The sequence below is a fragment of the Salvia splendens genome, chromosome 11, assembly GCF_004379255.2.
Source record: "Salvia splendens isolate huo1 chromosome 11, SspV2, whole genome shotgun sequence".
In the NCBI taxonomy this organism is placed as follows: Eukaryota; Viridiplantae; Streptophyta; class Magnoliopsida; order Lamiales; family Lamiaceae; genus Salvia; species Salvia splendens.
Genome location: NC_056042.1, coordinates 9,224,443 through 9,296,531, shown reverse-complemented (window position 1 = coordinate 9,296,531; position 72,089 = coordinate 9,224,443). Strand labels below are relative to the sequence as shown.

At 40.2% G+C, this 72,089-nt stretch overlaps 6 protein-coding genes across 7 annotated transcripts; 2 read left to right on the top strand and 4 right to left on the bottom strand.

Moving 5' to 3' along the window:
* Window positions 1–14,344: 14,344 nt before the first annotated feature.
* Window positions 14,345–15,295, bottom strand: LOC121754401 (protein FAR1-RELATED SEQUENCE 5-like). The gene has a single exon (XM_042149764.1). It carries the CDS (start codon window positions 15,293–15,295, stop codon window positions 14,345–14,347), a length of 951 nt encoding a protein of 316 aa, XP_042005698.1.
* Window positions 15,296–18,807: 3,512 nt separating this feature from the next.
* LOC121754400 (F-box only protein 6-like) lies at window positions 18,808–19,950 on the top strand. Its single transcript, XM_042149763.1, has one exon. The coding sequence runs from the start codon at window positions 18,808–18,810 to the stop codon at window positions 19,948–19,950; it is 1,143 nt and encodes a 380-aa protein (XP_042005697.1).
* Window positions 19,951–40,473: 20,523 nt separating this feature from the next.
* On the bottom strand, window positions 40,474–40,956 carry LOC121754399. The gene has a single exon (XM_042149762.1). The coding sequence runs from the start codon at window positions 40,954–40,956 to the stop codon at window positions 40,474–40,476; it is 483 nt and encodes a 160-aa protein (XP_042005696.1).
* Window positions 40,957–45,302: 4,346 nt separating this feature from the next.
* Window positions 45,303–47,460, top strand: LOC121753750 (uncharacterized protein At1g26090, chloroplastic-like). The gene is made up of 7 exons (XM_042149000.1): window positions 45,303–45,648; window positions 45,791–45,937; window positions 46,018–46,092; window positions 46,208–46,395; window positions 46,474–46,636; window positions 46,721–47,131; window positions 47,223–47,460. The coding sequence occupies exons 1-7, from the start codon at window positions 45,412–45,414 to the stop codon at window positions 47,352–47,354; spliced, it is 1,353 nt and encodes a 450-aa protein (XP_042004934.1). The 5' UTR covers window positions 45,303–45,411; the 3' UTR covers window positions 47,355–47,460.
* Window positions 47,461–47,516: 56 nt separating this feature from the next.
* On the bottom strand, window positions 47,517–48,140 carry LOC121754398 (F-box only protein 6-like). The gene has a single exon (XM_042149761.1). The coding sequence runs from the start codon at window positions 48,138–48,140 to the stop codon at window positions 47,517–47,519; it is 624 nt and encodes a 207-aa protein (XP_042005695.1).
* A 9,764-nt stretch (window positions 48,141–57,904) lies between these two features.
* On the bottom strand, window positions 57,905–61,217 carry LOC121755944 (probable isoprenylcysteine alpha-carbonyl methylesterase ICMEL1). 2 transcript variants are annotated; one of them, XM_042151392.1, is made up of 11 exons: window positions 60,650–61,217; window positions 60,309–60,385; window positions 60,108–60,177; window positions 59,933–60,013; window positions 59,587–59,661; window positions 59,266–59,367; window positions 59,034–59,171; window positions 58,823–58,888; window positions 58,588–58,731; window positions 58,366–58,456; window positions 57,905–58,239 (listed from the first exon to the last, which is right to left on the bottom strand). In XM_042151392.1, exons 1-11 carry the CDS (start codon window positions 61,060–61,062, stop codon window positions 58,078–58,080), a joined length of 1,419 nt encoding a protein of 472 aa, XP_042007326.1. In that variant the 5' UTR covers window positions 61,063–61,217; the 3' UTR covers window positions 57,905–58,077. The 2 variants fall into 2 exon arrangements, with proteins under 2 accessions (XP_042007326.1, XP_042007327.1); XM_042151393.1 differs by having other exon boundaries at window positions 60,309–60,380; window positions 60,650–60,840.
* Window positions 61,218–72,089: the final 10,872 nt, after the last annotated feature.

Genomic DNA, 72,089 nt, shown 5'->3' with positions numbered 1-72,089 from the left:
TATTATAAATAGGAGCCTTTGTTATCTTTTGAATCATTCATTGAAGAAATACAATTTATCTTTTTTATTCGTCTTTTACTTTTAGTTATTTACTTTCACTGCAAATTCATCTCGCCAAACCCTAATTGGCCGAGAAATCTAGGCTGCTCGACGGGGAGACCCCGCGAACGAACCTAACCCTTCTCCGGCGACTTCGTGCTGCCGGAACCGATACGAGTATCATCGTATCATCTGGTGCTTTCATTGTGATCTCATCCTCCGTATTTCCGCCATGATATCATACACCTACACTGACTACGTCCATCACTAGTTCGACAGACAGTTCTCCTTGCCACTGCCACGCCTCTATCCGTCAACATGTACCAGCAACGACAATTTTGGGAGTTGCAATCGCTCGACCAAGGATTGCAATATGATGTGCCGTCGTTTAGCGCGGCGGATCAATTACAACCCGATCCCTACCACCACGGCCATCAATTCGACCACCACACACAACCGCCGCAGCCACGACCCTCTTCCTGTTGGGACCCGCCTTGGTATCACTTGAAGCAAGAGTACAAATCATGTGTTCAAGAATCCCCAACCGGCTGGCCATCTACCTGCTGGGACTTGTCGACGCCCTATCAAACATCAGAGTATCATAGCCGCCAATTTGAGTACCAACCCCCACTAGTCCAGAATCAGTTTGCTCACGACGCCCACTACCAACTAGAAGCGTACCAACAACGGGCTGTTGACCAGCTGCCTGCGCAGCCGCCCTATACAACCAGTCATGCATGATGCATGGTTAGAACATGTATTAATTGCACAATTGGAGATAAATGAGCGTTTAGCTACCATGGCATTCAAGAACTCCCTCGTCTCAGCAAAATTACTCATTTTTTTTTATTTGTCTCAACCAAGATGACTCATTACTAAAAATAAAAACACATTTATCTCTACTTTATTCATTTTCTCTTACTTTATTCTCTCCAATTAACACACAAAATAAAGTTGCATAAAATCTCGTGCCACCTATGGAATGAGTCATCTTCCTTGAGCCGGAGAGAGTATTATAAAGAATCCTGATTAATGTAATACTCCATATAAAACGTATTAACATGGAAGAAGCATATTGTATGTATAAAGATTGCATTACCATAAAAGAAACATTGACCTCCATGTTACCAAAAAAATGACATAAACAAACTAAAAATGATCTTTACCTAAAAATGACAATTCTGCGATTAAGAACTATATCAATTTGCAAATATATTAGTATTAGTTGACATCACAAAACATATCACAAAACATCTCTGTTCATTGATTATATTAGTATGATTATATTAGTATAAGTTATGTTATTGAGTCAATATCACTTACTAATTGATATTAACGTATTAGTGAACTGATATGATTTTCAGTTGAAAAAAAATTCTCATTTTAAAAATGTTCTCTCTTTATATATATAAAGAAATAAATTTCAAAATTAAGGGACCCGGGTTTATAATTTATAATCATCTTAAATCTGAATATCATGGTGGATAATCTAGTGGAGTATAAATCAAAGTCATATCGACCTCTTGCATAAATCCTTACTCAATAATTGCTTTCCTCAAAATAAATACGTAGTCAACAAAACTAGAATTATACTTCGGAAACAGAATTAATTGAAGACGACACATAATTTAATAGCTTAAAAAGAGCGAATTTATCGGCTCGAAAACGTCTAGTTAATGCGAAGGCGGCAATTTCAAATCATGCTAATTTTGTTTTCCTAATAATGCAATAGTGAAGAAGCCTTTGGCTACTCAATAAATTCTGTTATCCACTTAAAGAATCAAATTAACTTACATACTCTAATTAAATTTGTATATTTATGATTTTCTAATGATAAAAGAATTTATTAGGAAAATGAGCAGCTTTAAATCCTTGAGTCAGCTGTCCCACTATTTGAGGTGCCTATAAATTAGCGCGGGGAATAGTCACTGGGCCCGCCGATGGATATCCTTAGTAATTACCAAAAAAATAAATTCTTTTATCATTAGAAAATCATAATAATATAGTACAAATTTAATTAGAGCAAATAAAGTTAATTTGATTCTTTAAGTGGTTAAAATAATTTTTATTTGTATCAAACCCTACATATGTATAGACAGAGAAACAACAATAGATATTTGGTATATTAAAAATCTCTGTACTGGTCAATATAAACATTTCAGTCATAACCTCATCAAGATCCAAATTGAAATTAGACCCCTTTGTCTTATGTGGCACCAAAAACTTGTCATAATAAATACCATTAATTTCATGCATTTATTAGGAAATTAAATAACTAGCGTGGACCAGCCGAAGCTTATTACAAATCTCAGACAATCTTTGAATACATATGTATGCATAAGATCGACTACAAATCATTGAATTAAAATATGGATGAGAGTTCTTTAATTACTGCATAAAAGTTTACACGTATATGATCTTTATGTTTTGGAATTGAAGATCAACTAGTTTGTCTCTTCTAAAATTTCTTAAAACATTAAATTTCATATAATTCCCCCGATTAAATTATTTTTTCATAAAATTATATGTAATTAATAAAACTTTTATGAGAATTCTAATAAAATCGAAAACTGCATGTGTTTGCATGAAAAATTTTTTTGGTAGTCATTATAACAGTGAGCGTATCATTAAATTTGAGAAATAAGGTAATATACATATAAGCAGCTCGAAGCATGCTTCTAGTATTAACCCCGACAATCATACCTTGCAAAAAGATTAATGATGCCAAACACATAGCCGACCAATTGTTTAGGGAGTTTGTCCAGTTGTATATGGTACCATGATTGTAGCGAATGGTAAGGATGTCAAGTTTCTAAGATAGTTTTGGAAATCCGCAAATTGTTATGGATCTTTCCACATCTGAATTGGCTACGTACTTCCCTTTATGTCAAGTTGCAAGAAAATATCTGATAGAAGATTGAGCACTATGCTCGAATAACGAACAAGACAATGAAGGAGGTGATCTTTCACCAGAAGATTTGGTTGAGTGAACTTTAGAAAAATACTAGTATTTCGTAACAAAACCAAGTCCATGCTTGAACCTATAAGATCAAGATGGTCATTTCTAAGTGCTCGATAGAGTGAACATCAATGTCTTTGTTATCGACCTGACTGTGTAGTAGCTAGTTCAATGTTTCTGATGTGAGAGCCCCTTTAACTTTTCAGGTGATATTTGACGACAAATCCTTCCCAAGAAGAGGGGAATGATGTGATCACATGTAACTCTATCATAGAATGGATCTATTTAAGGGCCTAGGTGGACCTTGAACTCTGCCCCTGGCTTGGAAATGTTAGAATCGTGCTTGGTCAAATATTTTTTTTACTAATAATAAATGTCATAAGACATTTAATTTTATGAAATTAAATGCAATAACGTCGATCTACGTTCCGAGTAGATGACCGTAGTATATTCATTTTCTCAAATCCGATTCCCGGTGAGTGAGAAATAATATATTAAAGTTGGTCACAATAAAGCTAGAAATGAGCTATGCGAAAAGACTAAGGGATTAATTAACTAAGTGTTAATTATCCCACATCGGGGATGATAAACTTCTCTGATGAAGTATTTAATCAGATGAATTATCATGTGTAATAATTATCGTGGAATAAGACAGGTGACAAAGCCCACACGCACGCACACGCGCGCCGCCGCCGCCTGCCCGCGAGCCGTGCCCCGTGCACCTAGTGCCTTGGACCTTGGTTCTTGGTTCTTGGCAATTGGGTGGTCTTTGGGCTATTTTTAGACCAACCCAAACTCCACGCTATCCCTGACGGGTCCTGGTCCACGTCATGGACCCCGACGCATAACGGGAGTCAAAAGGTCCCCGCTGGAACCCGACTCACAACGGGAGTCAAAAGGTCCCCGCTGGACCCCGACGAATAACGGGAGACAAAAGGTCCCTGATGGACCCGTCGGTCCATGCTGTATCCCGTCGTGTAGCACGTCCAGGTGCGTCATGTCTCTTCAGCTCCCACTGGCTAGTGCACCAGTCAATAACCCCCAGCGGTTACAGTCAAGCCATCATGGCACACATAATGGCTGTTGACTCCATCAATGCCCTGCAGGTGGACTTGGCCTATAAATAGGCATGCATCCATTGCATTATACTCAAGCATTTTGCATACACGCTCTCTCCCTCTCTGCATAAACTTCCCGTCGAAGCTCTGCCCCGGCCTCACTCCCGTTCGCCGGAGCTCTGCTGCTAGCATGTGCTGCTACTTCAGAGACGAAGCCGTTTTATCTTTGGGGACGACACGCCAAATCGTGAGCACTACCGGGGCGTATCTCGTCTTGCAGAAAGAGGACTCCTCGACTCGGCTTACCACTTTCCACAGATATTTTCCCGTGTAATTTTTCCAGTTGTAACGTGTAATTTTCATTATTTTATTTTCCATTGTAATTTCGCCCGGCAAGACTTGTATCTCATTCCACAACAGGAAAGTCCAATAAGCCTTGGGCTTCAACCATTTTTTCTCTTTTACATATCATTTTTATATTTTACTAATTTTATAGTATTAAAATTTGTGTTATTCAGCCAATATCAAGATTATTTTTCCTGAACCCAAGGAGTAATTATTATTCTACTCGAATCAACAATACTTAACTTAGTTAAGCCAAACATTATATAATTTATGATTTGACAATCCATATAATGGCCCCTGTTTGTTACTTGGATTTTAAGGAACATTTATTGGAAATTGACATCATCTCATTCTCCTTTTCTTCTGCTCCTCTCAACCTTAAATTAGATCTTATACCATAGCTCACAATCCCTCACATGGCCGCAAACATGTACCGTCTAATTCAACCCTCCTCATTTTTCACACACACAAATGTAGATATACTTTAAGTCTATATATTATAGTTAGGCTCAACCCTATTTTCTCATTTTACTAAACAAATTATATCTTTCCCAAATTTCTCCTGATTCCATTGCTCCATGGTTCCCCTTAAAACCCTTCTCCATCCCACTTTTCTTCATTTCATGATCATGAAAATTCCTCTTTTATTCTATTCATTGCTTTCGCTTGGCCTCCTCTTACTACTGTTTCATGAATTCTACAACTTCAAACTCCTCCCAAAAAGTCCAAACAATAGTATATTAAGTCATCAATCATTCATCACTCACAGAAAAGCATTGGCCAGCAACTTCGACTTCACGCCATTCGTCCACCACCACCACCACCGGAAACTTCCACCGGACCACCACACGCTGCAGCCTGGGGGTAGCGAGATCGATCCACGTTATGGCGTGGAGAAGCGCCTTGTACCTACCGGCCCAAACCCTTTGCACCATTAATTAGTATTTTTACACATGACCAAGTTTTATTGATCATGCAACAAAAATGGTTAGTCACATGTGATTTCATTGTTTTCTTTTACTTCTCATATTAATTTGTAATTTTTTTCTGGTTGTGATTAATGAAAAGGCGTGTAAATTATTACGATGAGAATATTAGAACTTGTAACAGATATGAAACGATGATATATTATTTCTATTTTTTTTTTCCAAAAAATGTTATTGAGCTCCATATATCTATTACTCCTACTTTGCAATATTTACTGAAAATTGAAGAAACATATGAGTAGCTGTGACGGCACGGCAGGAATGGTAAATTGGACACTCAGCTAACAACTTGTTAATGATATTAATAAAGTGGTTGGTCAAAATTAGGAGCATTTGATTACTTAGAAAAGAAATTACAAAGAGAGTGTAATGCACTCGATGACCTGTGCTCAATCCGTGTTTCCTGCAATCCCCTTAATTGTTGCTACAATCTAATTATCCTAATTTTCTATATTTAATAGGAGTATAGTTTTCTTGATTAATTGGTGGGATTTTTTTATGTGTGTGGCCAAGAAGACACATATTGTATCCATTTGATGGCTGTTTCCAGTTTTGGATGACAATACCTCTATGTTTTACTCCCTCCGTCCCCCAAATTTTATCAGTTTGACCGGCTCAAGTTTTAAGAAATGTAATGAAAATAGGTTGAAAAAATTGGTAGGATGTGGGTCCTACTTTTAAAGTCTTAGTTTTATAATAAAATGTGAGTAAGAATAAGTTAGTGGAATGTAGGGTCCACTGCCAAAAATAGTAAAAAGTGAAATGTGACAAATTTTGTGGGACGGACAGAAATGGAAAAATGTGACAAAATTTCAGGGATAGAGGGAGTATTTCTTTATTCTTTATGGAAACATTAAGAAATTTATAAGTTCATGATTCCATAGCTTATGACGTAGGGAATGGTGAAGTAAAGAAATTTGTTTGGTATTCAGGATCTAGTTTCTGTTTGAAAGCTTGTCTCATAAAGCATATTAAACATCTTTATTGCATTAAAAGCCAATATATCTGTACATAATTTAAATTGACTACCTTTTTTAAGAGACCACATAAGCAATCTGAAATTCGCCAGAGGGTGGAGGCAGCGAATGGTGGGAGGAGGAGGGTGTAGGTTGGAGGTGGCGGTGATTTGCAGAATTGGGGGAAGATATTGGAGTAAAAGAGTTTCATAATTCCATAAAAAAATTGGGGATAATTTGGCCAAAATATTGTGAAAATTATAATAAGAAAAAAGAAGAGAAAATAGATAAAAATTTAAAAATTCATTATTTTGAAAAATTCGCATGCCACGATTCCATATTTCAAAAGGTAAACGAATTTACTCTCAAATTTTGAAAGACCTACGAATTTAGTCCTTTTTTCCGAAATCACTCTTATGTAAATTGTTTGATGTGATTTATATACAATATGTTATGGTTAAATGTTATACTTAGTTCATTTTAGTTGTGGGGCAAGATAATAATTACTACTATGTGGCTAGGCAAGCACAACGGTTCCGAACCGCCGATTCCGGTTCATGAACCTGCGGTTCACGGTTCATCATATGCATGAACCGGAACCGGCCTTCCAAGGGTCCCGGCGGTTCCGGTTTCGGTTCAAAAAACCGCCGGTCCACCAGGCGGTTCAAAACCGCCGGTTTTTTGCCTGAACCGCCAGTTCCGAGCCGGTTCGGCGATACAACCGAATTTTTAAAAAAATATTTTTATTTATAAAAACTGATTTTTATATTTTAATTCAATGAACTTGTATTCATTTATTTGTAAAAATTGTTTTTAAATATAAAAATCAATTTTTATTAATATTTTTTTTAAAAAAATTCGGTTGAACTGCCGGTTCACGGTTCAAGAAATCCCCGACCCTGAACCGGCCCGCCTGAACCGCGAAACTGCCTGCCGGTTCAAACCGCAGTTCCGGTTCATGAACCGGCGGGCCCGAATTGGCGGTTAACCGTCGGGCCGGTTCGGTTTGTGCATGTCTATATGTGGCGGTTATGTTGGAGATAGAATTGATCAGCTTAGGGCATCCACAGTGGAGCGCCCTAAAGGGCGCCCTATGCATCGCCACATCATCATTTTATCCTCCTACCCTTCCACATGTAGTAGGGCGCCCTATAGGCCGCCCTATAAGTTTCACTACTGTTTTGTTAATTAATTTATATTTTCAAATATGTTAATGGAAAATAATTAAAAAAGCACCACGATTAATTAAAAAATGGCAAATACTACATTAATTAAAAATTAACAAAGAGTTAGAAATGAAAAAAAGTTCACTACTCTACAAAAGTCTCAACTTGCGGCGCAGCTCATCGATCATCCCCTGGAGGTATTCGGCTTTGGCCGGGTCCTGGCACTGCATGAGGGCGTTGTGTGTGTCCAACAACGTCCTCCGGTTGGCGGCCGCTGCCAACTCCGCGTAGGCAAGTCCCGCACCCGAAATCGGGGCCGGGGCCTCGGCCGCGGCTTGTGAGGAGGATGTCGCCTTCGCTTTGCCCTTGTTCTTGGCAGTCTTGATGCCAACGGGACGCCGAGAGGACACCGGTGTGTCGGAACTCTCATCCTCCTCGCACATCGTCCGGTTGAGGTCCACCGGATATGCGCCGCTTTCGCTGCTCGTGTAACCACCGACTTCTGTGGTCTTCGTCCTCTTTGCCTCAGCCGAGGGCAGAATCCCACCTTGGAACTTCTGCTTGTCCTTCAAGAGTAGCCAGGTGTTGAAATGCTTGAATTCGACGTACAATGAATTGTACGACAAAATCGCACTATCGCGCACATCGCTCAAACTCCCACCGCTGCCCTGCTCCCTCAAGCACTTCTCGTACTCCGCCGAGAACAAGTTGAATTGCTTCTTCACCTGATCCCAGTGCTTGCGGAGCTACTCCCTATGGCGCTTGTACGCGCTCGGCGGCTTCGCCTCATTATAGCGATCGGCAATGCGCTCTTAGTACACAATTTGCTTTTGGTTGTTGGCAAATACCGGGTCCTCTGAAATATCCACCCAACTTCTCGCCAAGATGAGGGTTTCATCTGGGTGGTAGTTCGTCCTCCCTGGGGCGAACTCTTCATTCTTTTCCGGAGGTGGCAACTTGTAGGCCCGTTGCCGGTTCTGCTTCTTTCTGGCGGGGGCTGCGGCGGAGGGGGCGGCGCGGCGGGTTGGAGACGGCTCCATGTCGGACAACCCATACGAATCCGTATTGAATTCAGGATCGTACTGGGTGTTGGAGTCGAAGGGCCGATATTCATCAGGGCATGTACCCGGCCAATGGCGGATCCAGGAATTTATAACTGTGGAGTCGAACTAAAAACAATATAATATTTAAATAATTATTTCTAATAAAATATTAAAATATAAATAATCGGGCTTGAAAAAAAATACCGAAAGCAATATCCAACATCTTTTTTCATACTATATTCAAGTCAAACATAGTCTTTATACAAACATCCTAAAACTTCTCATATCTTTTGAGTTTCTAGTTAGTTATTTTGGAAATCATGGTCTTTTGATTGACAAAGACCTTTGACTAAATATTCTCTACGAATATGATCTCGAATGTTCACATAAAAACTATCAATAGAATCATGTAATCTTAGATTAACCTTAATTTTTCTTTTATCAATTTTAATCTCGTCAAGATTTATCAACTACTCCATGATTTTTCAATTGTTGTGGTTTTTGTTCAACATTAGAAGAATAGATAAAAACATGAGGTTTTTTTTCCATTAACCTAGAAGTAAAGTAACGAAAATCAATACTTTAATAGATTTAAAACAAATAATTTAAGTCTGTAGTAAAATACAAGGATAATTATGATATCTATTATTTAAGTTAGGGTAAATAGAATCAGCTAATAAAAGAAATTTTAAAAAAAATAAAAAATGATTATTACTATAAAATCAGAAAAAATAATTCTTTCTGCAAATGCTCAGCAAGAATTGGTTACTTCAAAATTACTGACATCGCCTATCAGAAGTCAAATTTTTAATTCTACTTGAATTTGTTAGGAATTGGAATAATATTAAAAAAAAGTATATTGGGCTGTAAAAACACAAGTTTTATAAACCTAATAAAAGGACCACTTGTAAGACAACCTACTTTTAATTAAAAATAGAGAATAAGCGGGCGGTGAGAGTTTTGTTTTGCAAAGAATGGGCGGTGGGAGTTTTTGTTAGATAATAAGCGCCACTGCTTCAGAGATCAGAAGTGAAGAATGACGACGAAGAGTAGGCGACGGGGCAGGGGTTTGAACGCCGTGGGGTCGGAGGTTGATGAAGGGTAATTTTATCCCAATGTCGACGGAGTCGGCGGTGGGGTCGGCCGACCCCACGCGACCCCACCTCCATCCGCTGCTATACCCGGCCACCCTGCACCACCCCCAAACATCGGACTATTCGGACTTGGGTATTCACCGGAATCTATTTTATAGTGTAATTTGAGAGTGGAAATGTGAGAATGCAAGTGTGAAAATCAAAGGAGGGTGTGAGGTGTATGTATAAAAAAAATTAGAATTAAAAAAAACGTAAACGTGTCGCATCGTCCTCGCTATCGTCCGCCTCGCCCGCAGTGGGGCAGGATGATAGCGCGGTCGATGCGATGTCGAACGCGTATCGTCCGCGGACGATCTATAGGGCGCGGATGATGGATGTGCCATTGTCCGCATACCCACAGTGTCGGACGATGGCGCGCCCGATGCATCGGGCGGCCTATCGTCCGCCCCACTGTTGATGCCGTTAACGACATAGTTTGAGCGATATGTGAGCGCCTTGTTGTGTCCTCTTTCTAGGATGAGATCCCCTTCTGTGTAGCAAAACGCAGCACCAAGTGCTGTGGCCTAAATGCACAAATTTATTAATGAAACGCACCTGCTAATTTAGTTATCAAGCATGACTTTTTATATTAATATGTTTAGTTATCAAGCATTTAATCAATCCTATTTTTTATTCTATTTATATAAGTATAGTTTTGTATCTGACGTAATTATAATATGTTCGTTTTTATTTATATGTATGTCATAATTAAACTTAATATTTTATCACATAAGATATTTATGTAAAAATTAAAAATATTAAACAAAAATATAATATATATACTCCCTTTGTCTCCTAAAAGTAGAAATTCTTTTATTTTTTGTTTGTCCCCTTAAAATAGAGACTTTCATTTTTAAGAAATTTATTTCTTTCTAATAAGGTGAGACTTATTTTCCACTAACACAATTTTGTTTCTATGTCTCTCTTAATTTAATTTTGCATTAAAACTCCTGTTGTTTCAAATGTTTCTATTTTGGGGGGACGGAGGGAGTATATATGGAGATTATCACAATATAACTGATTTTAAATGCATAATTAGAGAACAGAAATTTAATTTACCATAAGAATGATTTTAGTTCACTATAAAAGAGATTTAAAACACTATAATTTATAGTGAAGTATTTACTATGTGTAAAAATAAACAATAGAATAATAATAAACTTATTAAACAAAAAAGGAAGAAAAATAAATATTTACTCAATAATATTTAGTTCATTATAATGACATTTTGATTTATTCTGTTTTGAACTTCTAAATAAAAAATAGATTAAAAATAAACTTATTAAACAAAAAAAGAAGAAAAATAGGGTTGATTAAATGCTTGATAACTAAACAGATTAATATTACGTCAGATGCAAAACTATGCTTATATAAAAAGAAACAAAAAAATAGGATTGATTAAATTCTTGATAACAAAACATATTAACATAAAAAAATCATGACTGATACCTAAATTGGCAGGTGCGTTTCATTAATAAATTTGTGCATTTACAGTGTTCATAGTGGTGGCGCGCAGCGCACCACTGCTGGACACGGGTTGCCCCGGGAGGAAGGGAGGGCAAATGAGGGCGGAGCCGCAAACGCGGCGTGGAAGGGGCGGTGGAGCGAACCACTGCAGACCGCCGACTGCCGCGGCGGTGGCGGCAGAATTTTTAAAATTTTTTTTTTGAATTTTTATATATATACACCTGATTCTATCATTTTTTCATTCACACCTCCACATCTACACTACAATTCCACATCCATATTTTCATCTCTCTAGATTTTATTTATAGGCAATATGCTTGGTGGAGAGAGTGATTCTCCCGACACTGGAGAATCCGAATACCCGAGAAGCGGGAACTACAGTGGCGGTTTTGCAGGAGTGAGTACCGGCACTAGCACACCCGCCGTCAACGTCAGGTTTGACAACTACGGTCATCAGCCTCCACCCCAGACGCGGAGATCCAGTCCTTCTCCCCCTCCATCTCAGGGGTAAGGTGGCCATACACAGCCACCATACCAGCCATGGGGCCAGCCGCCTACCCAGACATGGTAGCAGACACCCCATTTTCGGGGTCAGTCCTCGTATAAGAGGCTTAAGAGAAGTCTGGGCTTGCCGTTTAGGGATTACCGGCCCAACATGGACGCGGTTCAACAATTTGCGACCGGATTCCACTCCTTTGTACATCCAACCCACCCAATCTCTGGGGGAGTTTGATACTTTCACATTCAAGCGGATGGGCTTGAGTCCTGCGCGGTAGGAGCCTACTCTACCGCCACCGTCATCAGCGTCGATTCAAGAACGTGTCGAGCCACAAGCTAGGGGCCGGAGGGGTCAAGGCCGCGGTCGCGGCAGCGGAAGTTCCAGTGGAGGCAGGGGGTGTCTGGGAGTGGTGCGGCATCGTGCTACATGCGAGAGGATTCCATTGTTGTGGCTAAGGCTTAGGAGGCCATCACGTCGGATGTGCAAGTTGGGACTGATCAGACAAAAGCAGGATTTTGGACCCGCGTCCTGGAGGCCTACAGTGAGTTCAAGCCGGAAGACACCCCGGATCGGAACCAGGACCCGATCCTCAAAAAAAGGGGGAGGATTGCTTGCGATGTCAAGAAGTTCTCGGGCGTCCACGAGAACAACATCCGCAATGCTGAGAGCGGCCGCAGCGAAACCGACATAAAAGCTTTGTCTCTAGAGATGCATCGAGTCGGTGGGCACCCCAGATTCAACTACTGGGATGAATATATCATTCTCTAGGATTCTCCCAACTTCAAGGCCCTCTGCGAGGAGGGGTGTTAGAGTTTGTATACTAGAAATCACCTTTCGAGTGATTGAATACTGTAAAAACTCTTATTTTATTTTACATTTAATGGATGTTTATTGAATGTTTAAATATATAAGTAAATTAACAAAGTCTAAGTCTTTGTTTTAGTATACCAGTTGTGGGCGTCGTCCACTTTAAGGTAACACGGTCAGTTCTGAACAAATAAAATTAAGAATTTCACAACCCAGATATGCTTAGACTACCTATCGTGAAAGGTTTCAATGTCAGTCCGCATATTTCTAAGTCTTACTGAAATAAGATGATATTGGTGTAATAGAGCACTAAATTAGATCTAACAGAGAGACAAGTCTTTATGCTATCTACTGAAAGACGAGGTCTTGATAAATTATTTATCTCTTAATCAATGTACGTTAGCATTGAGCATACGGTATTGATTATGCACTACTTTAACTTACCAAATGGTCGCAACCCAATAATCCTGGTATATTGAGTAGTGGTGATTAATATCTGGCGGTGCTAGGATTGCTATTACATTGAATCGTGCGTGAGGTGAGTCCCGTTTGATAACGTCCTTAAGAGGAGCTCGAAACATGGCTTTATTATTCGGAACCTAGCTAGTTGGAGTTTGATTATTCTATGAATTAATAAATAAGCATTTCTTGTTAAGTCCACTCTTGGAATTAATAAGATGTTAATTAATTAAGTTCATAGCAGACACTAATTAATTAATGGACGTTTCTATCTTAAGCACGGAAAATGAATGACAAACAATGGAAACCCGAATTACTTATAATTTTTTATTTGGATGGGCAGTGCAATATTACTTCTGAAGTGGCTGCTCGTAATATTCGAATATAAGCATGTATTAAGTTTTTGATATAGTGTTGTGTTTTATTAACACCAGTGAAGTGAAAGCATGGCTATAGTGATGTAGTTCCAGGGTTAGACTGATTTTCTGTGATTTTTTGATATAGTGATGTGTTTTGTTAACACCAGTGAAGTGAATGCATGGGTATAGTGATGTGGTTCCAGGGTTAGAGTGATTTTCTGTGATTTATTGCTATAGTGATGTGTTTTCTTAACACCGGTGAAGTGAATGCATGGGTATAGTGATGTGGTTCCAGGGTCAGAGTGATGTTTATTTCTTTGAGTTTTTGATATAGTGATGTGTTTTCTTAACACCAGTGAAGTGAATGCATGGGTATAGTGATGTGGTTCCAGGGTCAGAGTGGTTCTCTGTGATTTATTGCTATAGTGATGTGTTTTCTTAACACAAGTGAAGTGAATGCATGGGTATAGTGATGTGGTTCCAGGGTCAGAGTGATGTTTATTTCTTTGAGTTTTTGCTATAGTGATGTATTTTGTTAACATCAGTGAAGTAAAAAACATGGCTATAGTGATGTATTTTATGCACAATCTACGTCACTGTACTCTCAATATACATCAGTGATATGGAAAAACCGTACACTATAATCAAAATTTACATCACTATAGAGCATATCACTTATAATATTGGACTTGTAAGTAGTAAAACGAATACATATAAAAGGGAACTTATTGGCACTTGAGCTTAACACAAAAACCAAGTTTTCATTGAGATAAAATTCACTAAAAAGTGTAATAAAATGAATCATTAATGCTCTAAAAAGGCTACAAAGTGAACTATTTATGTCCAAATCCTCACCGCCTCTGATTTACCTTCTCATTAACCTTTTTGCAGTTCCTAGAATCATGGTGTCCAATCTCATGACAGTTTCCACACTTTCGACCTGGTTTCATTGCTAACTTCATTGCCGACTCATTCTTTGATTTCTTCCTACTTCCACTTCCCTTTGTACTAACAACATCAGGAGGATGAACTTCAATAAAGTTCGGAACTTGTGAGCCATAGAAGTTCTCAATCAGACAGAATAACACCTTCTCCGAGAAGCTGCTTCTTACCTTCTTCCATAATTGCAGCAAATGCATTGATTTGATCAATGTTCCCTTCAATACTTTGTGTTGTTTCAATGAATAATGCATACAAGTTTTTAAATGCAATCTTCTTCTTGTCCACAACAAGGTGTATTTCTTGATCATCACAAAAACCTCCATGTATTAGCTTTACAAACTGTGACTTCAACCATCTCCCTCCACGCAACTTCTCGGGTATCAACTTAACGAACTTATATTTCAACACACAAAATATATGACTGCACAATAGATCAAGTCTCTCAAACTTTTTGCATCCACAAAAATAGGTATCATCACCAATGGAGTAAGTCACTGTCCATGAGTTTGAATCCTTGTCCTTTACGTTATATACTTCAATCTCTCTATTGGTAGACACTCCTAGGGTTGCACAAGACAAAGAGAAACATGCATAAACTATCACTTCTTGAATTGCATTATAATCACTACCACTATATATTGTTGATGCATGTTTCTCGATTTCCAATTCTGTTCGCAAAATAGGCACTTTTGTTGAATCATAGTATTCAAGCTTTGCGCTATTACTTCTTTGAGTCTCCAGAGCATGGTTATAGTTCATATAAAATTTCATAAGGTTAGCCCGAGACTTTGAGTACCTTTTAAAAAAGTTATTCTGTGATTCAGACAAAGAGGTTGTCTTTATCAACGAACTCATTGGAAAATCACGGAAAAAGGCTGGAACCCAAAACCTTCTGGATGCAAACATTGATGAAAACCAGTCATTATTGGCCAGCCCATATCTTTTCATTATAGCATGCCAAGTTTCCTCAAATGCATCAGGTTCTATCAACTCCGACCATACACATGCATTCAGTTCCTTCTTTAGTTGTTCACTACCAAGCATGTTCTTTGGCAATTTGTCAACAACTTTATTCATAACGTGCCACATACACCACCGGTGTCTTGTATTGACAAGGACCTCCTCAACAACAACTTTCATTCCTAAGTCTTGGTCGGTTACAATGAGTTTGTGAGTCACACCCATACACTTTACAAATTGGTTAAATAACCATGAAAAGGAGTTGGCATTTTCCTTGGACAAAAGGCCAGCAGCAAATGTCATAGGGCGACCATGATTATCCTCAGTGGCGGATCCAGGACCTGAAAATGGCGGGGGCGGAACTTATATTTAAATATTAAATATTTAATTTAATATTATTTTTAATAATAAAATAAATAAATATTATATTAATATTTAAGTAGCACTAGCTTCATTAATAAAATATAAACATGCTTCAGCTTGCAAATATGTATTATTCATTTTAAAATAAAAAATATATAAATATAAACATGCTTTAGCTTGCAAATATGTATTATTCATTTTAAAATATAAAATTATTGTAAATATATGTACATTTTAAATCACTGTAAATATTATATACAAAAGTGGTATAAGTAGAGCACTAAATATTTATATTTCAAAAATATTTAAAATGTTTATTTTGTTACATAGAGAATAATTAAGATGCATGGATCAAATTATAAGTACTATAGGATAATAAAGACTTTAACACAAGATTAAAAATGATTTTAACTAAAGAATAAATATAACACCATAATATATGCAACTTAGTAAAAGTTTAGATTACATAAAGTATTTAAAGGTATTATTTTGATAATAAGAAGAAATATGAATGGATAAAATAAAAAATGAAAAAAAATATGTTTTTGTTGAGGATTGAACCCTAGACATCTTAGTTAAAAATCCAACAACCAAACCATTGAACTACTACATTTTATATGACATTTATTGGAAACAAAAATAGTTCTACACTCTACGGAGGGGGCGGATATGCTATTTTCGGCTTGATTCAATGAAAAATTTAGGCTCTCCGGACGGTCGGGTAGGGGCGACCGCCCCCACCTGCCCCCTGGATCCGCCACTGATTATCCTTGCCCGTAAAAGGAGCAAATATCATACAATACCTACATATTAAAATCACTATAAGGCATGTAGAATATACTTCACTATATGAACAATATACTTCAATAAAACGAAAAATAATTCACTATAAGCATGCAGAAATATACATCACTATAATGCACAATTTACATCACTGTAATGCACAATATACTTCACTGAAGTGAGAAATAGTAATTAGTGTGCGCATACCTATTTGTTGAGTATGTCGTATCAAACGAAACAATATCACCATACAAATGATAGTTTCTCTTGGCAGTAGGATCACACCAAAACAATCGTGTCATCCTATCCTTTAAGTTGACCTCGTACTCATATGTAAATGCACTACAAAGCTCATTCTTCCTTCGCATCTCGTTTAATAACATTTGTGCATCAGCTCCTTCCACGTATGCTCTAAGGTCACGTCTATAGTTGCACACTTCTAAAACAGTACACCCTACATAATCTAATCCACCAAGCACTTCTTTAAGTAAGCTAAAACTTAAAGTTGGACCAATGTTTGCATTAGCACAATCGAGGATGAATTTCTGATGGACTAAATCCAAATTGCGGTTACTTCATAAAACGCTTAGGCGTTCCTCAACCATCTCGTGATTATGTTCTTCAACGAAACTTTGTATAACATAACCAACACCCATAAAATACTTCCAAGACACTTTAGCATTACAATAACACTTAACAGAAGAACGCTTGCGTTTCACCTCAGATTGTTCACTCTTTTTTTGCTTTGTACCTTCTCGGCTACACACCACGTAAATCCAGGTAATGACATATTTTTCCTTTTTCGATCCCTTTTTACGGGTGTCAAACCCAACATATCGAGCATAATTGTTATAGAAGTCCAATGCACGATCAATGGTAATGAAACTTTGTCCAATTTTTGGTTTCAATTCATCGGGGCATTTTGGTACGTAAACCACTATAAGAAAAACACATCACTCTTAGCATGATTTTACTTCATTGTTGTTTACAAACCACATCACTATTAGTATGATCTTACATCACTGTTGTTAACAAAACACATTACTATTAGCATGATTTTACTTCATTGTTGTTAACAAAATACTTCACTCTAACCATGCATTTACTTCACTGTTATTAACAACATACATCACTATAGCAAAAAATCAAAGAAACATCACTTAAACGTGGGAAACATCACTCCCTAAACCCTAAACCCTAAACCTTACAAAACACATTACTCTTAACATGATTTTACTTCACTGTTGTTTACAAAACGCATCACTCTTAGCATGATCTTACTTCATTGTTTCTAACCATGCATTTACTTCACTGTTGTTAACAACATACATCACTATAGAAAAAAATCAAAGAAACATCACTTAACCGTGGAGAACATCACTCTAAGCATTATTTTACTTCACTGTTGTTAACAAAACACTTCACTCTAACCATGCATTTACTTCACTGTTATTAACAACATACATCACTATAGCAAAAAATCAAAGAAACATCACTTAACCATGGAAAACATCACTCTAAGCATGATTTTACTTTACTGTTGTTAATAAAATACATCACTATAGCAAAAAATTAAAGACACATCACTTAAACCTTGGAACACAGTGCACTCTTCAATTCACAAAACACACATGCTTCAATTAAAGCCTATATACATCACTTTAACATATAAATACATCACTCTAACGTATTTGAACATCAACTTCGTCACTCTAATCATGATGAGAACAAACACGAACTTTAACTTCGTCACTCTAATCATGATCGACCGTAATTGTTATAGAAGTGAACGAATAATGATTACCTTTAGAAGTCTCAGCTTCCTCTCCTGAAGATGATGAATCGGAATCGAAATAATCTTCGTCCGACCTCATAATTGAATCCATTGATTTGAATCACGATGAACGGATTGAATAACGATGAACGAATTGAATCGCGTCGAATTGAATTCAATCGCGATTTGAATGAAGTGATCAGATTTGGAAGGAAATTTGGAAGGAAATCGAAGGAGATTTGATCGCAGATTTGGAAGGAGAAAGAAAGGATTACAGATTTGGAAGGAGAGAATGAAAACCGCGTAATTTGATCGCATATTTAAATTTCATAATGTAATTTCCAAAAATACCCTTGGCCTATTTTATATTATTAAAATAAATAATATTTGTTCCATTAAGATGTGTGGCTGAGATTTGATCTATAGTTATACACTTAAAATTAGTTATATCTTGATCACTAATTTATATATATATACATATTAAATTGCATAAATTGTTTTGATATTTATTTGATTTCCTAGTTAATTAGAATAAATATATGGAAAGTTGTTCTTTGATTTTCTTTCCATTCCAGATTAGGGTTAAAGTTTTACAGTATCTACTCACGTCTTAGATTTAGGGCCTATATAAATAAAGACTTTATGATCAATACAAATATTTTTGTGAATTGTCTATGAATCCACTGAGAGTCTGAGAAATAGTACAAAAATGGTTGAATCTAGAGCCTCAAAGAAAGGTAGAAAGGGGCGAGTTAGTGAAATTGGAAAAGCAGATGAAATCATGGAAAATGAGATCTGGAAAGATTTTCCTGAGGATCTGTTTGAAGGTGTACTAGCAAGGTTTTTCCGGTTCCGTTCAGTTTGTAGGGAGTGGAATTCATTGCTTACTTCTGAAAGCTTCTCCCAGCAATGTGGCCAAGTAAAGCATGCTAAGCCTTGGTTCTATGCCATCACCTTCGATAACACATATACGGGAACGGGAGCAATGTACGATCCTTCATCGAACAAGTGGCACCATCCAACTGTCCCTGCTTTGCCAACCAAAGCAGCCCTATTTCCAATGGCATCAGCTGGAGGTCTCATCTGCTTAGTTGACTTCAGCCACAGAAGCTTCTACGTGTGTAACCCTCTGACAAGGTCATTCAAGGAGTTGCCAGAGAGGTCTGTGAAGCTGTTGTGGGATGATGCAGCTATAGGGATGACGCAGACGCCGAATGGTGGGTATAAGATCCTTTGTGTTGGTAGTGAAGGGGGCTACCAAGTGTACGACTCTGCAAATAACTTTTGGATTAGTCCAGGAAGCATGCCCCCGAGTATCAAGCTTCCACTAGGGATCACGTTGTTCACGTGTGGGGTGGTTGCAATTGAGGGGAGGCTGTATTTCATGCGGTCAAAGCCGGACGGGCTCCTGTCGTATGAGGTGGACACCGGGATGTGGAGGCAGTACGTAGTACCCATTCCTCCTCACCAGACTCTGTATGATTGTGCATTGGTGGAGAGCGGGGGCAGGATCATGCTGGTGGGGCTGCTGAAGGAGGATGCAGCGTCATGCGAATGTGTATGCGTATGGGAGTTGGGGATGACGACTCTGCAGTGGAAGGAAGTCGACAGAATGCCAAACATGTGGTGCTTGGAGTTTTATGGAAAGAAGAATGTTAGTATGAGCTGTCTGGGTAACAAAGACTTGCTTATGCTATCTCTTGATACAACTTGCCACATGGATCAACTTTTTATGTACGATCTATCCACCCAGGAATGGCTCAAGCGCCCTGGCTGTGTGCTGCCGACCATCTGCACCCGGAAGACCCGATGGATTGCCTATGGCACTGCTTGTTTGACTGCAATCCCTTAGTTTAGATTTTTAACTCTGTATTTTTATTTTATTGTTGGATTCTGATCCTCTACAAACCATCAATTGTTTGTTTCTTGGTTAGAAAGTGATGATGATTGAATGAATCAATTTGTGATGCCTCAAACAACCATGTATAGAAGAATCATATATTGCTTCAGTTTTGAGTTTTTAAACGATGAGTTGTACAATTCATGAGTCGTACTCAGCTCTGTTACAGTTTTTTCATATCCGCCTAGGCAGTTTCGATAGGAGGGGGAATTGATAGGGGCTCGGACCCGATCATGAGCTGCCTCTCTGTTAGGCCTACCATCACAGAACCATCAGACCTGGGCAAACCACCTAAAGAGACTCGCCAAGCCCGCCCACATGGTCGAACATCTTGACTATTTCTGCTTGGCGTTGTTTTGTTGTGGTTGATGGAAGATATATCTAATTGATGTTGTATCTAGATTAATGTTAATGAAACACATAGTGAATGTTTTATGCTTCCGAGTGTTATCTTCATGAACTTGAGAAGTCCATAGTTATTAATTATCCTGATCTGTCAAGCTGTGTTTTTCTTATAATACTATTTTATTGGTATTTGGTAGTAATAAAATATGTAATGAAACAGCCAAGTAGTATTTTTTTAGTTTCCATTAAGTATATCTTTGTATAACGTATATGAGTGATGGGGTACGTACTAAACAAGCCCAATAGCAGTGACGGCCCATCAGCCCAAAGCCCAAGGAAGAGTATCAGTTCGGCATTACCAAAGAGTTCGGCCCCAGCCTACAGCTCGGTAAAAGCCGACCAATCAGTTCGGCATTACCAAAGAGTTCGGCCCCAGCCTACAGCTCGGTAAAAGCCGACCAATCAAGCTCTACTCTCAGATCGGCAAAAGCTGCTCGGTCATAGTTCAGAAGTTCGGTCTCAGTATTCGACCGAACTGGGAGATAGTGGACTCATGCAGAACCTCCACGACCTCCACTACACGATCTATTTAGTGGTGTCAACTCATGCAGGATCTCATGCAGGATAGCGGACCAAACAAAGAGATAGTGGACCCATGCAGGATCTCATGACCTCCACGACATCCACTACCTAGTTAGTGGTGATGCAAGCCACGACCTAGTTAGTGGTGATGCAAGCCACGATCTTAGTTCAATGTATAAATAGAACTTAGATCAGATAGAAAAGGGGCTCTAGACATCAAATATCATATAGCAAGTCTGTATTTGTAAGCTGTAAACCAGATCAAGCAATACAATCTTGCCCTCCTTTCTTCCCGTGGACGTAGATTTACCTCAGTAAATCGAACCACGTAATTCCTTGTGTCGTGATCTATATTTTTCACCCGCATTTGTTACCATCAAAAATTCGCCAAACCATCACTGGCGCCGTCTGTGGGAAACAGAGAACCAAATTTGTGATAAAGCGAATTTTTGACCCCTTTTTCCACCCAAAAAAAAAAAAAAAAAAAATGCATACCAGATCACATAACACCCATAATACCGTTCGTGATAACCCTGAGGAAGCTAGTCCAGCCCGCAGGTCTGGAAAACAGCCTCGGGAGAAATCTACTTCCAGTTCTCACGGAGAAGGAACAAGCCGCTCAAAGACTCATCGCACCGAGTCTTCCCAGCAGCCCGATTTGAACGAAGCTGTCAAATTGTTTTTGGCCGAGAAGCAGGAAGAGTTCTTAATTTTCCTGCAAAAGAGCCAAAAGCCGGAGACGAAAACGGTGGATTCTCCCTCCTCATCCAGACATGAAAGTCACTACCGCAGTAGTGCTGTGTCTTCCAGGAAGAAGAATCCTCAACCCCGACATGTTCCTGTTCCTCCTCGGTACCGGAATCACAGGAGAACTCCATCTCCTCCATACCGAAGAGATGTCGGGTTCGCCATGTACGGAGCATTGAAGACTCCGTTCTCGGATGATATCACCCGAACTCCCTTGCCACAGAACTACCGAACTCCGTCGATGACTTATGACGGGTTAGAGAATCCTCATGACTTCCTGGGACGCTATCAGTATAACATGGCGAACCAGGGTCTCAATGAGGTCCATATGTGCAAGCTGTTTCCCGAGCTGCTTATCGGGAACGCAAGAAGGTGGTTCGATAGCCTCCCCCAAGGCAGCATTAGATCTTACCGAGATCTAATGGATGCTTTCCACAGGAGGTTCTTTCAGAAAGCGGAAGCCCGAATCACTTCGGCTCAGCTGCTTTCTATACGTCAAAGTCGCGACGAAAAGATCAGCGACTTTATGACGAGATTCCACAAGGAATGCCTACAAGTAGATGATCTCAATGATCTACTTGTCATTTCGGCATTCCAAAATGGAATCCTGCCCGGAGCTCTCTACAGAAAGCTCGTGGAATGCAGTCCGCAAACAGCTCAAGAGATGTGGGACATTGCGGACCAGTTCTCTCGTGCCGATGAGGCAGACCGTCGCAAACGGTCTCTAGACAGCTCATCCCGAGGAGACAGGAGGAAGCCCGATCATAGCGATCAGGGACATCCTCGCCGAACTCCTTTTGGCGATCAGGGACATCCTCGCCGAACTCCTTTTGAAAGGATTCAAAGGGCTCCGGTGCAAGACTGATTGGGGCCACGTCTCAATCCTGAGAAGCCGCCCGCTCAGTTCGTACCATTGAACAAGTCGAGAGCGGAAATTTTCGAACTGCATTCCGATATGTTCGAAAAACCAAAGCGGATGACGAAATCGGCCGCGCGTCGACCTCAGGATCAATATTGCTCCTTCCATCAAGACCACGGTCACGATACCGAGGAGTGCCGACATTTGGCTGCAGGTATTGATGCTCTTGTGAAAGCAGGGACGTTAAAAAAATACCAAAGCAAGCAGCCGAAAAAGAACAAAAAGCAGAGAGGTGCAAACTGCGCTCCTCAGGATCTGAAAAAGCAACAGGACCCCGAAGACGATGACGAGCTGCAATATGATGGAGTAATCCTGACTATTGATGCTCTCCCTGCCGGGAAGACTAAATCGTCCCTGAAGTCAGAGCGCAGAGGCTTCAATCGAGAGGAGCCAACGCATAAAAGGCTGAAGCAGGACGAAGTGATTACATTTTCAGATGCAGATCCCGTCCCGGCCATCTCTCCTCATCAAGACGCTATTGTCATCCAAGCCGGAGTGGCAAACAAACTGATCCACAGAGTGTTTGTGGATACCGGAGCGTCAGTCAGCATTCTTTTTAAAGAATGTTTCGATAAACTAGAAGTGGATCCAGCTCGGCTCAGTCCGGCTCCACTTCCTCTGAAAAGTTTCGCCCAGGAGGACACCCGCCCTGAAGGTATTATCAGCCTTCCGATCACGGTGGGAAAAGCGCCTACAAGCTCCAGTACGATGATCGAGTTCTTTGTGGTAAAAGCTCGGTCCCCGTACAACATCATCTTGGGAAGAGACTGGCTCAACGCAGTTCGGGCCGTTTGCTCTACTTATCACCTCACCATCAAGATTCCCACTAAAGGTGGGATAGCGGTCATCCGAGGTGATCAAAAGAGAGCAAAAGAGTGTCTGCAGATTGCGCTTAAAAGTGCCGAGCAATCAGATCGGCATCATCAAGCATAGCAATCACAGCAGCCGGAGTCTGAGGCAAGCGAAATGACCGAAGTCACACCAGAGTCGAACTCAATGACCGTTCAGTTATACGAAGATGATCCATCCAGAACGGTCAAGATCGGTTTCGCGGGAACGCCTCTACTCCGGGAAAAGACCATCCAGCTCCTCAAGGAGTACAAAGATGTCTTTGCATGGTCTCCGTTGGACATGACCGGAGTGCCCCCTGAGGTAATCACTCATCGGTTAAATATTGATCCTTCAGTCCGGCCTATAAAACAGAAGCAAAGACTCTTTGCGGCAGAAAGAAATCAAGTCATCCATGACGAAGTCCGCCAATTACTGAAAGCGGATGTATTATTCGAGGTGAAATATCCTTCTTGGGTGGCCAATCCTGTGATGATCAAGAAAAAAGAAGGAGGATGGCGGATGTGCATAGATTTTACCGATCTAAACAAGCACTGTCCTAAAGATTGCTATCCCCTTCCGAACATAGATAAAAAAGTAGAAGCTTTGATCGGCTTCGAAATTTTCTGTTTTCTTGATTTATACAAAGGCTACCACCAAGTTTTAATGGATGAGAATGATGCTTCAAAAACGGCTTTCATTACTGACTTCGGCATCTTTGCTTATAAAAAGATGCCATTCGGTTTAAAGAATGCCGGAGCCACATATCAAAGGATGGTAGATAAGCTCTTTCGGCATTTGATCGGAAAAGAGGTTGAAGTGTATGTTGACGACATAGTCGTCAAAAGCAGAAGCACTTCGGAGTACGAAGACAACCTCAAATCCACCCTCGACGTGCTCAAAAAAGCCAACCTCAAACTCAATCCCCAAAAATGTACCTTTTTGGTAGATTCGGGAAAGTTTCTGGGTTGTTGGGTTTCAAGGGACGGACTCAAGGCAAATCCCTCAAAAGTTCAAGTTGTTCAGAACATGGCGATGCCGAAGTCCATACATGATGTGCAAAGACTAACTGGATGTCTAGCCGCACTGAATAGATTCCTTTCCCAAGCAGCCGAAAAGCAACTACCGTTCTTCAAAGTGCTGAAACAGGCACCAAAGTTTGAGTGGGGAGCCGAGCAGAAAAAGGCTTTTGACGAGCTCAAAAGTTATTTAGCCAAGCTTCCAATTCTCTCTGCTCCAACAGATGCCGAAGTGATATTCTTATACTTAGCGGCATCAGATCAAACCATTAGCGCGGTGCTTGTACGAGAAGAAGGCCTAAAGCAGCTTCCCATCTACTTTACAAGCCGAGCATTAAGAGGTCCAGAAACAAGGTATCAACCTCTGGAAAAAATTGCTCTGGCGTTAGTAAATGCAGCAAGGAGACTGCGGCCATACTTCTATGCTCACAAGATATGCGTCTTAACCGATCTGCCACTTCGGCAAGTTTTGACCAAGCCAGAAGCATCAGGCAGAATCGCCAAATGGGCCATAGAGTTGGGAGAACACTCAATAGAATATCTACCTCGGAAAGCCATCAAGGGACAAGCCTTGGCAGATTTTCTTGCAGAAGCAAAGTTCGATCAAGCAATCCCTGTTATTGCCGAACAGAAAAATCCTGCCAATGACGAACTAACACAGCCCCAAGAATCCGAAGTAGAACCGCCGGACTGCTGGAGTGGATTCGTAGATGGAGCTTCGAATAAGACGGGAAGTGGAGCTGGTATTCTACTTATCGCTCCCGACGGACACGAGGTAACTTATTCACTTCGGTTCTTATTCCCAACTACTAATAACGAAGCCGAATACGAAGCCCTCCTTGCCGGACTTCAATTAGCGCAAAGTCTATTTGTCAAATCTCTCAAAATTCATTGTGATTCACAAGTCATAGTGAATCACATGCTGGGTACAAGTGAAGCCCGAGATGAGAGGATGAAAAAATACTTGGACAAAGCGCAAAGCATTAGCCGAAGTTTCTCTTATTTTCGGATAATCCGCATTCCCAGAGCGGAAAACAGCCGAGCAGATACTTTAAGTAAGTTGGCCTCATATCCGAGCTCAAAGGTGGAGGAATTACTACACCGAAGCATTGATGAAGCTGAGGTACATTCAGTAACCAGCTCGCCGAACTGGATGACGCCGATCTTACAGTATCTAGATCAAGGACAACTGCCCGAGGATAAGAGAGAAGCTCGGAAAATCACATGCCGAGCACTTCGGTATGAACTTCATAAAGGAGTCCTATACAGAAAGTCCTACCTTCAACCGTTATTGCGATGTGTAGGACCAGAAGAGACGGACTACATCCTTAGAGAAGTTCATGAAGGATCTTGCGGTAGCCACATCGGAGCTAGAGCTTTAGCTAAAAAAGTTCTGAGATGGGGATATTATTGGCCAACTTTGGTACAAGAAGCAGTGCAGCTCGTCAAGACATGTACGAAGTGCCAAATTCATGCAAATATCCCAAGGATGCCGCAGACCGATCTATGTGCTATGCAAAGCCCTTGGCCTTTTATGCAATGGGGCATAGACATAGTAGGACCACTACCACAAGCTCCTCGGCAAATGAAATTCCTTATCGTTGCCGTGGATTACTTCACGAAGTGGGTGGAGGCTGAACCATTAGCTACGATAACGAGCTCGAAGGCATTGGATTTCGTCTGGAAGAACATAGTGTGCCGATTTGGCATACCCCACATCCTCATTTCGGATAATGGGACTCAGTTCACCGACAAGACATTCAAGAATTGGTGCCAAGAGCTGAATATTCAACAGCGGTTCACTTCGGTCTCCCACCCACTAGCAAACGGACAAACGGAGGTAACAAACCGTATCTTGGTGAAAGGGTTAAAAGCTCGGTTAGAACAAGCCAAAGGACAATGGGTAGAAAATCTCCCTCAAGTCCTATGGTCCTACCGAACTACACCCAAAACCTCCAACGGTGAAACTCCGTACAGTCTGGTGTACGGCACTGAAGCCGTGATTCCGGTTGAGATCGGCGTACCCAGTCCCCGAACTCTAAATTTCTCCTCAGAAATGAATGATGACGGACTAAGAGCCGAACTAGATCTGGCCGAAGAAAGAAGAGAATTGGCCTGCATAAAAGCAGCCAAGTACAAGGAGCAAGTAGCCCGGTATTATAACCAAAGGGTGAAAAAGCTGCAATTTCAAGTGGGAGATCTCGTCTTGAGAAACAATGAAGTAAGCCGAGCAGAAAAGCTGGGCAAACTCGAACCCACATGGGAAGGTCCATATCGGGTATCAGAAGTCCTCGGCAAAGGGTCTTACAAATTGACTCACATGTCAGGAGAACAAGTACCCCGAACATGGTACATTTCCAACCTCAAGAAGTTCCATTTGTAAGAGACAGTCCGGTCAGTCAGTCTTGTGTCTAGTTCGGTCCTAGGGGTATGTGCTTTCCTTGTTTTTTACTTGTTTTTCATGTTTGTCTATGTGCGTTTTGTTCGTCTATGTGCGTTTTGTTTGTCTATATGCGTTTTGTCTGTCTGTGTGTGTGTCGTCTCTTACAAATGTTACTGAGGTATCTTGTTCTTCGAAGGCTGATCCCCTTTTTAGAACATATATAAGCCAACGATTGTGAGTCCAAGCTTCTAAGGAGGATACAAGACCACAATTCAGCTTAAGAAACAAGCAGTTCGTCTGAAACGAACTGCAACAAAGGGAAAGTCCGATCCACGCGATAAAACTCGCCGAACTAGGACAAGGAAAAGTCCGATCCACGCGATAAAACTCGCCGAATTAGGACAAGGGAAAGTCCGATCCCCAAATTAGGACAAGGGAAAGTCCGATCCGAGCGATAAAACTCGCCAAATTAGGACACAAGCTTAGTCCGGTCAAAGAAATTTACTTCATAAGACCAAAGACGAGTCCGGTCAAAGAAGTTTACTTCATAAGACCAAAGACGAGTCCGGTCAAAGAAGTTTATTTCATAAGACCGAGGACCAAGTCCGGTCAAAGAAGTTTACTTCATAAGACCAAAGACGAGTCCGGTCAAAGGAGCTTACTTCATAAGACCGAGGACGAGTCCGGTCAAAGAAGTTTACTTCATAAGACCGAGGACGAGCACGATGAAATTTTTTCGCTGAGCTGTAAATACGCAGTGATAGAAGCGAAATGAAGATTTCATTTATTAAAACTTGTTCGGCATACAACTCCGCTGCCCTACGAGAAGGCGTTACGCTATTACAAAGGACTATTCTACTGTCCCTGGTTGCTAAAGTTGAGCCATCTTGATAAGTCGCATTCTAGGCCTTGGTTACTGGTCAGTATAAGGTGCTTTATTGGATAATATCTGCAAAATAGTTGTTAAAGTGTGCAGGTTGAAGTACTAAATCAGGAGGGAAGGTTCAGAAGGAATTCGAGTGAAAAAGCTGCGAAGAGTGTGCAAACTGGTCAGTATGAGCAGAAAATACGCAAACTGGTCAGGATGGATGCTACAGAACTGGACACGAGAAGGAAGGACTTGCTTGGAATAATCACCTATCTAAAGAAGGGCAAAATTGTCATTCCACATGAAGAGAAAGCACTAGAAATTAGGGCAAGCCACCCTATAAATAGGAGCTGAACATAAAGAAAAGGGGAATCGACACACCACTTTACTTAGGACTTATCATCACTTTTGAGGAGAATAGCTCCACTAGCTCTTAGTTCCATCTAAATCCAGCATCCTGACTTGAAGATTCCGGCCACCTGCCGGCGAGGAGCATCATGCCTGATTCATTCCAGCCGCCGTAGTTCCAGAAATTCCTCCAGTTTCAGTTTCCGATGAGCCAAACAATCTTTTACTTGCTTTGTTTTTAAGATTTCTTAGTTTAAGAACTTGTTTTTGCCTGCCTTTGACTTGGATTCCAGTAGCTACTTAGTTGAAACATCTTTTGGGTGATAATCTTGAATGCAATGAAGTTTATTGTGGTTTTATTTTATGTTTCAGCTTGCTTATTATTTCTTTCTGCCTAGTAACTAGATCTGGTAGTTTTACGTTGATTTTTGTTGTTTAAGTGCTTGAATCTGCTTTGCTTAGTTAGATCAAGGTTTTCTTAGAGTGTTTACAGGTTTTAATCGGGTTAAGGTCCTCAAAAATGCATGAGAATCGTTTCTGCTTGCTTCTGTCACCTTGTCCCGCTGACCAGTTTGCGTAGATCTCAGTTTTCTTAGCTTTCGTTCTCGATTTCAGGTTAAATATTGCATTTTCGAATTTTCAAGCTTGATCATTCATCAATGGAGTTTTTTAGATCTTGTTGTTTAGCTTGGTGAAGAAGATAATGTCACAATCAAAGAGTGGGACCACTTGTGTTGCTTTTGTTGCTTTTTGCTTTTGTACTTGCACTTTTTCAGCTTTTCTGCACACCCAGGAGACAGTCTGCCAGCATGTCCTTTGATTCTGTTTACCTTTTGTCTAGTCATTTTTAGTAAGTTTTGTCTAGTAGCTTCTCACATACACACTCGTACACGCACTTTAATTTCTCTTAGCACGCAGCATTTAGAGCCCACCCTGACCTACTGGTCAGGAGGGGTATAGGTTCCATTTCATTTTCCGACTAGGTAAAACTCAACCCCAAAAAGCGTGGTAGCTAACCAACCGCTCCCAGAATGTCATCGCAAGTGTATCTCGCCTACATCCATCTCTGTGGGATTCGACCCTTACTCCACTATACTAGCCAGTAGAAGTGGGTTGAGGTATTTTTTTGTTGATAGGGAAGATAGACACAGACCCAACGACACAGCTAGATCTAGGTACCCTCCTGGCCAGCTGACACACACACACAGAGTCATAGTCTCATCTTTTCACTCCTATCAAATGGCGCCGTTGCCGGGGATGGATGGCGTTTTTGCATACATTTGTTGCATGACATTTTGGTGTACATATAGTTAATTATTTTTCTTTTCTTTTGTTTATTAGTTTATGAGGAGTTTTGTTAAGAATTTTGGTGTAAATATTGTAGATAAACTTTTCTTTATTTTTTGTGTTCCGCAGTTAAATGAAACTGAGTCCAACTGGCCAAAGGAAGAAGGGGTGAATCCAGTCACCACTCATTCAGAATTAACCACTGCCTTGCCTGTTGACTTGGATGCGAGCGATGAGGAGGATCGCGGCACAGCCATCAAGAGTGAACCGGAATCAATATCCGCAGCTGAAGATGAGAAAGCCAACAAGGCTGACGACCAGGAAGATGATCCCGAGATAAGCTCATTGTACGCCCACTTGGATGGTGAACCACCGCAAGCAATCGTCATGACCCTAGGTCAAGAAGCAGTCTACGTGAAGCCTCGTATTATGGCCGTCCTGCCTGTGTTCTTGGGGAGGAGTTGTGACAACCCATACGAGTTCTTGCATGAATTTTGCAAAATCTGCAAGGCTCAAAAGCGGCCAGCGGGGTCGAGCGAAAATGATTACAGACTGAAGGCCCTTCCCCTTGCCCTAAAAGGGGAGGCGAATACTTGGTTCAAGAGGCTGCCACCAAATTGTATCAGAACCTGGTCTGACTTCAAGATGATGTTCTTGGATCAGTTCTTCCCAGCGGCCAGGACAAGCGCACTAAGAGAAAAAATTCGAAGAGTTACACAAAGTTATGATGAGACCCTTACTCAGTACTGGTCAAGATACATGGGTCTGTTGGATGCATGTCCGAACCATCGCATGACGGATATTGAGATACACCATACCTTCTATGAGGGGATGAACAAGGCAACCAAGGATCTTGTAAACTCATCGTCCGGAGGAAGCTTCACGCAACTACGGGTCAGCGAAGCGAAGAGGGTCCTAGGGAAGCTACTGAGTGCAAAGAAGGAGTACGACAATTCAAGGGATGGATACAGCCGAGAAAGGGTTGCAAGTGCCTCGTTTACTGATCAGGAGCAGAAGCTTGAACAGAAGATGGATTTGAAGATGGAGGAGTTGAAGAAGACACTTCTGAGTGCAATTGAGAAAAACACTCCACCACCTTCCTCAACTGGGAGCTACAAGGGTGCAAAGCAAGGGAATCAAGGGTTGACCTATGATCAGCCAAACGACTTGGCCAGTATGGAGCAGGTCAATGCTGCCGGCTACTTTAATTCAAGTGGGAATTGGATCCAGGGTAGGCAACGGGATGCACCATGGAGGGATCACCCGAACTTTCGTTGGGGAGATGGGAACCAGAATCAAAACCAAGGTCAAGGTCAGAACCAATATAACTCCCATCCGAACCAAAACCCAAACTGTGGCCTAGCAAACCCTGACCACCAGTTTAACTGGTCAGGAAGGAACCAACAACCCCAAAACCAAAACCCACAAAACCAAAACTCTAACCCTAACCAGCATCACTACCCCAACCAGTTCAGTCAGTACCCTTCATACCGAAATCAGCCAAACTACCCCTACAACCAAAACCATCCATACTACCAGTCGTATCCCAACGGCCAGTATAACTCCCATCACCAGCAATATCCCTACCAACACCACCTGAATCCCAATCACAGTCAATCCCACAACTCTAACCAATTCGGCCAGTACCCCTCTCATCAAAATCAGCCAAACTATTCCTACCACCCATACCCTAACACCCAGTATAATCCCCACCATCAGCAAAACCCTAACCATTTCCCACACCAAAACAAGTCAGAAAGATCTATGGAAGAGATGATGGGAGAGATGCTTGCTTACCAACAAACCATGAGGAGTGAATTTCAGTCAAATAATGAAGTGGTGCAAGGCATGCAAAACGCCCAGAAAGAGCATAAAGAAAATATGGACATGTTGAATAAGCAACTGTCTTACCTGGCCAGTTCGATGAACGAGATTTGTGGGAATGCGGAAAGGCTCCCAGTTATGGTGCACATACATGACAAGCCTAATGTTAGCAAGGTGACATTGTGGTCAAGAACATCATACAAGGAGCTTGAAGGGAATGAGTCATTTGGGGAATCAAGCAAGACGAAGGATATGGAGGACATACTGATCAAGAGGAGTGGTCCTGATAAAACTGAACCAGTTGCTGAACCTCAAATCAACCAGGGTCTGGAAGAGAGTTCAAGGGAAGCCACCAAAGAACCTGATGAAGAGGATATTGAAGAGACTATTTGTCGGAAGTCAAGATTCGCTAGAGCCACTTGGGCTCACCTACTGGCCGAGAAGAATGCAGAGAGAAAACAAGGGATGAAGCGCGCATCGAGGCGAATCATCGGGCGTAGGATTGGGAAAAAGAAGGGGCCCAGCAAGGTTCATGATCTTGTAGAGATCTCAAGTGAGGAGGACAAGACTCCTTGCAACAAAAAGAAGAGAAAGGACACTGATACTGACCAGGAAGATAGTGGACCTCCTACAAAACCTGGGGAGGATCCAAAACATAATACAACCAAGTCAGAGACCCCTGCTGTTGCTGGACATCCGTCATCGACCCTTACTATCCAGGAAGGGGGTTCTCCTACAAAACCTGGGGAGAACCCGACTGCTACTTTCGCCCAGCCAGTACAGGAGGCCAACATCGACAATCCACTTGCCATCCCTGCTACCCAGAAAGAGACACCAGTACCAGAAACTGACTTACAGGAAAATCAAGATAAAGAAGGAAAATGCAACCAAGAAAGAAAGAGGAAAGACAATGGGGCAGCAAAGCAAAAGAAGGAGACCAAGAAGCCCAGGGTGGTCCTATCGGCCATTATGATCAAGAAGCTGGGACAAGTGCCCAAACTGATCGGGAGCAAGGTCCCCAGCAACCATCATCTGCGGCCCATGGAAAAGAGGAAAATCAAGGGGACTTTCAAGAATCATAAGAAAAAGAGTGACACCCTGATGTGTACCAACAAAGGAACCCGAGAAGGAAACTGCACAAGGCTCCTAACCAGAGAGGATCCAAAGGAGAAGATGACCGACCCTACCAACTGACCAGTTAGCTTTCTTTTTATTTTCAGTAAACTTGAGTTTTTTTTCTAGTTGTGTTAATTTTTTTGGTACATGTTTTAGCATGCGTATACCCTCATTCATAACACTTAGTCTATTCCATAGTCTAAGTGTGAGAAGAAGAGGGTTTACAACTTTATATGTGTTTAGGATGTTTAGAAGTTGTCTTTGTTTTGTGTTTTTTTTATGTGAGTCCTATACCTTCTCCCACTTAGCCTATTGCATAGTCTAAGTGTGAGAAGTTTTTGTTGACATAGTATGTTTTGCATATTAGTTCTTGTTCCACATTGTCTATGTGTTCTCTATGTTCGTTATTCTTCTCCCACTTAGCCTATTACATAGTCTAAGTGTGAGAAGTTTCATATATAATATGTTTTCCATGTATTATGTGCTTTCTGGTCTTTTGTGTTTCTATGTGTTGGATACTGGTCATCCTGTTTTCCACTTCACTAAACTTGCGTGAAGGCAAGCAAGGATGAAGTGGGAGGAGGAGATAATGGCCAGTATAATTGTATATATGTGTTGTCATGTGTTGTGTCAGTCCCTAGTAAGTCAGTTTAGGTTAAGTTTTGTTTTTTAGGACATGTGTTAAAACACGGGCTTAAAACTCAACTGCCTCAAACTGACGGTGAGGGGAATTGAGGGAGATAAGGCATGCTGGACAATGGAAACCACCCCCCTTAGTATCTCCTAGTCAGTATAGATGACGCAAGTATGAGAGAAAAACTCATCCTTAGAGCCAGATACAAAAGCCCTCTTAAATTGTGAGTTATAAGCCTAAGTGGAACCACTTTCCACCAATTTAGAAAAGAAAAGAGTGCCTGCCACATGATGCCTAGGGTAAGGTGACTGCGTGTAGCAAGTCCTGAAGGCAGTAGGAAACCCCCCATCTTAAAAAAAAAAAAAACCATCCTTTAGAACCCCTCTTTCTAGCCAAATCTATACCCAAATATATAACCCACAAGCCACTGGGACTGTGTGTGCGAGGCATAAGGCAAGAAGGCGACTGGCCAGGAGGACATACAAGAAAAAAACAACTAGAAAAAGAAATCGAGAAGGAAGGAGAAAATCGATCAGGAGAAATTCCAGGTCCAAAAAAATATAAGAAGGAATAAGGGTGGCGAAGCCACATAAAGAAATGTTGAAGAAAATGGTCAAAAACACTTGACCACAAAAAGAAAGAAGAAGGAATAAGGGTGGCGAAGCCACAAAGAAGCTACTGACCAGTTGGAGTCCAATATCAGAAAACGTCCAGCCAAAGAGAAGCAACAGCCAAGAGCTCAAATGCACACAGTTCCCCCACATCGAAATAAAGTAGTAGTTTTTGAACCTTAGAGCCTTAGGAACATCTACCCCATACACTACAAACCAATAGCCCCGTTACAAACCTTAAAGCCCTTCAGGAGCCGCACGTGAGATCTGAGTCCGAAGCTTCTGTGGTTCAGCATTTTGAGAGAAAACAGTCCTAATATCCCTAGTGAGGAATGAGCGACTGAGCGAATCTGGTGTTTGGCCGAGAGTTTGGGTGATCTTGACGAGCAGATATACTGACTGGGAAGGAAAAGGGGGGCGGCAGAAGTTCAAGGCTGTCTAAGGCCGGATTGCACCTAATCCCAAGGGGAGGGATGGTTGAAAATATAGCCCGTTCAATGTGTTTAAGTGCTTGTGAGTCTGTTTATGTGTGTTGTCCGTCGTTTATGTGTTTTTCTTTGCGTCCAAGTTTTAGAGTCTTAGGTCGGTCAGGGGTGTAACCAGGCTAGAATTCGACTTATTTCTTTATGTTTGTTCTTCACGCTTGAGGACAAGCATGTGGTAAGTGTGAGCAGTTTGATAAGTCGCATTCTAGGCCTTGGTTACTGGTCAGTATAAGGTGCTTTATTGGATAATATCTGCAAAATAGTTGTTAAAGTGTGCAGGTTGAAGTACTAAATCAGGAGGGAAGGTTCAGAAGGAATTCGAGTGAAAAAGCTGCGAAGAGTGTGCAAACTGGTCAGTATGAGCAGAAAATACGCAAACTGGTCAGGATGGATGCTACAGAACTGGACACGAGAAGGAAGGACTTGCTTGGAATAATCACCTATCTAAAGAAGGGCAAAATTGTCATTCCACATGAAGAGAAAGCCCTAGAAATTAGGGCAAGCCACCCTATAAATAGGAGCTGAACATAAAGAAAAGGGGAATCGACACACCACTTTACTTAGGACTTATCATCACTTTTGAGGAGAATAGCTCCACTAGCTCTTAGTTCCATCTAAATCCAGCATCCTGACTTGAAGATTCCGGCCACCTGCCGGCGAGGAGCATCATGCCTGATTCATTCCAGCCGCCGTAGTTCCAGAAATTCCTCCAGTTTCAGTTTCCGATGAGCCAAACAATCTTTTACTTGCTTTGTTTTTAAGATTTCTTAGTTTAAGAACTTGTTTTTGCCTGCCTTTGACTTGGATTCCAGTAGCTACTTAGTTGAAACATCTTTTGGGTGATAATCTTGAATGCAATGAAGTTTATTGTGGTTTTATTTTATGTTTCAGCTTGCTTATTATTTCTTTCTGCCTAGTAACTAGATCTGGTAGTTTTACGTTGATTTTTGTTGTTTAAGTGCTTGAATCTGCTTTGCTTAGTTAGATCAAGGTTTTCTTAGAGTGTTTACAGGTTTTAATCGGGTTAAGGTCCTCAAAAATGCATGAGAATCGTTTCTGCTTGCTTCTGTCACCTTGTCCCGCTGACCAGTTTGCGTAGATCTCAGTTTTCTTAGCTTTCGTTCTCGATTTCAGGTTAAATATTGCATTTTCGAATTTTCAAGCTTGATCATTCATCAATGGAGTTTTTTAGATCTTGTTGTTTAGCTTGGTGAAGAAGATAATGTCACAATCAAAGAGTGGGACCACTTGTGTTGCTTTTGTTGCTTTTTGCTTTTGTACTTGCACTTTTTCAGCTTTTCTGCACACCCAGGAGACAGTCTGCCAGCATGTCCTTTGATTCTGTTTACCTTTTGTCTAGTCATTTTTAGTAAGTTTTGTCTAGTAGCTTCTCACATACACACTCGTACACGCACTTTAATTTCTCTTAGCACGCAGCATTTAGAGCCCACCCTGACCTACTGGTCAGGAGGGGTATAGGTTCCATTTCATTTTCCGACTAGGTAAAACTCAACCCCAAAAATCGTGGTAGCTAACCAACCGCTCCCAGAATGTCATCGCAAGTGTATCTCGCCTACATCCATCTCTGTGGGATTCGACCCTTACTCCACTATACTAGCCAGTAGAAGTGGGTTGAGGTATTTTTTTGTTGATAGGGAAGATAGACACAGACCCAACGACACAGCTAGATCTAGGTACCCTCCTGGCCAGCTGACACACACACACAGAGTCATAGTCTCATCTTTTCACTCCTATCACATCTATTCACAAAATCCTCGTGAAGCCGAGTTCGGGCGTTCTCGGCAGCTGAAGAATAAGCAGGTCGACGAGATGCTCTAATCGACCTACCGCCTCTTCCCTGAGCCCGGGAAGCTCTAGCACCTCGGCGGCGAAGAGTCTCTTCACGAAGCATTTGTTGATCTTGCTCACTCATAATCACAGCTCCTCTACGAACTTCAGTCCGTCCTTGTCTTGACGTTTCCGGTTCCTCCTGAGTCCGTTCTCGTCTTGACGTTTCCGGCTGTTCCTGAGTTCGTTGCTGACTTGGAGTAGGGTTTTGAGCAAGTGAATCAGGGGTTTGAGCTGGAGTGCGACCATCTGTTGGCGGGAAATGCCTAAGGAATCTCTCGATTGAGGGACGCCGGGAAAGAATGATGTCGTACCGAGAAGCCCAGCGCCGCAATGATTTCACGACTTGTTGGCAAGCCGAGCTCTCCAGCGCATTGTTCCTCCGGAGTACGTGATATTCCTCCCACAGTTCGTCAACTCGTTCCTGAACTTCAGAGATGGTCATTCCCCCGCGCCTGCAGATGAAATCCTCATACGCAGTCCTCTCAGCGACGGCAGTGTTCAGCTCGGCCTCCAGATCTTTCTTTTCGGACTCTAAGTCCTTATTGTCGGCCTCCAGCTTCACTAAACAAGCCAAGAGTTCGTCATTCTTCATCTGGTCAGCTATGGCTTTTTTCTCAGCTTCGTCTAAAGCGGAAGAGTACAGCCGCTTCCAGTGAAGTACCTCCAGCTCCTTAAGAGTTAAGAATACAAAGCAGCCTATGTCAGTTCGGCATTTCAGTTTACTGAGCAGGTAGTAAACCACAACAGGAGTAAAAGAGAGTACGAAAAGCTATACGAAGACACAAGTGCAGAAAGAAGAATTTTTTCATTCATAAGAAAAAATTTTTACACGAGGGCTTCAAGGCCATTTTACAACAAGGAAGAAACTAAACTAAGAGAAGGGAGACGAAATCATACTCCGCCAGCTTCGTCTCCGGCTCCTCGGTGAGGTTCAGCTTCCTTCTCCTTGTCTGCCTCAGCTTCAGCCTCGGCCTCCTTGCTCCCCCCAGCCTGCTCGGTGCCCCCATCACCGATCAGCAGCACCTCTTGCTCGGCCTGCCTGTCTCCGGTCTGCTGATCAAGCTGCTCGGTTTCACCCTCTCCGTGGAAAATTGGAACGGGTGAAACTGGCCCTAAGGAGGCAAAGATAGCCTCCATATTCTCATCCCGGTCAGCTCGGCAACTACGAACTCGGTCAGCAGAAAGCAGGACCGAGGACGAAGCAAGCTCCTCAAGGAGCGGCAGACTCTGGAGACGAGCTGCTATCTCTCGGCCGTACAGCGGCAGGACGACTTCGGGCCCCTGCTCGGCATTATCGGTCATCAGTTTCAGCAGATCACCGACAAAGGCCGAAAATTGATTGCTCAGAAAGAGTTTCTCCGCGAAAGCACGGAGAACCTCCCCTTGGGCAACCACGGCGGCAGCATCCCTCCGTTTCGTCTGCTCTCGCTGGATGACGAGCTGGTTTTTGGCAAACTGGGCTTCATCCTGGGCCGAGATCCTAGCAGCTCTGGCCTTCTCAAAGTCTGCCTTAGCCTGTTCGGCCTGGTGACGAGCAGCCGCCAACTTCCTCTGCATCTCAGCATAATCGTTGGACGCTTTGGAGAGTTCAACGGCGACGAGCTTGGAGAGCATATCGTTCCTCTGAAAATGGAAAAAGGAAAAAGTCAACCAAGGGGCCACAAAAAATACAGGAAAAAAGCAAGGCCAGAAAATCAAGAAGAGAATTCACCTCGGCGAAGTCCGTGGGCCATAAAAATGGCTCACAGATATGTTCCGAAGGAGGCGCCAAGACCACGTCTTTCTCTGGCGCTCTTGGGGGCTTCTGGGTCTTCCCCTTCCCCTTTGCCGAAGTGGACTCCGGCTTTTTTGGATCCGAAGAAGAGGTCTTTAGCCTCTTCGGATTCTTCTCGGCATCAGGCGCCGAGCTGGTAGCCTTCTGTTTCTCCGGCTCCTTAAGCTCGGAGGATTTGCGGCTAATCTTATTTAGCATGTTCACTGCCAAAAAGCAAGAAAGCAAAGTTAGTTTTCGCCACAAAAGCAGTAAGGCACAAAAAAGAATTCCTCACCCTCGGTCTCTTCATCCGAAGACGAGGAGTAGAACACGAAGTCGCCCTTGACGAGCTCAGACTCCAGGTACTGCTTCCTAATCATAGGAATCTTATTGAGCTCGCCCTCGAGCTCGTCCAACGGTTCTAACCGAGGATGAGGAATCACGGACTTCGGCCCTCTCCAGGGAAAGCCCGGAGCCGCTGTCCTATTATAAAAAAAGAAGCGATGTTGCCACTTTGGCCACTTGGTTTTGCAGAAGGCCCTAAAAGGCTGTAAAGGGATCAAGTAAAACCAAGATCCTTTTCTCTTAAACTGGAAAAAATTAAGGATTGCCCTCAGAGACAGATCCTTATCTAGCCTACGCAGTTCGGCAGCAAAGGCCGATAAGTGCCTCCAAGAATTCGGAGTCACCTGACCTAAAGGGAGTTGAAAAAAATCTAGCAGCTCTACAAAGGCAGGGGGAAGAGGGAAACGAAGCCCGCATTCCAAGCCGGCTTCATAAACGGTGGCGTAACCCTCCGGCGGCGAGTCAGCCCTATGAAGGTCGTCGGGAATCGCAACCTTCCCCCCAGGAAAAAAATATTTTTCGTGTAAGGATATCACAGTATCCTTACTCAAGATGCTGTGAAAATACTCTACGGTCTTCTCCCCGGATTCTTTCCGGCTAGAAGACCCCTTACCCCCTTTCCTACCGCTACCTGACTCAGAAGAAGAAGAAGAAGACATGGTTCTTACTCTTTGAAAGTCTGAAGAAATTCTGAAGAAATTCTTGAAAGTGGAAGGAAATTTTTGCGCAAAAGAGAGAGAAGGCAGAAGAAGCAATAGCAAAAGTGTTCAAATGATGAAGAAAGGACGTATTTATCAGATTCGGAGAAGATTTCAAAATCATCGCACCGTTTCGAATCCCACCTTTTCAGGATTCAACGGCCGGATTTTACTGTCGCATTTAATGCAGTCACGCGCAAGGCACGTCCCCTGACGTCAGCCTCCCCCGTACCTTTATCCAGAATGCCGAAGTGACTCGCTTCGCCGAAGTGATTCACTTCGCTTTTCGGGGGGGGTAGTGATGGGGTACGTACTAAACAAGCCCAATAGCAGTGACGGCCCATCAGCCCAAAGCCCAAGGAAGAGTATCAGTTCGGCATTACCAAAGAGTTCGGCCCCAGCCTACAGCTCGGTAAAAGCCGACCAATCAGTTCGGCATTACCAAAGAGTTCGGCCCCAGCCTACAGCTCGGTAAAAGCCGACCAATCAAGCTCTACTCTCAGATCGGCAAAAGCTGCTCGGTCATAGTTCAGAAGTTCGGTCTCAGTATTCGACCGAACTGGGAGATAGTGGACTCATGCAGAACCTCCACGACCTCCACTACACGATCTATTTAGTGGTGTCAACTCATGCAGGATCTCATGCAGGATAGCGGACCAAACAAAGAGATAGTGGACCCATGCAGGATCTCATGACCTCCACGACATCCACTACCTAGTTAGTGGTGATGCAAGCCACGACCTAGTTAGTGGTGATGCAAGCCACGATCTTAGTTCAATGTATAAATAGAACTTAGATCAGATAGAAAAGGGGCTCTAGACATCAAATATCATATAGCAAGTCTGTATTTGTAAGCTGTAAACCAGATCAAGCAATACAATCTTGCCCTCCTTTCTTCCCGTGGACGTAGATTTACCTCAGTAAATCGAACCACGTAATTCCTTGTGTCGTGATCTATATTTTTCACCCGCATTTGTTACCATCAAAAATTCGCCAAACCATCAATGAGTATACCTTATATTTAGAGGTTGATTCCAGTTCTCCAGCTCTATGACCTTGACAGTACAAATGGGACATTTATAAACAAGAAAGCAGGTCAAATTTTAAATATTCTACCAGGTGGTTGGTGGTTTTTATCTGGCGAAAGCATGTGATACAATTCTCTCTTGAGAGACAATTGGAATCTCAGAAAACATATGATAACATTAAACAATGCAAGTCACTCGTGTTCATGAATCTCATCATATTTGTTGTGAGTTATTATATTCTTGAAAATTTTCTTCCTTTTAACTACATTAATCTTTTCTAGACAGCAAGTTAAAAAGCATGCACATATTTTTTACCATTTTTTTTCTAGATATTTAGAAATTCTTTATCTTGGTTTAATGAGAAAATAGAAATAAGAGAAAGCAAGAAAATAAAAAGACAAGCGATGTCGTACAAATCTTTGAGAATTTTGTTAGGTTGATGATCAAGGAAAAATATACAACTATACATCATTCTGTTTCTTTTTTTTTTCTTTTTCTCTTTTTTTTTTAATCTACAAAATTGTTGATCTCATAATGAGTCTAATTGTGGAGAATGTTGAGAAGAGACACTCTGGTTTTGATCAACTGCCTGAAGATTGATTCGAGATCTTCTTCAACAACTTGAATGTCTGAATCCATCTCTTTTATGTGATTCACGAGCTCGTTTTCTTGGTTCAGTTGCAAGAATGATTCCACCTTTTTGAACTCATTTTCGTCAGCGGATACTTTCTTGGAGTGCATCAGCTTTGGCAGCAAGGATCTCATGCTTTCGTGCACCTTTGTTCCCAACACGTAGGACAACAGTCACTCGAGCATTGAAATGGCAATATACTCTGCATCCTTCAATATGGAACCATTATCACAAGTGGCCGAGGTGCTACACCTCATGTCCTTCAAACACTTTTGCATCATTTTCTTCAACTTCTTTCTGGAAGAAAGGTAGGCGTTGATGCCTTGAACATCCTTTCTCCTTACAGCAGACAGAAGATCTCTTAAATCTTTCTTTGCAAGAGAGATGAGATCTTTAACTGAACTGCAAGCATCCAATAGCTTAATGTAATCATCCACACCTTCCTCAGAAACAATCTGATGAATGTGAGACAAAAGAAGCAAATCGTCAATGCTCTCATACAAGTTTCTCAGGCCATTTATTTTTCCATTTAATGATGAGAGCGATGAACAAGTAGCTTCTGATGACCTTAATCTGGATAAGTTGTCATCGACCTGTGAAACAGCAGGATGGGATGAAGAAGGGAAACTAAGAGAGCGGCCGTGATGAAGAGCCATTGTTTTCTTTTAGTTGTTTGTTATTGGTGAAAATAAGGGATAGAATTGAGTTGAATTGATGATTGAATGAAGAAAATTGTGATGTATCTTCTTAATATAGAGTAGTAGGGAAGAGGACATGAAGAATCACACGTGCATATCGTTCATTCATCGTTTGGTGTACATATTATATAGCTCTGTGCCCTCCAACAGATGCACAGAACTGCCAAATAATATTTTGTTTCTTCATTTTGTCTGAGATGCATACAAACTTTTACTATTTTGTAGCCAACCTGTAATATACTTCACTTTGGATCTGCATTCATGCATGAAAATGTGACAGCTCTTCTAATAAAAGTCGTATGTGTAGTGTATATATATTATATAGCTTTGTGCCCTCTGACATAAGCATTGATTTACAAATGATACTCCATATTTTATACTACATTTTTTCTGAGATCATGAAGATATGGGTTGAATTGTAGTTTGTTTGAGAAAATGTAGACATAGCCGGAACAATAATGAATCTCCTTTAATACCTATTTTTCTTGTTCTGAAAAAATATACTATTGTCCATCCATCTGTATATATACAACCATTTCTAGGCAGATATTTATTGCTTCAGTTTATTGGCCTGTTTTGTACTCCATATTGATAACAAGTGGAGAAACTGGCAGTTTTTTGCTTTTTGGAGTTGAAAACATCTTGGTACTTCAATTCTCTTAGAAAGTGCAAATATTGGAGTTTTTTGAGGCCACAAATGAGCTGATTTAAGGTCTGAGGAGAAAAGTGAGTAAGTTGAGTTGAAGAGGAGAGTGTATCAAGGCAAGGAAATAAGTTCAACATATGAATAACTTGATGGCTGCCTCGACAGATGAATACAGAAGTTGATGTCTTGATTTTTTGTTATATTGTGGATATCAAAGAGGCATGGAAATTGTCGAACGAAGGAAAGATTGTAAAATTGATGGATTCGGCCAAATGTGATAGTGGAATGGAGGATGACATAATGCACAGCAGACACATACAGCTCTCTGTCCTCTACCAAGAGTTCAAGTAAATATGTTCAGTTAATGATCTCACTTCTTCGAGAGTTGATTACCTTCTTTAACTATGCTTATGGAAACTGAATACATGATTATGTTGTTGGGTATCAATGGTACTCCATGATCAATTATAAACACACACACAAACATAATTTTATTATACTCGATAACAGTGTACGAAACACCAATACACAACACGATGGTGTACACACCTCACAAGACACCTGCGAAGGCGAGAACACACCTCTAGATGGATGAGGACACACCACACACACTCTAGCTATTAACTCTATCTCGCTTAACACCACACGTACATACACTCTTGTGTACTCTACAAAATGGCCTAGTGCCTATATTTATAGTAGTATAAGTTGGTTGTTTTGCCGACTTTGAATTGGCTAGAGTATTCTAGCCTATTACCATAGTATAATATACCTAAATCTAATTATTTAATTAGATGTAAATTGTAATATGTTATGTAATTATGGAGATCTTTCTGCAACTGAGGGGAGGCTGTATTTTACGCGGACGGGATCCTGTTGTATGAGGTGAACACCGGGATGTGGAGGCAGTACGTAGTCCCTGCCCCTCCTCACATGAGTCTGAGAGGTCACACAGTGGCAGAGAGCGAGGGCAGGATCATGTTGGTGGGCCTGCGGAAGGAGGGTGCAGCGTTATGCGTATGCATATGGTATGGGAGTTAGACATTATGAATATGCAGTGGAAGGAGGTTGACAGAATGCCTAACGGATGTTGCTTGAATTTTCATGGAAAGAAGAACGTTAACAAAGCCTTGCTTATGCTATCCCTGCAAAAATATAGCTACACGAATCAATTTTTTACGTACCATCTATCCACCCGGGAATGGCTCAAGCTCCCCGGCTCTGTGCTACCGACTACCCACACCCGGAGGCGGAACACTATATGGCTTTCCTACGGCATTGCTTTTCACCCTTGTTTGACTGCAATTCCATAGTTTAGATTTCTAACTCTACACTTTTATTTAATTGTTGGATTTTGATCCTCTACAAGCCATCCATTGTTTTTTTCTTGTTTGTTCTTGGTGAAAATAAGGGTTAACGTATGGGCTTACTATATAATGGGGAAGAGGACACAGCTGAAAAGGTTTTTATTCAACCTTTTATATGAACTTTTACGTAATGAATTTTCATAATCCTAAGAGCACCCGCAACGCGTGCCGCCGGCGTTCCGCGTGCCGTTCCGCCGGAACGGTTTCGCCGCGGAACGCGTTGCGGCGCTGCATTCCGCTCCCGTCCCGTTCCCATTCCGTGCCGGGTGCCGACGGCACGTAACGCGGCACGGAACAAGCCGCCACGCGCCTGGGCGACGTGGCCGATCCCCGTGCGTGCGTGCTTCCCACTCGCCGGCCCGCGAGTGGGACACGTCAGCAATGACGCAATAATTATTTTTTTTTTATAAACATCGAATTTTTTTAAAAAAAAAATTTTTAAACGGTAACATTACCGTTTTTTTTAACTTTTTCTTAATTTTTTTAATTTTTATTTTTATTTTCTTATTCTATAAATACACCTAATTCATTCATTTTATACACAACTACACATCTATTCTTCCTACATCAACATCAATTTCTCTCCAATTTTCATATTCTATCTCTTCAAAAAATGTCCGGCGACGGCAATTACGGTGGTGGCGGCGCCGGAGGGTGGGATCTCAACGCGTTCGGCGATTGGGAGACCATGTACAACACACTTGGTGGTTCTGGGTCATCGACGCCGGGCACGCAGGGGTCGGCGACGCCGGGTGGGTACCAACCACCCACTTTCGATGTGGATCCGGCTCGCAGCTTTCCCAGGGTTTGTCCCAGATTCGGGAGGATATCCCCGTTGAACCCACTCAGGGAGGAGGCCGAGGCGGTGGAAGCTACAGGGCTGCGTCTGAGGCACCCGAGGAGGATGAGGAGGAGGAGCCGGAGGATCTGGGCCGGCATCCCTACACCAACGAAGAAACAAAGGCGGTGTACACCGCCTGGCTCACCGTCTCATATGATCCCATCGTCGGCAACCAACAAGCCGCCAAGTGCTTCTGGGAAAAGGTCCGTGATGTCTACCACGAGACTAAGCCGAAAGGGGCCCGGAAGCGCAAATATACAATGCTTCGTGCTCACTTTGGCCGAGTCGATTTACAGGTCAAAAAATTCTGCGGGATCTACTCCACCGAAGCGGCGCACTACCAAAGCGGAGCTTCGGGCGCCGACATACTGAGGGCGGCTTTGCGCGCCTTCCACCAGGACACCGGCGTACAGTTCAAATATGTTGATATTTGGCAGCTCGTCAAGGACGAGGAAAGGTGGGCCGGTGGTGTCCGCTCCAGCTCGGGATCAACCTCAAAGCGGACGAAGCACACGACGAGCGGCCAGTACTCGTCTGGTGACGCCGATGCGCCCAGTGATCGTGACCCGCAGGAGGTTGGGGTTACGGCCGCCGAGTACGAGGGATCTAGCCGTGGGCGCCGTCGTCCGCAAGGGACGAAGGCGGCGAAAGCGGCTAGAGCGAGGAAGGGCCGAGGAGAATCAAGCCAGTCGGCCTCGGGATCGGGCTCACAAGGAGGCTCGAACACACTTATGGTGGCGTACATAACCGCCACAATGGCGGACACTTCCCGCTTCTCGTACGCCCAATACACGGCCTGGTGGAACGGAATTGTGCATATGGCAGGACTACTTGGTCTTCCCCCTCCCCCTAAACCTCGACCGCCTCCGGAGGATGATTCGCCGGCGGAAGTAGTTTTTTTATTTTCCCACGTTTAATTGTGTGTTTTTTATTGTGTGTTTTTTATTTTTTTAGGATTTGAATTGTGTGTTTTTTTTAATTTTTTTAAGTTTAAGTTGTAATTTTTTTTAATATTGTGTGTTTTTTAATAAAGTATGTTTGTTTTTTAATAAAGTATGTTTGTTTTTTAATAAAGTGTGTTTATTTAATTTAATTTAGTTGGAAATAAAAATAAAAATTGAAATAGAATGAATAGTAATTTAAGGAACGGTTAAGGAACGGTTAAGGAACGGAGGGTTGCAGGTTCCGTTCCTTAGTTAAGGAATGGAGTAAAAAAGTACAGTGGGGCCCTCAAATAGTGGTTTAAGGAACGGTATAGGAACGGTATAGGAACAGCGTTGTGGATGGCCTAATTCTTGAATGTCAATCAATCCAACAATTCATCTATTTATTGTATCTATTAATCTGTAAACGCAAAAAAATTATATTCTACTCCATAATTAAACAACATTAATCGTAAAGACGAAATAATGAAACAATCAACAAAATAAATGAAATTTGGCACTATATCTCTGATGGCCTAATTTGCAACCTCTTCTTCCCCATTCTATTCTCTCACCCTTTTAATTTAAATCTTCCCCAATTACTTCATTCTGATTCAGCAAAGATTCAATCAATCAATGGCATCCTCCCCTTCGCCCCTTCTTCCTCGATCACTATTTCCGCCTCAAGATTTCCGCTATTTTTCTCCAGTTAGAACAGTTCAGATAAGAAGAGCAAGTAAGAAACCAGAAAAAGCTCACCCTATGATTCTGGCTGTCGCCGCCTCCAATGCTGAGGTTCAACCGGCCAAATTGGTGACTTTCCTCGGCAAAGGCGGCTCCGGAAAAACTACCGCCGCTGTGTTTGCAGCTCAGGTATGCTTGAATTTCTAATGTAATCGAGGACCGCTCGATCGTCTTTTCCAGTCGAATTACTGCTTGATGAACTAATCGATTTTTGAAGTATTAGATCTCTGGTTATGAATCTGAAAATGTTTTGCTGATTGTCTGCATCCAGCATTATGCTACATTAGGGCTCAAAACATGTCTGGTGATACAATCTCAAGATCCCACCGCTGAGTATCTTCTAAACTGTAAAATTGGATCATCTTCACCTGTCCAGTGCAATGCCAATTTGTCTGCTGTTAGACTAGAAACCACTAAGGTCCGTTCATTCCATCCTTCATTTCCGCATACTGAATTTAGTTGTTTTGATTGTTTAATTAGAAGTAATGTTAATCGCAGATGATTCTCGAGCCGCTTAAGAAGCTCAAGCAAGCTGATCAACAGCTCAAAATGACACAAGGTATTCTTGAAGGGGTAGGTACGTAGTAGCTTCCGTAATCAACTATTGTACCACATGATATTGGTTTTTCTTTTCGGTTTTATGTAGAATCTTGCTGATCAGTTATGTCGTGCATCACTGGTTTTGTAGGTGGTTGGTGAAGAGCTCGGTGTTCTTCCCGGTATGGATTCCATATTTTCTTCTTTGGAACTTGAACGCCTCGTGGGGTTCTTCCTGACTCAGAGAAAAGGTGGGAAAGCAAAGTATGACGTAGTCGTCTATGATGGTGTAAACACTGAAGAAACTATACGGATGATTGGTGCTACCAGTAAAGCAAGGTTATTAGTCAACTGATAAAAGCAGTTTTCTTCGTGTCCTTTATTTTCTCATGTCGTTTGCTGTTTCTCGTTGTGAAGATTGTATTTGAAATATATGAGGATGCTGGCTGAAAAGACTGATATGGGGAGGGTGGCCGGGCCGTCTCTCTTGAGACTTGTGGACGATGCCCTGAGTCTAAGTGGCAATGCTGTCAATCGAACGAGTCCAGAGATATGGGATTACTTAGAACAAACATTGGAGGTGGGAGTGAGACAGGTTTCTAGAGATAATCTCTGTAGGCGTTTTAAGAATTTTCTGATAAATATCTCCATGTTGTTTCTACAGAAAGGATCATCTATCTTTGCAGAACCTGATAGATTTGGCTGCTATCTTGTGCTGAACCCCGATAATCCATTATCACTAAATTTAGCGTTGCGGTACTGGGGTTGTGTGATTCAAGCTGGCGCACAAATATCCGGTGCATTTGGCATACCTACTCAAAATTCCCCAACGGCATCAGCAGAAGCAGTCAAGAACAGCTTTGCACCATTGCCTTATGCTCTCATTCCACATCTCATATTCAGCAACCACCTCCATTGGGATGAGATCATCGCGAGTGATCATAGTACATATGCGAGAGAACTACTTTCAGACACTACCAGCGAGATCTTATCTTCAGTGACGTTTGATATGCCCAATAAATCTGTGAATCTGTTCATACCAGGTTTTGACAAGTCAGAGATCAAGCTATACCAAGTATGTGTGTAGAATGTAAATTGTTTTATGTACTAATGTTTCTTTTCTCTTTAAGTTATAAGAAAGTTTAACTTGGTGTTGGAAATTGCAGTATAGAGGTGGAACAGAGCTGCTAGTAGAAGCAGGCGATCAGAGGCGTGCAATTCGTCTCCCTCGTCAAATTCAGGGGAAGGTAGGAGGGGCCAAATTCGTTGAGAGGAGACTTGTGATTACAATGCGATAGCTGTGTACATTCATCTATACACACTCTGTGTATTTTGAGGCACAATAGAAACTATAAGAGATGAAGTTGTGTTATACTCTTGCGAAAACCCATTATTCAAATTTCATGTTCAATTTGCAACAACAAAGAAATGACGGCCAATTGTGAAGATTGGCGATCAGGCTAATAAGCAAATTGTGAAAATAATGAAGATTCATTCCGCGTCTGCGTCATCCGTACAGCTGCATCATCCCACATCGGCTTCCCACACCTGGCTGGCAACTCCTTGAATGACCTCGTCAGAGGGTTACACACGTAGATGCTTTTGTGATGGAAGTCAACGAAGCAGATGAGACCTCCAGCTGATGCCACTGGTGACTTGATCACTTTGGTTGGCAAATCAGGCATAGTTGGATGGTGCCACTTGTTCGATGAAGGATCGTACATTGCTCCCGTTCTTGTATATATGTCCTCGTAGGTGATGGCATATGAAGGATCGTACATTGCTCCCGTTCTTGTATATATGTCCTCGTAGGTGATGGCATAGAACCAAGGCTTTGAGTGCTCTACTTCACCATATTGCTGGGAGAAGCTTTGGGAAGTAAGCAATGAATTCCACTTCCGACAAACTGAACGGAACCGGAAAAACGTTGCTATCGGAACTCTTGCTAATAAACTTTCAAACAGATCCTCAGGAAAATCTTTCCAGATCTCACCTTCCATGATTTCATCTGCTTTTCCAAATCCACCTCTTCGCTCCTTTCTACCTTTCTTTCGAGAGGCTCCAGTTTTTCCCGATTCAACCATGGTTAATTCAAAGACAAGTCACAAAAATATTATTGATGAAGAAGTCTATATATAGGCACAGACATAAGGAAATACTGTAAAACTTAACCCTGATTAGTAGAATGGAAACAAAATCAAAGCACAACAACTTTCCATATATTTATTCTAATTAAATAGGTAATAAAATAAATATCAAAACAATTTATGCAATGTAATATTTATATATATATCCTGATCGTCAAACAAATGCAGAAATATCTCCCTCAACTAAAACGAAGTATAACATTTAAGCATAACATATTGTATTAGTATATAAATCACATCAAACAATATACATAATCATGTCTTCAGTTTCCTCTCCAAGAAGTGAAATAATTAACTGAACATTTACTTGAACTCTTGAGCTCTGCATCCCAATAATCGGGTAAAGAAGCATCATGGTCTCACAGCTAAGACGTGCCATTTCATCAAGTTATTCATCTGTTGGGGTTCCTTTAAACGCTTTAAAAACTATAACAAGCAAAACTAGGTCTACAGTATATATATCTTCTTTTCTCATTTCCAGGACAGAATCTTTCTCTCTTCTTCAACTCAACTCAACTTACTCAGTTTTCTCCTCTGACCATAAATCAGCTCATTTATGGCCTGAAAAACTCCAGTATTTTCACCGTATCAGACATTCTTGAGAAATTAGAGGCAAGCTGAACCAATAACTTCCAGTTTTTCCTCTTGTTCAATGTACAAAACATTGCTACAAACTGAACCACAATTTCTGCCTAGAAATGGTTGTATATATACAGAAATGTAGGTAGGTATCAAAGTAGATTCACTATTGTTCCGGCTATGTCTACATTTTCCCAAACAAATTACAATTCATCCCATATCTTCATGTGATTGCACATGAATTAGAAATAAAGGTAGGTTTTACTTTGTATCTCAGACAAAATGTAGTATAAAGTATACTAACAGAGTTATTATCATTGTCGAACCAATTTTAAAGATCGAACTAGAGACCAAATTATGGCCATTAGATCTAGTTTTTTGATGAGATGCGTTGTTGTGTAAATTATTTCGGTCTTCGTTCCAAGCCCATTTTACTTCATTGTATTAGGTTTATTACTTCATTCCGGTACGTAATACCTTGAAACTACATATGTTTTTACTTACTTCCAGTATGTTTTGAAATGATTCAGCACATGCTTCATTCAAATTCATTGACCTGAGTTTTTACTTTATTCACATTAAAAAATGCATTTTATTCCAGTCGGTTTATTACTTCATTAAAAAACGTTATTACTTCATTGGACAATGTTTTTACTTCATTCCAGTAGGACTTCAAATGCTTCTACACATACGTCATTCAAATAGTTTATTACATCATTTCATGTGCTTATTGCACCATTCAATTAGGCTATCACTTCATTTTGTTGTCAGCGTTGTAGCGGCGACAATAGACATTGTAGAGAGAAAGAACGGTACGCGACGACGAAACCGCCTTTACGTACTGGAATGAAGTAATAATCCTATTGGAATGAAGTAAAAACCTTCTGGAATGAAGTTAAATCCTCATAATATGTTAGTATGACTTATTTGCTCCGGGCTGAAGTAAAATAGGCTCGTGATGAAGGCGAAAATAATTTATAAGTTTGCGCATCTCGTCCATAAATAACTAGATCTTAAAACCCCAATTTTGTATATTTCTGCGGTTCGGAAATAAGGAGTGAATTTGCATATAATGGGACTCTTTACTACCAAGTTTAAATCTCATAATTATTTATTAGATACTACTCCCTCCGTCCCGGCTAAGATGACACATTTCTTAGTCGGCATAAGATTTTAGGAGTTGTTGGTTAATGTTATTAATTGAAGAGAGAATGAGTGTGTGAAAGTATGAAATGTGGAGAAAAAAAGAAATAGAATATTTAATTGGAAAGATAAAAAAGTAGTTGGTGTATTAATTAGAGTTAGAAAGTTATCAAAAATAGAAATGTGTCATCTTGGTTAGACAAACTAAAAAGAAAAGTGTGTCGTCTTAAATAGGACGGAGGGAAGTATTAATTAGGTTTTGAATACCAAAATATGAGTAATATTTTTAAAGATAAATTTTACAATCATTTCTTTTACAGGCTTCAGATGGACCTGGGCTCGGCCAAGGCCTGTGTTTGCAAATTAGCCCAATTAGAGTCCACTTCAACCCATGAGTCTAGATCAAACCCACTTCATTTCACTAATGGGCCGGGCCGGGCCCGACCCAGTCTACGAATCTAGCTACCTATCATCAATGATATTTTGTGCAAACATATTTGGACGGATGATGAAGACAAATATTATGTACAAATGAACTGAATAATGACCCGTATTTGAATTAGAATTCTAAAACAAACAAGAAATCAAGTTGATACAAAGGAAAACAAAAAATTTCAAGTTGAACATATATTATGTACTCCATTCTTCACTGTAATCTACTCCCTGCGTTCTCATAAGAATATGCACTCTTTCCTTTTTAGTCTGTTATGCACTATTTATTAGCACTAAAAATACATGCAAGTTTACAAGGTAGATCTAGTATAGCTAAAGGTCAGTACCGGGATATCAAACACATGGAATAAGATTGCAACTGGCTATCATATACTAAGCGTCATATACTATCTAGAAACATGGAGTATTTTTGGATTGATTTTATAAACTAGACAGAAATAAATAAACAAGTATAAAAACAAAATAAGACAAAACTGGCTAAAGAATGTAGAGTTTTAGGATCCAACTACTACAACCTAATGATGATTAATCTCACCGAACTTTTACCTTTATGTGTCTCTAGAATTATTAGGAAAGTCGCGATTCTAGGATAAGCCCTCTCTCGAGTGCACCTATCCAGTAGGTTAGAATCTAATTATCAAAGTCTCCTTTCAATAGATTAGATTCTAACTCCTTAAGTTCCTAAGACTCAAGCCCTCACAAAGGGTCCCCTCTTGAGTGCAGATAAACCTATATGTTGTACTCGTTCCTTTTACCACGTTAAACTAACTATCTCTCGATTAATCTAGTTAAACGGACAAAGTTCTAAAGTTGGTCAGACAAAAGAACAAAACAATCACAAGAGCTAGGAAAAGGTTCAATTCAATAAATCAAAACATGTTCACAATAATCTTCACCCAAAAATCTACAAAGGATGTTTAACTACTCATAGACAAGTAGTAAAAACAATAAAAGTACGAGACAAGAAAGAAATTGATAAAACCCAAGGTTGAATCTTCAATCTTTAGTCTTCTCTTGTCTGGATCTGCAAAGCTCCGCTCCAATGGAAGGTGGAGGAATTTAAGTGTGGAAGATGGGATGGAAGGATGTGTAGAGAGGGGAATGATTGGATGCTCCGAGATGGAGGGATGAAGAAGGTGTAGAGATGGAGAAGGATTGGAGGCTCTGAGATCGAGGGATGGAAGAAGGTGTAGAGATGGAGAAGGATTGGAGGCTCTGAGATGAAGAATATGAATTAGGTTTGGGTATTTATACGCTGGAGAAAGGTTTATTTTAGATGATTTTCGTGCCCTACAAGAAATGGGAGAGATTTGGGCAACAATTTATTTTCTTTCTTGAATTTCCGCCTAAATTTCCGTTAGCTTTGACTGCACTGCGCAATGTTCGTAGAATAGTCATAACTTTCTCCACAGAACTTCGATTGAGACGTTCAAGGTATCCACGTGAAGCTCTTTCGAAGAGGAAGAGAATGACATGCATTAATCACTGTTTGGACTCCAAAACTGCCGGGAAACTCGGCTTGAACTGAGGCTGTTGCACCTTGTCCTTTTTGCACCTTTTTCGGTCTTTTTCTATCATTTATCAACAAACACATCAAAAATATCAAATGTATAATATATGCAATTTTAGAACATAATTTGCACGATTGATATTTAAAACAAATCAAATCTAGTCCTTAAAAACATGAAAAAACCGTGTTTGTCAGTCCGTCCTACAAGAATATGCACTTTCCAATTTTAGAAACTTTTTTAACTCTAATAAGGTGGGACCCATTCTCCAATAATAATACGTTAATTACTTTTTCTCTCTACATCTCTCTTAATTTACCAATTTTACATTAAAACACATGTTGAACCCAAAGTATATATTCTTTGGAGACGGATCGGAGGAAGTATCATACTGACCTAGCAAAGACGTGAAACATCAAACATTTAGAAGCCGATGCATGCAATCCTCGGCCACCTCCGAAGTCATAATTTGCTCAAGATCTAGTGCATGATTATATCTCCAACCTTTACATCGAAATCAAATTAGAATGGTAGTCAACGTTCACCACTTTCACCCTCACATTGATCGATTGCTTCTACAATAACCCAGACCCAGACCCATGGTCCATGGCGCAATTCGAGAATATGTTCATTCGGGAACAACAATACTGGGATCTTGCTGGAACCAAAGCTTTTCTTGTCGCCGAACGATAAATATGGAATTTGGCTGAATTCTACATGGAATTGGAATTGGAATTGAATTGGAATTGGAATTCTATGGAATTGAATCGGAAGGAATTGAATTATAATTCAATTTCAAATCCTATGTTTTGCAAAATGAAGAATTGATATGAAATTGAATTGACATGTTTGGTAAATATACACAGTGCACACACTACACACACTTCACATACTACAAACACTACACACACTTCACACACTACATACACTACACATTACACACACTTCACACACTTCACACATTTCACACACTTGACATACTACACACATTTAATACACTACACACATTTCATACACTACACACATTGTACACATATTACATACACTTACAAATTTTACACGAAATACACACGCTTCACACAAACTAAAATTTCAAATGTAGTTTAGTTTTTCGGTTTGATTCAGTTTAAACTTTTGAAAAATTTCAGCTTTTCGATTCGGTTCGGTTTGGATCGAAAAAAATAAATCTAAAGCTGAAAAAAAAATTCAAAAATAGGATGTTGAAATGTGTGAAATTTATGTAATGTGTGAAATGTGTGAAGTGTGTGAAATATTATAAATTTATGTAGTGTGTGAAATGTGTGTAGTGTGTGTTTTGTGTGAAATAGGTGATATTTATGTAGTGTGTGAAATGTGTGTAGTGTGTGAAATGTGTGTAGTGTGTGAAATGTGTGAAATATGTGAAATGCGTGAAGTGTGTGAAATGTGTGAAATATTTTTAGTGTGTGTAGTGTGTGAAATGTGTGTAGTGTGTTAAGTATGTGAAGTGTGTGAAGTGTGTGAACTGTGTGCAGTGTGTGTAGTGTGTGAAATGTGTGTTAACTGTTAAGTGTGTGAAGCGTGTGTAGTGTGTGAAATGTGTGAAGTGTGTAGGTGTGTGAAATGTGTGAAGTGTGTCGGTGTGTGTAGTATGTGTAGTGTATGAAATGTGTGTAGTGTGTGAAATGTGTGAAATGTGTGTAGTGTGTGAAATGTGTGTAGTGTGTGTAGTGTGTGAAATGTGTGTAGTGTGTGTAGTGTATGAAATAGGTGAAATGTGTGTAGCGTGTGAAATGTGGGTAGTGTGTGAAGTGTTTGTTGTGGATATATAGTGAAATTCTATAACTATTTGATTTTGGAATTACAATATATAACTTTTGTTATGGAATTCAAATTGTGGAATTGAAAGATTTGGAATTGCAATTCAATTCCAAATTCAAATATTTTTGTGATACCGAACAACGGATTTGTGATTGGAGGCTCCAATTCCAATTCCAAGGCCTCAATTTCATGGTACCGAACGCACCCTCAGTAAATTTGACTATCAATAGTACTCCCTTCGTCCGCGAATAGGAGTCCCGTTTTTCATTTTAGTCTATCCGCGAATAGGAATCCGTTACGAACTCAATTCTCACATCGGTTGTGGGAACAACTAGTGTGGGGTATATAAACTAAATGAGCTCTATTTCCTAAAAGGTTAGTTTTTAGGCTGAGTTCTCCTATTTAGTCTGTATCAATTGATGCTTTCATTAAGAGCTCAAACGGTTCGGAGTGGTAGCCGGGCAAAGAATATGTCGTGACCAACGAGATCTTGGAGTGGGTGGCCCGGCAAAGAACCAACGGTAACCAATGAGGACGTTGGCCCTTAAAGGAGGGCCGAATGTTATGGACTCAATTCCCACATTGGTTGTGAGAACAACTGGTGTGGGGTATATAGACTAAATGAGCTCTTTCTCCTAAAAGGCTAGTCTTTTGAGCTGAGTTCTCATGTTTAGTCAGTATCAATTGGTGCTTTCATTGAGAGCTCAAACGGCTCAAAGTGGTGGTTGGACAAGAACTCGTCGTGACAACCGAGTACGTTTGGGGCCGACTCGGAGTGGTGACCGGGCAAAGAATCTGCCATGACCAACGTGGTCGTGACCAACGAGAACTCGGAGTGGTGGCCCATGAAGAATCAGCCGTGACCAACGTGGTCGTGACGAACGAGGACGTTGGCGGCCCTTAAAGAGGGTCGAATGTTACAGACTCAATGAACACTCTCTCGTAAAAGGCTAGTCTTTTGGGTTGAGTTCTCTTGTTAGTTTGTATCAAAATCTCAGTTTATTTTTACTCTAAATGGTAATAGGGTCTCACATTCCATTAACTAATTTCAATCACATTTTATTTAAAACTATTATATGTATGTGAGACCCATAACCATTAACTTTTTTCTACCCACTTTTTTTAAAAAAATTTCTTAAAACACGTGCCGTCAATAAATGAAATTCCTAATGGTGGACGAAGAGAGTAATGTTTAAGGTTTGATATTTCTATTATACTCCCTATCCCCCATTAATTGTCCATTTTGGTTCCGACACAGGTTTTAAGAAATAAAGAAAAGTGGGTTGAAAAAGTTAAAGGAATATGAGTCTAGTTTTTATATATTAGTTTTATACTAATAAAATGTGAGTGGAATGTGAGACCTACTTACCATTTGTGGTAAAAAGTGAAATTGGATAATTAATAGAGGATCGAAGGGAGTATTTAACATTAAATATATAATTATATATATTCCTACATATCTAAGGTATGAAAATATTCAATAAATGTATGGACATATTTTATATACACAGAAAATTCCATTATAATTTCTATTATCATTCAATCTTCCTTTCCTTTTAATAATGATTTCCTTTCCATGTTGACAGACACACCATGCAACGCATTCCTGCAGCACACACAGTGGAAATATAGTCTAAACTCGAAACTGATTCGCTTTAATTAAAAAAAGTAGAAGGAAATATATGATCGATTTATTTTAGTAAACCCTTGACCTAGCGTGTAAAATACTTGGCACTAAACAATATATAAACCCCTCCCCTCCCCTCCCCTCAAACCAAAATAAATAAATAAAAAGTTGGAGCTATATTGACTCTACTATGGCTTCTTCTTCTTGCTCAAAAACCCTAACCTTGGCCCTTGTTTTTGTCATTGCGCTTTGCATTCTGAGTCCCGACGTGGATGCCGGTAGGCCGGGGGGAATGACTGCAGTGGAAGCGGATGTTTCGGCGATGAATTTGAAGTATTTTAAGGAAGATAAGGATAAGCTTTTCCTCGTCAGTCTTCCAAGGGGATTCGTTCCTCCATCTGCTGCTTCCAAAGTACACAACTCTGCTCCACCGAATCGATGAATTCTCAATCACGCCTATTATAGATTATTTCTTACTGTTTTTTAAAATATTTTGGTTCGATTTTATGTTATAGAGGCATTGATAATTCTTCTTTAGAATAGTTTCATGCAACTATTATTTGTTTTGTCGAAAAGGAGAAGTGATATATGGTTTTGGTGACACTTTTTATGAAATCTGACATGACTTCAGTAATCAGTATAGTGGTCTCAATAACGGACATAAAATAAGCAGACATTAAATGAAAATTCATGATTTTTTTGCTAATTTATAGGTATAGTATGAAAAATATTAATTTTATGATTAGGGTATGTATTTTGGTTTCAAATCATACATAATTTCCTCTAAATCTAAATCAATGAGATAATTGAGAAAAATATCAAAGATATAGTTGGTTGTTTTTAAAAACGAATTGGCTATAATTTTTTCACATTTCATTTTTTTACCGTAAATTACCCTATTAAAAAATTGTGATATTTTCTCTTTTTTGAGTTGAATATTTTCTCTTTTTTGAGGTGAATATTTTCTCATTTTAGTCTTCGTGATCGTAGAATTTGTATTATTACAATCATTAAAAAAAGTTACTTTTGGATTTAAAAAAGTTTCAATTATTAAATACAGTAAGTTTTAATCACATTCAATTATGTTTGAGGTGTATAGGATATTAAATTAGGATGACTAACTTAATCGAACCTCTACGTAATTACGGTGGTTTGGATGTGACTAATTGAATTATGCAATATTCTAATTATTATTTGGTCAACTAACAGTTGTTGGACGATCCATAGTCCGCCCGGCCTTCTACAATAATTTATATAGAAAATCTGTAATTAACCACTTTTTTGTTTCTGTTTCCGTACAAAGTGTCAAATTAAATTAAATAAAATATGGTATAAACCCTTACGTTTTTATTATTTTATATACTCCTTTAATCAAATTTTGAGACTAGTCTATTTTCTTTTCTTCTAGTCAGAATAAAAAGGACATTGATAAAAAAAGGGACCTCTTATGCACTTAACATTATTCGCAATAGTGCCCCTCTTCTAAAATTAAAATAAACAATTACTCTTCGTATACCATATTACAGATCGATATGTGAGCATATTATGATTTGTGGGAATATTTTGGAGAAGCTTTTGTGATGAATTAAGAACCCATTACTCTTCATAGGCTATATTAATTATTACAAATCGATGATTTTTAAATGGTTCCGACAAATGAATTATGAGTATTTTATGTTCCATTCTTTGGTAAAGGTCCAAAAAATTACCAAATCTTTTAATAATACGGAAAAATTACTCAAACGCATTAAAAATGTTTCACCTGAGTTTTTTAAATCGTGTATCCTGCTCGACAATGCTTTACACAATTATAATAAATTAATACTGTTAAACATGAAGTCAACAAGAATTAATTCAGAGAAGTTAAATGCAAATTATGCTATCCGAGTAAGCCTCTTGAACTGGACTGATCAAAGGCCATGATAATAGTTAGTAGTCAGTTGACTTTAAGATAGGATACTCCATTTTGTACATGCATAAATTCCTTTTCGTATTACTCCTATATTTTAGGTTAACAATGTAAATACTCTACAAATTCTCCTCTTTATGACTTCACACATAAAATATGTTTACAAATTTTAAATAATTACTCACACAGTGTATAATGTACTTCATGGACCATAATTACTCAAATACCATGGCCCAGTTAGCCCCCTAAAATTTGATTACTACGTCCGTTTTTTAAAACTAGTACTATCTTTTAATAATGATACTGTACAAATTTTAATGTATAAATAATAAAATAAAAGTAAGATAGAAAGCAATAATTAATGAAATATAGTCAGTAATGGGGAATGGATCAGACTTTATTAGAGAAAAAAGAATTTTTAAAATAGAAATTTTCTAATTCTAAGATACCGGACCAAAATAAAAATAGTTAATAAGATAATAAAATGATGATCTTCTCTACTTATCTGCACTTTCATAAACATCTTTTTAAGGAATTCAACCTCCATATTTACAACTATATATTTCTATATCTATCAATACAATTCATAGTGATTTTTTCCCAAAGAAACAAAATAAAAATTAGAAATGGTTGCAAATAATTTTCAACAGCATCCCCAAATACACTGTTCTGATGCCAAACAAACAACAAATTACCTAGATTCTCTTAATCAATAATGTTACCCTGTAACAAATGCCACAAGAATATGCTAATGTTAGTCCATGACAGTTCACAGACACAGGTCTACTATATACAAGGCTTCTAACATATAAAATAGGTTCAACTCCAGACCTATAAATTTGGTGAAATTAATAATCAGAATGGGCTGACCCTGCGGGCAAATCGCAGCATGATCTCGGGTACAAGCCGCCTCTTTGGAGGTGCTGTGTTATCCCGTGCCAAAGCTTCGGGGTCTCCGGAATGAATCATGGCCACCAAATCTTCAAACATATCATCTCTGCCACCTCTCATAGGATCCTGATTTAATTTTTTTGCACAATGATCAATCCAACAAGAACAAAAACCCCTATTAATAAATAGAAAATGTCACAGGTATAGGCTGCATTGTTTGTTTTCTCAGTAACTTTGTCAGCCTCGTCATACCTGAAGGAACACATCCGTGTGCGTCTTGCCTTCGTACAGAATCGACTCAGCTTGCACTCCCAAGCCTCGGAGGGTCTCAACGAAGCTTGTGCTGTTAAAATCATCCAGCAAGTGAAGAAAATTGAGCAAAATCTTACTTGAGACACAAATTTTATCTTTATAAAGCGATGAAAGTTACTTAATTTAGACAGTTAACTATAATCAAGGAATCGATGATCAGACCTGGAAATGGAGGGGATAGAATAGTCTGCAGTTCCATGGAAAAGGATTGTAGGAGGTAACAGAGAAACAGCATTTCTGTTGTTAGGATCCTGAGCCATTACTTCTGGAGAATATTTTTTTAGTGATTCCTCCCCCTCCATTATGCTGGGAGAGAGAGAGAGAGAGAGCAAAAAAGTAAGAGATTGTCCAGATAGATATTGATCACTCACAGCAGAACATGAGCAACTGTCCATACCTTAGGAAAATTGAGCGGTACAAACCTCGATTATGAAAATGATCTACCAGGTTCAACAAATTGTACCTGTTCATGAATGTTTAAGGATGATAAATTTTGTTAGTTCATATCATATTTAGTCTTTTCGTAATGAGATGAATGTTAATAATAATTCAAGAAGTTTTCTAGCAATAAGCAATCTTCTGGAATGACAGTTTGTGTGCATGCTCACCCTCCAGATAAACCGAAATAAGCTTTGATCTGAGACACGCTCCATGAAGTCTTTTCGCCACTGGCCTCTTTGATTGCCTGCTCTAGTAGAGCACAAGCAGCAATGTGTGCACCGGCTGACTGTCCCATTACATATACTCTAACGAATAAATAAAACAAGGAAAGGGATTTGTTAGATATGTAAACGCAAAAGCTTATTACAGAAAAATTAAGCAACAAAATTAGCAAAATACCTATTAGGGTCCCCTCCGTATTCAGCAATATTGTTGCATATAAATGAGATACCTTGAGCAGCATCTTTAACCATATCACCGATAGTTGCCTGAGGAAAGTTCCTGCAACACTCAGATTGAACTACTTTTGGTTTTTTCGCCTATAAAAATTGGCATTTTACATGTCATTCTAAGTTCGAATTTGCTGGAACTACTTCATGAATTCTGACAAATTGTAAAGCTTATTTCTCAAGTTTGCCAAAGATTAATGACACTTCCTAACAATCTACAACTGTCCTACTGAATTATATCAAATGGTGATGGAACATATATTGATGCTACCTGTAATCTATGCAAGCAACCATAATATCTCTGTCTGATAACTGTTGTCCTAGAAGAGAACCCCACGCTTTATAGCTGCATCAACGTTTACACTTGTCAATATTTGTTCATAAGAGGCCGAAAGATATGATGCATATTGACTAACAAACAAAAAAAAGATAGTTCTATAAGTCCACTCATACTCATTAGAAATGTGAACTATTGCTCAAAAGAGTACTAGAATTAAACTTTATGTTGCCTCTTTACTTTCACACTTTTTGAGTTAGAAATGTGAAATATTGCTCAAAAGAGTACTAGAACTAAACATTACTATGTTCTCCAAAGGAAATAAGCATAAAAAACATACCCAATAATCCAGGCTCCACCGGTTACAAATGCAATGACTGGCTTTGGTCCATCACTATTTTTTGGTAAATACAGATCAAGCCTACACCAAACAAATTTAGTCATGTACAGAAAAGGAAACTCAGAACAACATCACACAATAAGCTTTCCTACCACTGATCTTAGCGAAAGCTCACCTATTTCTGCGAAGATCGCCATAAACTATACCTCTACGTACTCTATCAGAGACGAAGTAATAATATCCCACTGCAGTAGATCAATAAGGCCATGTTTAAACAACATCCATGCTCTATAAAATGCCCAAAGTCTAGGAAATCGGAACATACTATAAACACGATTTCAGATAGTCGACATGGCATATATCTTGAATTACAAACCTTGAAGAAATCCAGGAAAAAGAAGGAAAGAATAACAGCCAAGGGCAAGAAATCTGGTGATCAATCTGAAGCCTACCCTGAGAAAAATAAAATCTCAGAATTTGTTTGGAAGCTAAGCTCAAAATTATCCGCGATTGATTGAAAGAGAAGAAAAGGATACATCTATTTTTGGAAATTAGTATATATAATCCTTAATTCCTTATACCTTTCCAAAAATTACAGCATTCAAATCTTCATTTCAAGCACAACAATTCAAATTATGAAGCGGCAATCAACAGAAAATCGATGCTAAAATCCACAAATTCGCAACCTCAAAAACCTAATCAAATCGATGTAATTACCCAATATATCGCAGCAACTGAAATCCAATGCGAGTAACCAGATAAGTATCAGAGGCATCTCTCCCGGCGTCCTGGCGGAGAGAGCGGCAGCCGCCGCCCCCCTCCAGAGTCAAAAGGGAGTTATCACTGGCGGCACGGCGGCGTCGCTTCTGGTGCTGGTAGGAATTGGAAGTCGCCGCCTCCGTATAGCTGGAAATCCTCGGAATCAGGGGGCTCCCTTCGTCCTTCTTCTTCTCCTCCTCCGGCGGCATCAAAATCCTCGACACCGCCGCCCCCAAATCGAGTTCCGATCCGATCAGCATTGCCGCGGAGGCCGCCAAGGACGACGCCGTGTCCGGTGCAGCCTTGATCAACCGAGAATACGGCGGCGCGCCGTTCGGGATTGATACGGGAAGTAGATGCGGCGGCTTCATGTGTTAAGCGTGTATAACTGTATATACGTATATCTATACGTAGAAAATAGGATTGATTTTATACAGTTGGGATTGGCGAATCCCAACTAATTGTATGAGGTTTGTGTACGGATCATTGATCGGGAATGAGTCGCAAATGCAGAGGTTACAGTTGGGAAGAGAAGAGATGAATTGATAGTACTTGTAGTACAATTTTGAATTTCTGGGGAGGAATGGGGCGGGACCCACTGTTGCGGCACCACGTGGCCTGTTTTCATAGGCTATGTTCGGCATCTTCGATGGAGTTATCGGTTTTTGTCGTTTCTGGTTTTTCTATATTCTTCCTTCGCTTATAAAATTCTTTTCAAAAAATTACGAAATAACTGGAATAATACGCATTCCCCCTTGATTGTTGTTGTTTTGGATAATTTATGTTGTGATCATTAGAAATATGAAAAAGAAAAACACAAACCGAACAAATGAAATTCTATCTATTAGTACAATAGAGTTAAAGAAATAAAATTACTCAAACATACTATACTTGAGAGCATTCACAAATGGTGTGTTCGTCCGGCGTGTGGTCAGCGCCCCCGTTGGCTCTTATTGCAGGGGGAGGGCCGAGCGACGCGCTCGGCATACGCCACACGGCCGCAGGGAAAAGAAGGGTCGGAAGCCGAGCGGCGTTATTTTTTATTTTTTTTCCATCTCTATATATACATTGCACTTTATTTTATTAGATCCCATTCTCTCAAAAAGTGTTTTTTTAATTGTACAAGATTTTTTTTAATTAAGTGTGTTTGAGTGTTTAATATGTTTTTTTTTCTCTAATTGATTTTGTTTTTATTGTTTTAATATTTAATAGATACAAACAATTAAAATGAATTAATTGGAGGGTTGTGAGAGGCTGGGAGGGCTAAAAATGAACTATGAGATATGCTAATTATGTGCTAAAAGGAAATTGAAGATGGGTTATTGAGAAGATTGTTCTTATTGTGGATGCTCTAAAGAAACCAACTATTATAAGTCAAATTGAGAAAAAAAATCATTTTCACAAAACAAATTAGATATCAGGTAGTGATTTTTGCCTCTTTATAGATACATGGTATTGTTCCAAAAAAAAAGTGATTTCCTTGTATAAAAGAATTAAGAACATGAAACTCCTAGGCACTAGTAAACTTCAAAAAGATCAGAAAAACTCTTTAACGGACTACTACGTACCCTGATTGAATTCCCTCACGTGATATCGGGTGGGGTGTGGGGCCACCAAGGCGACTGAATCGCCTTTTGCTGCAATTGAAATGTGAGATTTTTTATTATTAAGCGACATCTGTATATATTATGACTGGAGGGGTATGTATTATGTTATGAAATGTCGAATGAAAAAAACTGTTTGGAGCAATGTTGCAAATAGCGGGCTATAGCGCCGAGATAGCGCCGCTATAGCTGCTGAAGCAAGCCACCGCAAAGATATCCTCTGTATTGGATATACGGGCGCTAAAATCGCTAAAGCGAGCTATAGCGCCGCTAATGTACGATAGCGTAGCGGTGTCGATAGCTGCACTATGCTTTTTTTTGTTGCAACAGGCCAAACGTCAAGCCGGATTAAAAAATTGGCCCAAAAGTAGCCCACTACGTGCATGTAACCCTATTTCTTTTGGTTCCCTACTCCCGTATCTCTTTGACTGATCGTATACGGCGGCGGCGGCGGCAACGATTACGACGACGGCGACTGCGGCAGCGACCGGTTGGCTACGAACGGCTTGGCCCGTGCCATCGACGCTAGATCCTGCACTAGGACGACGGCGGCGAACACTGCAGTGCCTCGACGAACGTCCGACGATCACGGCAGCGGTAGCAAATGGCTGACGAACATCAATCTCAGAGTGCGCCAGGCACCCAAATGTCCCAAAGCCAAGGCAAGTTTCATTCGCATCTCTATCTGCCTCTAGTAATTGGAATTCTTCGAGTGATGATGATTTGTAGTAAGAGGACGAGAGAAGAGAACTGAAGACGAACTGAAGGCAACACGAGTGAACTAGCAGAGCATTGTTGGCTTGTTATACTATTTTTAATTTTTATTTTGCATTGGCTGCTATCATAGTTTATTAGTTAATGGCTCTGAACTAATGTATGTGAACTAATGTGTGAAATTACTCATGTTTTGGCTAAAATTTTGCTTTTTTTTTTGTAAAACGCTATTAGCAATAGCTGCCGCTATAGCTGCACTATAGCCGCTATAGCTTTTTCGGGAGGACTCCGCTAAAATTGATAGCCCGCTATTTGCAACATTGGTTTGGAGAATATACTATTCAAGTCAGGACAAAGTCACAGATCTTTTATTCATTGACAAAAATAATATTGTTATGTAATATTTGAGCATTGAGACAAGAATGCAACTCTTTTATCTCCAAGCTACAATGGGAGGGTCGAGGAAACTACTAGTGTCGAGTTAGTCAAATTCAAGACTATTATAAATATATGACCATATTAATTGCTAAGCCTAATATCCGGTATTTTTATATGTGCGACCATAACCACATGTTGAAGAACTCTACAAATCAGTCATTATTAATCACAATACTATAGTAAGTACTAGTATCAATTAATATGCCTAGCACTTCGCACATGGTCCTTTTTTAGATATATTAAAAATTAAAGTGATTTCGTGTGTGAATTCGATTATACCATTAACACCATATTAATTTGCACATGGTCCTTTTTTAGATATATGAAAAATTAAAATGATTTCGTGTGTGGATTCGATTAAACCATAAACACCATATTAATTTCCACATGCAGTCATGTTTGAATGCACACGTGCTTGGGTTTAGAAAGCATTCATATTTGATTTAATGAAATTTAATTAATTATAGGAATAAATTATTTTTAAAATAGTACATAATTGAAAGTTAATTATGCTAATAATAATAAAAACATTTAAATTAAAATATTAATATAAAATTAAAATTTATTTTAAATAACAAAATTACATGAGATATATTAATTTAAATATGAAACTAAAATATACATTAAACTTAATTTGAATATCATACTTTCATCGTCCATTTGTTTTCGATAAAAACTATACTAAAACCTACTCTCTCCGTCCCAATATAGTTGGTCATATTCCTTTTAGATTTTCTCATGATAGTTGAGTCATTTTCTTTTTTGACAAAAACTTTATCCTTTCTCATATTTTACTCTCTCTTTATCTCTCTTATTTTATACTCTCTATTTTAATCTTTAACACATCAACTTCTTAAATTTTATGCCCAAAAGAAATATGCATATAGACTAAAGCCTATAGTAGTTTGATGGCACACGAAAACATTTATAAATAGTTATCGCTTTTTTCAAATTACCCACGTCCATAATTTGAAGTATTCCTTCCTCCTATAAAAGGTGTCTTACTTTCTTTTTTAATTTGTCCCATAAAAAATGTTATATTTCCTTTTATAGAAATATATAAAAATATATTTTCTCTCTCCACTCAACACATAAAATAAAATCTCATAAAATTCGATGTCATCTCACAAGTGTGACATCTTTTGTGAGACGGATGTGTATCAATCTTTGTCTATTACTCCAAAGGGAGATGATTAAAGTATAACTAATCTTAATTGTGTAACTAGATATATAAACAATTTTAGTTCACTATAAAAAAAGAGTGATTTAGTTCACTATAATTTATAGTGAAGCATTTACTCCGTGAAATATTTAGTTCACTATAATGGCGTTTTAGTTTACTCCGTGTTTTCAAATTCGTGTTGTGAACTAACATGCATTTATAGTAGACTCAATCGCTCTTATAATGAACTAAATTCGTATTTTCTAGTTATTTATTCAAATAGTGATTGCCCTATATTAGTATTCTTAATCCAAAATCAGATTTGACATGTTAAAAGCTCAAATACATCAAATATTTCCGTTATTGATGTAAAAATAATTGGGCCAAGACGATTTTTAATTATAGCGTTGCGCTTAGCCCTCTTCCCCAAATTATTATTCAGGGCAGAAGTCTGTTACACTTAAATCAATTTAGTATACTTTACCTGCCACATATACTCCTACTCCTATTATTTTGTCCAGCTTTGCCAAAATAAAAAAAGCAGTATGTCGCTTGATTAATTATGTCTTGTGAAAACCTTGTTGTCAAATACATTTCATTTTTATGCTTGATGCAAAGCTTTAATTTGTATGACTAGAACCGATTTAATCTATACTTACCACAACAAAAAAGTTGTTTTTTAAGGATAAAAAAATTAAAACGCAATTACTTGATTTAATTTTTTTAAAATAACAATAATTTAGGACGCAAAAGAAAGTGTTCCTTAATGATGGACAAAATAACTTAATTTTTTGGAATTTTAGGACTATTTGCGTCCTCTAATTTTAGTTAAAATGTTCGATTTTTCCTTTGAAAATACTAATTCACTAAAATATGATATAATTCCCCAATAAGCGTGTTTCGACTATATTGGAAACTTCCTTAACAGCATCCACTAAAGCAACCGTAATCAACTTATTATTTTTATAAAAAAAACATATATTCCTAATTCCCTATTTGAAACTACAACATGTGTTTAGGCCTGCAAATTCGGGAATCTCAAAAATATCATACCAATACCCGATCCGTATGTGAATTCGGGTGCCCTAATACCCGATGCGGGTACCCAAACCCAACTAATCGGGTATTCATAAACCCGAAATTATTATATTTCAAATTTATTCTTTTATATAAATTATATTGTGATGAGAATAGAAATTATTAAAAATAACACAATACTACTATTTATTGACTATTACTTAAAAGTCTAAACTTCAATTCTAAATTTCTAATGTTTTAGCTTTGTCTATATAAAATAGACATTAGACAAATAGAAACTACTTAATTTTAAAATAAAAAGAAATTTTTGACATAAATTGAAACATAAAATAGATTAAAATAATTTTTTAAGACATTAAGTGAACAAACAAATAAAATGGAGAAAGCATAACTATATATTTTCAAAAGATAACAAGTAAGAACATAAATAATGCAACATGATCATAACACGAATGTAAAGAAGTATTAAAGTCGATATAATAGAACAATAAAATGTCAAAGCAACCTATACAAAATATTAATCACAAATACATAATTAATCGGGTTTAATTGAGTATTAGTCTGGTACCCTAATACGGGTTTCGGGTACCCTAAATCCGAAAAATTCTAACATTAACTACCAAAACCCGTACCCGAACCCATAATTTATAGTTTCGGGGGTCGGGTATTGGGTCGGGGTCGGGTACACCCGAAACCCGCAGATTAAATTTGCAGGCCTACTTGTGTTGGTCCATTTCATCATGGCAACATATACAATTATCAAAATTGAAGACAACACAACATTAATGAAGTTTCATGCACTAACAAGGAGCTTTGTTACACTATCAAAATACTATTATGGAAAGGGATTGAACAATACAACTCACAACTTTCACCACCAATAATCACTAGTTGTAATAGCATGAGCATCTCACTCAAAATACTATTCACAACTGATTTTGAACCTATCACAAAAAATACACTACACTCTACCAACAACCACCATTTCTTGTTGCTCCTAACTAAATTTAAGTATCAAAATTTGAAGTTTTCAAAGTGGGAGAATTCGAATTACTACACCTTTTTTGTCCTCAAATCTATTGGATTTCTGGCTGCTCTAATTATAGCCACCTCTTTATGTGATTAGCAAAACCACCTCATGATTTTTCATGACCAAAAAGCACAAAACAAACTTTCTCAACAAACTAACTCCCACATGCAAAAAATGGACTAAAACACACACACCTTTTCACACAATATTTGCAACAACCTTTTCAAAGCAGGCACAACAGCAGCATGCTGTTCGAGCCCTGCAACGCCTTAACACAAGACGATTCTCCAGTGCGATCAGACCATTCGTTATACCCTTCCAAGTGGGACGAGCATAGGATCAAAACACACGTATCGGATAGAAACTGAATGTGCTGTCTCCATGGCCATGAATAAAGATTCCTTTTTTTTCCTCTCCATATATAATGGGATCTCAGCCCTCTCCACTGCTTCACTCACTAGTTGAAACAGCATAGGCCTGCATTGTCCAAAAATGGTGAAGTTCTCAAAGCAGTTTGAGGGGCAGTTGGTTCCTGAATGGAAAGAAGCATTTGTGGATTACTGGCATCTAAAGAAGGCTGTCAAGAAAATACAAATTTTCTATAACCAAAAACCAACAGCAAGAAACACAACACTTCCTTTTTCTAATCTCATCATTTCTTCTTTGAGAAAGCATACTTTTCTTGACAGCAAGCATAGAGAGCCAAGGGTCATTCAAGTACTTTTTCCTGTGCCTTCTTGATCTCAGAGTTGATATTTTGGTTCATTTCGAACCTTGATAAGTCGCATTCTAGGCCTTGGTTACTGGTCAGTATACGTGCATAATTGGATTATATCTGCAAAACAGTTGCTAAAGTGTGCATGGAAAGGGTTCCAGTCAGTAGGAAGGGTTTCGGATAACTCAGGTGAAAAGAGAGCCAGAAGGGTGCAATACTGACCAGGATGTATGCCAAAAAGGCTCGAGATGGAGAAGAAGGATTGCTGGGAAGGATCAACCACAAACAAGGGCAAAAGAGTCATTTCACGTAGAAAGTCTACCCTAAAAATCAAGGGCAGGCCTCCCTATAAAAGGAAGCCACTTGGAGAGAGAAAAGAGGATTGACACGCTCCACTCTTAGTTAGAATATCTTCTCTCGGTAGATCAGTTTCCTTCAGCATTGTACTACATCTTCTCATTCCTCGCCACAACCATGATCACTGAAGTTTCCAGAAGTCCGCCGGAGATTCGCCTTCCACCGTTCCAGCCACTTTATTCCGTAGTGGCAAATAAATCTTTATTCGCTTTGTTAGTTAACCTTTACTTGTTTTCCTTTCGTTGGATCTGTTGCATTTTCAGTACTTCTGATCTTTTGAAGTGTTTCATTTAGATCCAAACGTTTTATGCAATGAAGTTGTTTTTATGCATCTTTTTCTGTTGAATCTGTTTCATTCTGCCTAGGTAGCTTAGATCTAGTTGTTGCAGTTGTTTCTAAGTGTTGAAGGCATGATTTCATTTGGAGTTGTTCGATCTGAGTTTGTAGTTAAGCTTGTTGTTTAGATCTAATTCCCGAAGTGTTTAAGTGCGAAATTTTAGTTTACGTGATTTCCGCCACCTTGCATGCCACCTAGTGAGCGTGATTTCAGTTTCACTAGATTAATCTTTTGATTTAGAGTTTTAATCGTGAATCTGATTTGTGGAGTTTGTCAACCTGAAATTCTCGTTCATGGAATCTGAGTTGTTTGATTTGTGTTCATACTTGTTGGAGAAGACAATGTCCACATCCAAATTTGGGACCAGTTTTACTTTTTAGTTACTTTTGCCTTTGTCCTTTACTTTTCAGCTGGTACCCTACAGATCTGACATTGTAGCTACCCAACTACCACATTTTCTCTGATATTCCGTTTAGCTTTTTATAGTAACCCAGTACTTCCCACATGTTCCTGAAACACCATGTTCCCCACTCTCACGTACACAGCTGCATGTCTATCATTTCTCACTCCTCCTAGTCAGTAGAGTACCACCTAATTCCGGTCTAGGTAGAATCTCAACCCAAGCGTGGTAGCTAACCAAACCCTTCCAGAATATCACCACAATTACCCAAACGCATCATCTCTGTGGGATTCGACCCTTACCTCCACTATACTAGCCAGTAAAAGTGGGTTGAGGAATTTCTTTGATAGCCAGGTTCAGACTTAGCTGAGGTTTTTATCCTGTTCAGTAGGATACACCCTTGCTTTACACGACACCTGTACACCTGCATTATCCAGCTATCAAAATGGCGCCGTTGCCGGGGATGAGTGGCGTTATTAACTGTTATTGTGTGTGATACTTTGGCGTATATATTGTGCATAATTCTTTTTTTTATTTTTATTTCAGTTTATAAGAAGCAGCTCGGCTCCTGACCATTAGAGACCGAAGATACTCCAACGAGGGACTATACTTGTGACCACTCGTTCTGGCATGTCGACAGACCTGTCTGACCTAGGTACGAGTAGTAACGAAGAGAAAGACACCATAGAAGGAGGAATACCAGAAGTGGTACTACAATTGGAAAGTAATCCAAGGAGGATGGCTGCCCAAGTAGATGATGATCCGGAGATCGGATCGCTGAACGCGCATACCGAAGGAGAACCGCCGCAAGCTATAGTTGTCACCCCAGGACATACAGCCTGTGATGTGAAGCCCCATGTTATCGCAATTCTACCCACGTACTGTAGGAAGAGCTATGAAGGCCCCTACGAATTCCTTCATGAGTTCTGTAAGATTCGTAAGGCTCAGAGAAGGCCAGCGGGGGCAACCGAGGATGACTACCGATTGAAGGCCTTATCGTTCGTCCTAAAGGGGAGGCCAACACATGGTTCATGCGCCTGCCACCCGACTCCATTGAGAGTTGGGCCGATTTCAAGTCATCATTCTTAGGCGAATTTTTTCCGTCATCAAAGACGAGTGCGCTGAAGAGAGAGATAACCAGTGTGAAGCAAGGTTACGATGAACCCTTGAGTGATTATTGGGCGAAGTATATGAGCCTTTTGGATGCATGTCCGAACCATCGTATGGAAGATATAGAGATACATCATACCTTTTATGAGGGGATGAATAAGGCAACAAAAGATCTGGCAAACTCGTCGTCAGGAGGAAGCTTCACGCAACTGAGGGTTAGTGAAGTGAAAAAGGTCCTAGGGAAGCTTCTGAGCGCGAAGAAGGAGTACGACAATTTGAGAGATGGGTACAGCAGAGAACGGATTGCGAGTGCTTCGTCTACTGATCAGGAGCAGAAGATAGAGCAAAAAATAGAGCAGAAGATGGACTTGAAGATGGAAGAGCTGAAAAAGACGCTCCTGAGCGCAATCAAGAAGAACACTCCACCACCTTCCCCAACTGGGAACTATAAGGCTGTGGAGCAGGGGAGTCAAGGGCCAACCTACGATTAGTCGAATGACTTCGTCCATGTGGAGCAAGTCAATGCTGCAGGGTACTATAATTCTAGTGGGAATTGGATCCCGGGGAGACAACGGGACGCACCATGGAGGGACCATCCAAATTTTCGATGGGGAGATGGAAACCAAAATCAGAACCAAGGTCAAGGTCAGAACCAATACAACCCCCACCCGAACCAGAATCCCAACCGTGGCCCAGCAAATCCCGACCACCAGTCCAACTGGTCAGGAAGGAACCAACAACCCCATAACCAAAACCCACATAACCAAAACTCAAACTCTGTTTATGTACCGCCCCACCAGAGGAACTTCCAAAATTACCAGAATCAGCATAATCAAGGTCCCCAACACCAGCAGAACCAGAACCAGTTTCCTTATCACCAAGACCAGTACAACCCTCCTGCCCAGTATAACCAATACCCACTTAACCAGAACCAGCAAAATTTTCAGAATTACCAGCCCAACCAAAACCCCCAGTATAACCATCACCAAGGTCCGAATCAGTCACAATATCCTAACAGGTCAAGGAGATCCATGGAGGATACGATGGGAGAACTGCTCGCTTCGCAGCAAGGTATCAAGGGTGAATTGCAGTCCAATAATGAGGTAGTACAAGGGATGCAGAATGCCCAGAAGGAGCATAAGGCGAACATGGATATGATGAATAGGCAGTTAGCCCAGCTGGCGAGTTCGATGGGTGAATTGAAAGGCAACTCAGGGAAACTCCTGTCTACACTCCATGTGCCTGAGAAGGCAAACGTGAGCAAGGTCACCTAGCGGTCCGGTACCGCCTATGATGGACCCCAACAGAAGAAAACCAGTGGAGAGCCAGTGGCACCTCCAGTGTCGAAACCGAAGGCAATTAAGAGGAAATTGGTGTTGAAGAGCGATCCTAAGGCAGAACGGCCGAAGCGAGTGTAGCAAAGATGCCTAGGGAAGTGGACATCCAACAAGGCGAAAGCAAACACAGCAGCAGATGCAGTGGAGGTTTCGAGTGAAGAAGAAAGGACTACTCCTACAAAACCTGATGAGAAATCCTTATCAACTACTAACCTGGAAGATGCTTCGACGACAACCGAAGTGGTCACCCCCACCCCGAGTGACTAGAGAGAAGAAACTGATAAGATGGCTGAGAGTCTGGACCTCGCATCTGAGTCAGTAGGTCACGACGAGCCAAGAGATGACAATACCCATATCCGCGTGGAGACCCAACCTACTGCTCAGGATAAGCCTTCAACACAAACCGCAGAAGAGCAACAAGAAGGAAATGAAAATGAAGATGAGGAGAGATACCGTAAAGAAAGGAAAAGGAAGGGGAAAGCCCCTGTGACAACCAGACCAAGAGGTAAGAAACAACACACGGGTAACACCGGCATTGATATCAGAGATCCAGAGCAAGGAATCCCATCACACCATCAAGAGACAAGTGACAGCGAGTACATAGCCAGCAAGGAGTCAGGGTCAGAAAGCGACATCTCGTTAGAAGACGAGGAACTTAGCGAGAGGCATCTCCCACATGACCATCGGGAGTTAGCACACCCTCCAGTGGACAGGCTAAGATACAGGCGCTGGTCAGTAGAACTCACAGATGAAGTGGTGGAAGAGATGAAGTTGTTCGACTCCAAAAAGCTCCAAGATGCTTTTGCTGATAAGGATGACGGAAGCAAACAAGTTAAGTGTGGAAAGGTACTCCATTTTCCTTCCCTCGATGAGTTGGATGCCCGTGAACCATTTCTATCTTATGTGCATGCGTTGGGATTTGATTGGTTATTGGAGAATAGGGATACTAATATCCCTGTTATGCTAGCGAAGGAATTTTTCACAACTTTTAGATTCAAGGTTACTACCGATTTGGACGAGGAGTCAATAAGCTTTAGGTTGTTCGGAGGAGAGGTGAGCATGAGTTTGGTTGAATGGACGGTCAGATTGGAGATGTGTAGTTTAGAGGAAGCCATATGGCCGGATTGGAGGAATAGAGAAAGGGGGATTCCCCGCA

Coding starts and splice junctions, on each gene's coding strand:
- LOC121754399 (XM_042149762.1), bottom strand. CDS start 40,956: ATGGCTCTTCATCACGGCCGCTCTCTTAGTTTCCCTTCTTCATCCCAT.
- LOC121754400 (XM_042149763.1), top strand. CDS start 18,808: ATGGTTGAATCTAGAGCCTCAAAGAAAGGTAGAAAGGGGCGAGTTAGT.
- LOC121754401 (XM_042149764.1), bottom strand. CDS start 15,295: ATGAATAAAGTTGTTGACAAATTGCCAAAGAACATGCTTGGTAGTGAA.
- LOC121753750 (XM_042149000.1), top strand. CDS start 45,412: ATGGCATCCTCCCCTTCGCCCCTTCTTCCTCGATCACTATTTCCGCCT. Junction 45,649..45,790: donor CCGCTGTGTTTGCAGCTCAG/GTATGCTTGAAT, acceptor GTCTGCATCCAG/CATTATGCTACATTAGGGCT. Junction 47,132..47,222: donor CAGAGATCAAGCTATACCAA/GTATGTGTGTAG, acceptor TGGAAATTGCAG/TATAGAGGTGGAACAGAGCT.
- LOC121755944 (XM_042151392.1), bottom strand. CDS start 61,062: ATGAAGCCGCCGCATCTACTTCCCGTATCAATCCCGAACGGCGCGCCG. Junction 58,457..58,587: donor TCTATCCCCTCCATTTCCAG/GTCTGATCATCG, acceptor TGATTTTAACAG/CACAAGCTTCGTTGAGACCC. Junction 58,240..58,365: donor ACACGGATGTGTTCCTTCAG/GTATGACGAGGC, acceptor AAATTAAATCAG/GATCCTATGAGAGGTGGCAG.
- LOC121754398 (XM_042149761.1), bottom strand. CDS start 48,140: ATGGTTGAATCGGGAAAAACTGGAGCCTCTCGAAAGAAAGGTAGAAAG.